The 72,089-nt window shown below is 38.4% G+C and overlaps 1 protein-coding gene across 3 annotated transcripts; it reads right to left on the reverse strand.

Moving 5' to 3' along the window:
- Window positions 1–4,367: 4,367 nt before the first annotated feature.
- LOC120414348 (supporter of activation of yellow protein) lies at window positions 4,368–36,280 on the reverse strand. 3 transcript variants are annotated; one of them, XM_039575504.2, is made up of 11 exons: window positions 36,098–36,280; window positions 24,864–28,515; window positions 24,689–24,783; window positions 24,422–24,609; window positions 11,845–12,107; window positions 11,315–11,776; window positions 11,075–11,248; window positions 10,805–11,015; window positions 10,513–10,747; window positions 10,233–10,454; window positions 4,368–6,275 (listed from the first exon to the last, which is right to left on the reverse strand). In XM_039575504.2, exons 2-11 carry the CDS (start codon window positions 28,313–28,315, stop codon window positions 5,854–5,856), a joined length of 5,724 nt encoding a protein of 1,907 aa, XP_039431438.1. In that variant the 5' UTR covers window positions 28,316–28,515; window positions 36,098–36,280; the 3' UTR covers window positions 4,368–5,853. The 3 variants fall into 3 exon arrangements, with proteins under 3 accessions (XP_039431438.1, XP_039431437.1, XP_039431439.1); XM_039575503.2 differs by having other exon boundaries at window positions 36,078–36,280; XM_039575505.2 differs by lacking the exon at window positions 36,098–36,280 and adding an exon at window positions 28,741–28,875.
- Between the last annotated feature and the right edge of the window lie 35,809 nt (window positions 36,281–72,089).

The following is a 72,089-nucleotide window of genomic DNA, read 5'->3' on the forward strand; positions in this document are numbered from 1 at the left end:
GTCAACTTCAAACCTTCACTCATTGTGCAATTAACACATAATTTCCGCTATATTCTTCATGCGGAATCTTCGTCTAATTTCTTCGCCTTATTATCACTGAACCACGGCGCGATATTGTTCTCACATTTTTTGAGCTTCAACGACCGATTGTTATTCACGCACTTATAAAAATACTTGTTCTGTTTCGCGGCTTTGTGAAAAATACACGTGTGTTGGCTGATACAATGACTTTTTCGGTCATCGTATGCTCGCAAGGTACATGAAAGAGAAAAAGAGAAAAAATGGGATAAGTACAATGTAAAATAAAATCGAACATTGGAACAGACTAACACAGAAAGAAAGAATAAAGAAACCTTATTTTGCAACTAGACAGAAATACCAACTTGTAACGAGAAGTTTACAAGAAAACAACTGAAGTTGTGAAATATGGGACAAGACAAGCAAACTAGAATAGTTAATATATATAATAAAACAGATTGAACGTACCTTTAATCATATTAATAACAGTTATGCCCAAATTTCTTACCAATTTTTTTCAGCAGTTACATTTCTACAATAATGTATTGCGATTCCAAGTTTGAAGAATAGAGTAGTTAAAGTTTGTGAGGTAAGGGACAAGTTATAGCAATAGCAAAATAAATAGATGGATAGATTTTAGATTTTACTAAATTGTATCTTAAAAGAATAGTAAACATCTATCTTGTTTTGAAAATAGCCAATGCACCAATTGCAAACATACAGCATGTCACGTTCACACCGTATGGAGTAAATGTGATAAGCTATATGTCCACATTCGGGGCACCACCTTTTTTCAAAATACAGGAAATGATAGAAGGAAGACCCCTTCTGTATAGTGGAAGATTTCTGCAACACCTTGGATTCGGACCAGACATTTTGTCTGAAATAAGAGAGAAAGACAAATATTAAAATTGTGGTATTATCACTAAATCCTATCATCCTTTCACCCCCCAAGACATGGTCTATCCTTCGTGCCTTCGTGTCTTGGGTGATGGCGAATTCTACCTTCTTCAATGATCTTCGGACCACCTCCAACTAGAATTCACAACAGGACCCCCCTCGGCTCCAGTTTACAACATGACAGCGACGAGAACACAGCCGAATGGGAGTTGACAGTATCAAATGCATGCTATACACTTTGCTTTGCTGGATACTTACTAATAGCAAAGGGCGAGAGTCCTGCGACTCTCAGCAATCATGAATACTGCCCATTTGCCACAAGAATCAGATTGATAGCAAACAATTTACCATAAAAAAAATCAAAAACACAATAGGGCACATAACAATTTTCCCTCCAAACCCAAAATAAAAGTTCAAATGTGCCCTTTTGTTTTTCGTTAGTTTTTCGTAGTTGTGGAACTTTTTGTGTTATAAAGTGAACTTTTCATACAGTCTTAACACTAATTCACTTCAAAGCAAAGTTTGGTTTACTTTTCTCCAAGCATTTCTGCAGAAAAAAACTTCATCGAAATACACGGACCCGTGGCTGCTGTTCAGTAAACTTTTGAAGAATTTTTATGTTTTACATACCTTATCTACACCATTCAATCACAAAACTTCACCAATTATCAAAATTTCCACTGAATTCCTCATTATTTCTAACTAAACAAAAGGGCCCATTATCATCATTCAAAACAACAATCCGGTGACAGCGCTTTAGTGCCCTTTTAGTTTTCTTCGAAATTGCATTTAGAAAGGGCCCATTATGAACAGCACTTGGAAAGCTAAAAGGGCCTAATAACGAGATTTTTTAAAATTATGAGTTTTATTGCGAAAATCAACATAAATTAAGAAGCAGTAAAGCAGAGTTGAGGATAATGATGTGTTTTATCGAATCATCAGTAAAAATACCATCAGTCAAGCTTATTTTTTAAATAGGAATTGAAATAAGTTGTCCATTTTTTGCAAGCGATTTTCTCGAATCACGGTTTTTGCTTTTGTGCCCTAATGAAATGTTTGGCTCGACTTAAGCTCAATAAACAAAAATAGACCATGAAAACAAAATTCGGATAATCGAGTCAATGGCAGTGATGAAGTATTGAAAAAATGCGTTTTGCTATTCAAATTTAACAAAATGGGATCGCATAACTCGAATTCGATGTTCAGCAATTCCCCACGAAAACAACATAATTTGAAAAAAAAAGTAGACCCTTTTTTTTTGTTTGGCCATTAGGGTGACCTGTGCCGTGTTAGGGTGGTTCAAATAATGGCCATTTTCGCAAAAACTACTTTTTTCAAAAAATCATCGTGGTGATCATTGCATTCGATCGTAATTTCTCGACTCACGATCGAGATTTCTCGATAGTAAGATTACGATCGTAATTTGTCGATGGTAAGTCGTAATTTCGAAGTCCTTGTAGATAAGAGGAAGACACCAGTGGTTGATACTAGCAATGGTGGCCGACAGCTATAAAGTCAACTTCGTCGTCGTAAGTCGTAATTTGTCGATAGTAGATTAAGATCATTCGATCGTAATTTCTCGACCTACCATCGACAAATTACGACTGACGATCGAGAAAATTTCAATTTCAAAATTTCAAAAATTTCAAAAGTTTCAAAATATTCCAAAAATTTCAAAAATTTTAAAAATTTCAAAAATTTCATAATTTTTAGAAATTTAAAAAAAAATCAAAAATTTCAAAATATTCAAAAAATTAAAAAAAAAAACTTTAAAAAATAAAAAAATCAAAACTTTCAAAAATTTCAGAAATTTCAAAAATTTAATTTTTTTTAGCAATTTCAAGACTTTTAAAATTTTCAGAAACTTCAAAACTTTTAAAACTTTCTGAAATTTCAAAAATTACAAGATTTTCAGAAATTTCAAAATTTTCAAAATTTTCTGAGATTTCAAAAATTTTAAATTTTATAAAAATTTTAAGATTTTCTGAAATTTCTAGATTTTCAAAACTTTCATAAATTTCAAAAAATTTCAGATTTTCAAAAATTTCAAGATTTTCAAAACTTTCAAAAACTTCATAAATTTTAAGATTTTCAGATATTTCAAAAATTTCAAGATTTTCAGAAATTTCAAGATTTTCAAAATTTTAAAAAATTTCAAAACTTTCAAAAATTTTATAAATTTAAAAAAATTCAAAATTTTTAGAAAATTTAAGATTTTCAAAATTTTCAGAAATTTAAAAAAATTCAAAAATTAAAAAAAATCAGAAAAAAACTGTTTTTTATTTAGTTTTTTTTAAAGGAAATCAAAATAAAATTGAATAAATTGTAAGTAACTTTGAAAAGCCAAGAACAAATTAACAAAAATATTGAATTTAAAAGATTCAGAAAAAAACTTTTTTTTGATTTTTTTTGAATTTTTAGTTTTTTTTTTAATTTTTGAATTTTTTAAAATTTTCGAAATATTTGAAATATTTAAAAATTTTGAAATTGTTGTTTGTTTGTTTTGAATTTTTTTAAATTTCCGAAATTTTTTAAAATTTTGAAAAAAATTTAAATATTTAAAATTTTGAAATTTTTCAGATTTTTGAAATTTTCGAAATTGTTGAAATTTTTGTAATTTCTGAATTTATGAAATTCTTGAATTTTTTTTTTTGATGTTTTTGAAATTTCTCAAAATCATGAATTAAAAAAAAAGTTTCGAACCCATATCGAGATTTTCTCGATCGTCGGTCGTTATTTGTCGATGGTAGATCGAGAAATTACGATCGAATGATCTCAATCTACTATCGACAAATTACGACTTACCATCGACAAATTACGATCGAGAAATTACGATCGAATGCAATAATCACCACGTGTTTGTTTTATTTTTGATTGACGAACTTTATTATGACCCCAACATTACTCGAAAGTGATTTAAAGGTGTAAATTCAAGATGGTGGCCAAAATGGCGGTAGTGCTATATTGAGAAAATGTACTTAGTATGCAAACAGACAACTAACCACTAAAATTTTACTAAAATAGAGTCGCAGAACTCTAATTTGAAGTAAAATGGTAATAAAAATATGACAAATACCAGTTTTTTTTATTCATGATTCGATTATACGAAGTCTCCCTTCGGATTATAGAACTTTGCATAATCTTGGCTTCGTATAATCGAGTCTGTGCTATATTGTGTGATCTGATCGATCACAACAGATTCAACAATTTTGGAGTTTTTCTTAAAAGGTCCAATAATCAAAATTTAATTTTATTGCTGTTTGGATGTTTTTGACTTAAGACGGTTTTTAAAACACCCAGAAGCAAAAAAAAAAATTGTTTCAGGACTCAAACAAAAAAAAAACTCTAAAATTTGTCCAATGATTTATGTCTGTTTATTTTATTTTGTTGTTGTCGAAGATGAAGTTAAAAGGGGAATTTTCTTTCAAAGCGTAAGTTTGGGCAAAACATATTTTTATAAAAATTTATTTGTTAAAAGAATAGTCAATTTTTAATAAGTTACAAGCTAATCTTATTACTCATTTTATATTGTTATATTTTACCTTGTTCTATCTCAATGTTTGCTGTGTCGCGTCTTAGCTGATTCGCAAATGGAGAACGAAAATATGCCCTTAAAAAAAATATAAACCGAACGGAAAAAGCTGTCACTTTCCATATTTATACACAAACGCAATCTCTCTCTTTCCCTCGCGCAAACTTTTTTCGACGTTTAAACTTGTAGATCTATCTTCTTTTTCCAACTAGCTTAGTTTAGGGTATAATGTAGATGTCTCAAAATAATAAACCTTTTACCGTACGCGCGCTCGCTAGTTGTAGCTATGACAGTGAGAGAGAAAGATAAGTTTAGACATTTTTAAACTGGTAAAAATGCTTCGTTTTTTCCTTTTGCTTGATTTGTTCGCTAGTTTCAGTGCTCAACTCTCAATCAATCCTCGTTTCGTAGATTTCCTTTAGCCCACACTAAGTAGTATGTTAATTTTCAAGTTTGCCTCTCACCAATATGTGTGTAATACTTGTAGGAGAATTTTTTTCTCCTCGTTACTCGAATGATGCCTGCGTTTAACTAGACTATTCATATTGTAAGCAGTTTTTAAATTAGTTGATTTTTGTAGCCACATTTTATATTTACAATTCTGCGCTTTTTACTTTCGCACTTGGAACAGACTTCTTTCCGGTTTGATCGGTTTATGTGCAAATGTGCTTGTGAATAGTACTTTTTTCACTAGTGTTTTTTGTTATACTTCACAATACGAAAATAATATTTAAGCGATCGCAAAATATGAAAACACTTAGTCTCTCTATCTCATTATCTAGTTCTTAAATCTGCCTTTTTTTGTTGTTGTAGTTTATATACGAAACAGTAACGACGACATTGCTTAGCTTACGTTTAGTTATCTGTTTAATTTCCTTTGAAACAAAAAACAACCAAACTAAACTTCAGTTTGCCACACACACCCCATAAAACGTAGCAGATTCGATGAGATTGTTTTCTTTTACATTTCTACAAAGGGGTTTCTGGTTTATTCTCTCTATACACGACGACGCAGCTAAACTCTATTATTTTTAGCAAGGAATTAAACGCTACTTTCTTATTCTACTCTGTATCTGTACATCAGTTTCTGTCTTCTCAATTTATTCTCGCGAAGTAAAGGGAAAAAAATCTGCCGAAAATTGAAAGTGTGTTCAACAAAACAGAAAGGGAGAACAAAATCAATCCAAAATTCCAGAAAACGGAACCAGGGCTCTCACGACGAAAACGGAAACGCGAAAAAGTGTAAAACGTAAACGGACAGAAGATTCTAACTAGGCACAAAAACGACGGATTGTGTCAACTCTCGCTCTTTCCAAGATTTTTTTTAAACTTTTCGTTTGTACAACACAAATGATTCGGGATGATTTTTTTTACACAAGAGAACTTCAATCCTTACCTGGGTTTCACCCCTTTGCCACCGGTTTGGAGGGAGAAGGACCAACGCTCGGAGGCCTAATCGCTGGCGTGGCCATATCCGTCGTCGTCGCCACCGTCGCCTCAACCACTTTTACACTAGTACTGTTGTTGTTGTTATTGTTGTTGCTACTACTACCACTCTCACCGGAGCCGGCGGTGGCCAAACCTCCCTGTAGCCGCTTCTGGCGGTCCTCCTCTTGCTGCTTTCGTAACCGCACACAAGGCACACACAGTGTAATGGCATGCTCCCGCAACCGGGTCAGTTCGTTGGTGGTGTACTCGTGCGTCCAGTTCGCCATCATGGCCAGATGGTCCCGCTGCTGGGGCGTTAGGTACGGGTTGGGGTGACCCTCGGGGTTGCGGGCGCCGCACCGGTTGCAGATGCAGCACACCGAGCAGTGCCACCGGCCTGGAAAAATTGAAGGAAAAAAACAAACAGTTTTAACTAACTTTTTCTTAGGGCAGTCTAGCGGAGCAAATCAAACTCGATAAAAAAAACTTAAACTCGGACTTTTTTTTATGAATATTACCATTTAATAATCTCGCAGAAAAAAAAAGATTAAAAAATACAAACCCAGAAAAAAAACTTTAAAGCCTCAAATACATAACAAAGTTTAGGAGTTAACAAATGTAATATCCAGTCCAGCCTCGATTATCCGCAGTCCTCGGAAAAAAATCACTTCGGATAATCGGATTAATGCTCAAATGGAGAACGGTCAATGATAGCGAATACCGAGCTCGATACTCACGCAGCTGCGCGACTCGAATTTTTCTCTCTTTCTTTTGTCTCTCTTTCTTGCTTGTGCGGTGCTGCGTGGTGACAGCAATCATTTGAATGCAGTCGTGGGGACGTTCGACGGAATTGCGGTAAAATGTCTAACGAACGTGCTCTGCGCAAATATGAGAGGTGGTAAGAGCACTGGTGGTACCAAGGAGGGGCCTGGAGCGCGGTCTTCCCCCTTCCACAGAAATTTGTTTTGATTTGTCCGGGATCATTTAACAGTATCGTAATAAAAAAAATCCATACGAGTGCCCTTCAGAAGTTAAGAATTAAGCAAAAATGAATTTTAGAGTTTTGGAATACCGGTCGTACACGGTTATTCCTCACCAGCATTTTACTTTGGATAATCGAATCACGAAATTTTAATTTTTTTAAAAATTTCTATAGAAACTTTAGGATTTTTAAATTTTGAAGAATCAAATCTTCGGATAATCGTAGTTTCGGATAATCGAGTACGGACTGCAGAAGATTTTTTTTTATCTTATTTTTTTATTCTGAAATGATAGACGGCCGGGACCGTGGTGTAGGGGTAAGCGTGGTTGCCTCTCACCCAGTCGGCCTGGGTTTGATCCCAGAAGGTCCCGGTGGCAAATTTTGAGACGAGATTTGTCTGATCACGCCTTCCGTCGGACAGGGAAGTAAATGTTGGCCCCGGTCTAACCTAGAGGTTAGGTCGTTAGCTCAGTCCAGGTGTAGGAGTCGTCTCCCTGGGTCCTGCCTCGGTGGAGTCGCTGGTTGGCAGTTGGACTCACAATCCAAAGGTTGTCAGTTCGAATCCCGGGGTGGATGGAAGCTTAGGTGTAAAAAGAGGTTTGCAATTGCCTCAACAATCAAGCCTTCGGACACCTAGTTTCGAGTAGGAATCTCGTAATCGAGAACGCCAAGGCAATGCTGTAGAGCAGCGATTCTCAACGGGGGTACCGGGCCTACTTGATTTACATGGCAGGGGGTACCAGCCTAGAAGAAGGTTGAGAATCGCTGCTGTAGAGCGAATAATTTGATTTTTGATAGATTTTTTTTAATCTGAAAAAATTATAAAAATAAAAAAATATGTATTTTTTTCTAAGGAGAGCTTTGAATACCTTAATGAACTTCGGATAATAAACTGCCGTTCTACGCATAATTGTCCCATGTTCAAAAAAGTGCAACTGAGAAAAACGCGATTGAAATTTTTCGACCGTTTTTTTGTGTTTCCTCGCATAATTGTCCCGTGGGTCTCTATCCACCCCATAAGTCCCTAATCATCCCTGTTAGCAGTTTATCACTCTTATTTGTAATCCTCTTGCTAAACAATAGGTAAACAAGACACAATACTTCGTAAAACTGATAATTTCGTGAAAGAAAATACTTGGTGGGACAATTATGCGTAGAAGTTTAACGATGGGACAAACAGACTTGGTGTTGTTTTCAATGATTTTCTGAACAAAGTACAAAATTTTATGTGTTTTTCAAAAAGTATACGTAAAACTAAACTAAAAAATGATAAAAAGTCAGAATCGTCCAAAAATGACATGGGACAATTATGCGTAGAACGGCAGTAAAGCCTGGGCTGTTTTTTGGAATCCTTTTATTTTTATTTTTGAGCTTTACAATTTTTAACAATGAAAAAAGTTAAATCCTAGTATTTTGACATTTTTGGACTTTTCAACTTTCCATTTAATTTCTTTAAACAGTTTTGTGAATCTAAAACTAATAATCAATTTTTTGGCGAAACTAAAAAAAAATAGAGTTTTGTAAAATCTTTACATTCTAAGATGCTGATTAAAATATTGAATCAATCAATTTTAGAACTCTTTTTTTCTTAAGTCTTTTTTTACTCTTTTTTCAACATTTTTGAGCTTTAGAATTTTTAAATATTAAAAAAATCTTTTATTTTGAGATTTTTAGATTTTTTCAACTTTCTATTGATAATTCTAATATTCTATTAAAGAAAAATATTTTTTTTGATTTTTTTTAACATTTTGAGTTTTTAGAAATCTTTAAGATGCTGATTAAAAAATGGAAAATGGAATCAATCAAAAATAATAATTAATGTTTTTGGCGATTTTTTTTTTTAAATTTTGAGTTTTGATATCTTTACATTTAAAGCTGCTGATTAAAAAATGGAATCAATCAATTTTAGAACTTTTTTTTACACAATAAAAAAAATTAAGGTTAAGAACTCACTATCAAAATTAACAAAATTTTGTGAATGTGAAAATTTAGACTATTATTGGATTTTTTAATCTTATAAATAAACATGAACTTTAAAAAATATTTGCCAAGGCCTAAATTTTGAAAAAGATAACAATTTTATTTTTCAAGGTATGACAATTTTGAGCTCAAAAAAATATGAATTTGAAGATATTCTATTCGCTTATGTACATTTTAGAACTTTTATCACTTTTAAAAATTCAAGAACTTTAAAAAAAATCGCAAAAAAATCAGAAATCCTTTATTTTAATTTTAAGCCAATTTTAAGGGCATTAAGAATTTCTTTTTGATTTTTCATCATTTGCTTCGAATTTTATAATTTTTGAAATTCATGAAGTTGAAAATTGCAGAGCCTCAAATTTTGAAATACAGTCAAGAATCAATTATCCGAAGGCCTTGGCAAAATTTCACTTCGGATAATCGAATCACAATTTTGTTTTCGCTGTCTTATTTTTGGTTGTTGAGCTTAACCCCTTCCCGCTCAGAGCAAGATCGAGATATTTTTCCTTTTTACACCATTACTCCTAACTGGATCGACCAAATTGGATGAAATTTTAATGGTTAATGGTTTAATGGTTTAATTTTGAAGACAAAAGTTAGTGGTGCTCTGGAGTAACCATGGGCGTTAGAGGGTTAAGTATGACCCCTAAACCGCCGTTCTACGCATAATTGTCCCATGTTCAAAAAAGTGCAACTAAGAAAAACGCGATTGCAATTTTTCGACCGTTTTTTTGTGTTTCTACGCATAATTGTCCCGTGGGTTCCTATTCACCCTATAAGTCCCTTATCATCCCAGTTAGCAGTTTATCACTCTTATTAGTCATCCTCTTGCTATACAACAGGTTAACAAGACAAAATAACTCGTAAAACTAATGATTTCGTGAAAGAAAATACTTGGTGGGACAATTATGCGTAGAAGTTCAACGATGGGACAAACAGACTTGGTGTTGTTTTTGATGAGTTTCCTAACAAAGTACTAGATTTTATGGGTTTTTCTTAAAGTATACATCAAATTAAACTTAAAAATGTCAAAAAGTCAGAATCGACCAAAAATGACATGGGACAATTATGCGTAGAACGGCAGTAAACTACTCTAAAGAGATTTGGCGGCCAAAATGGCGGTGATGAAATGTTGAAAAAAATGCATTTTTTTGTTTAATCTGCAATCAATCATTCAAATTTTACTAAAATGGGGTCGCAGCACTCGAATTTGATGTTAAAAATAAGAAAATAAAAAACACGATTTTTTTTTGTTCGTGATGCAATTATCTGAAACCTTTGGATAATCGAGGCTTCGGATAACCGAGTTTGGACTGTACTGAGATTTTTTATATTTTTGCAATTTTTGGATTAGAAAAAAACAATGTGTTGTGAATGCTTTCGCTCTCTTACCATCGGGCACATTCCGCAGTCCAATGCAGGGCAGGTGGTAGCCCCGGTCACACTGATCACAGAATACCATCCGCAATCTGGTTGTGGACGCCGCTACCACCACCGGTTCCGCGGTCGCCCTTCGGTTGCACTTTTCACAGGCCTTGCAGTCGCTGCACTGCCACGCGTACTCCTGGGCCCGCTTAAACATCTTGCCGGACATGTCGATGCAGGAGGGGTGGGCTGAAAGGAGGTGGACGGATTAGTATCGTGTTTTGGTAGGTTGAATAGGGTTGCTTACCTCTCCGCCGGCAGACGTTACACCGAATAAACCGTTCCGGTTTGCTGAATTTGTTCTTGTTTTGGGGTCCACTGCAGACCGCACAGAGATGGGGGTTGGGCGCTTGCGACTTGGTCACGGTTGGTTTCGTGGCCGCCGGTGTCTTTGGCAGGGGGCCTCGTAACCGGGTGTTGTGATTGCTGCTGGCAGCGGGTTTCCTCAGAGGCGTTGCTGACTTTTGCTGCACGTCAGAATCCTAAAAGGGGGGAATTTCTTAGAATACGAACATGGATGATCGTTCGGCTCATCCTACCTCAGAATCTCCCGAGCTGCTGCTATCGTCCGAATCGGAGCTGCTGTCGTCGTCGCTGAGGTCACTGTCACTGCTGGAACCATCGCTACTACTTCCTCCGTCGCTGTCGGACGCCGACGCGACCTCAGCCAGCAGTTTCTGGTATCGATCTGAGCGTAGAATCTCCTTCAGTTGCTGCGGATCCAGCAGGGCGGTGTTGATCGGATAGCATCTGAAAGTCAAGTCAGAGATAAGTTTTGTTTCTTTCCTCTAGAATTCTTCTATACTTACGCCAACTCCTCTGGACTGTAGGTGTGATAGTACTCGGAGAACTGACCCGGAACTAGCGCAACCGGGTAGTGGCCCACTTGGCTTGTCGGTTTGACCTGTGGCACCTGCTGAATCCGGGGAACTTGCACCACATAAGTTTGGAGATCCATACACGATCGACGAGTGTCCCTTCGTCTAAAAAAGAGAACAAGAATCGTTAGTGATCTCAAACCTCCAGTCGTCTAACCCTCTCTAACTTACTCCTTGTTCATCATGGCGTTCCAGCTGGAGGCCGACTCGATTGCCCGGTCCTTCTGCAGCTGGCTCCGGTCAACACCCTCGGCCGCCGCAGCTGCCGCCGCCGTTCGCAGGTACTTTTGTCGATCCATATAGTGCTTCTCGCGCTGGAAACGCTTGTACTCTTCGTACTTGTCCGGGTAATCGTTGCACATAATGTCCAGCACTTCCGAGGCGTACACCGCGGTCAGGCCCAGGTCACACATCTTCTCCGACGCCAGACCCTGCTCCATGATGTAGTTCCGCTCCTCCATGTCCACCGGCCGTCGCATCAAATCCGGATATTTCCGCTTGAAGCTCTTCACATCTAGATATTCAGCGATCTGCTCCTGAATCATGTAAGTATCGCTCGGAGCCCTCGAATTCCCAGCCGTTGGCTGGGGCCACTCGTACTCTGCCAACATCCCCGCCGTGAACTCCACTTGCCTGTAACAACAAAACAAACCCTTCAAAATTCACCCCCAAAACAAACATCCCGCAAACACAAAACTCACCCATTAACGTCCCCGACCTCCATTTTCGCCTTGGGTTTCCGGGCGCTGTGCGTCGTCAAAATGGTCTGCACGGAGCCGTTGTTGTCCTGCGTCACGCTGGCACTGCTCAGGAACGAGCTCTGGGATTCGTCGTTGTAGCAGCCACCGCTCACCATCCGCATCGGCGTGGTAAAGTTAAAGTCGCCGCTCATCCGGGTGTCCTCCTCGAACAGCTGCAGGCTCGAGAGGGGCGTCGCCAGCGGATCCCGCAGGTGCTGTCTCCGCTGGAAGGAGAAAAAATAAACATTTAAAATATGGTTTTTATAAATTTAATTTTCGATTTCCGACAATTTTTTTTAGCAAAAAAGATATTATGTATCAATGTCAATACAAATCTCGCTACATTTTTTTCAGTTCTAAAACTAAACCAATATTACAAACAAATCCCATTCAAAAATGTGTACTGTGGTATCGGATAACGAATTAGATTTTTTTTTCGTTGTCTTCTTTGTAACTATTGGTCAAGATAAGTTACGCATTCTTTTCGTATTCTAAAATTTTTAAATTCCAAAATCAATTAAATTCTAAAATTTTTAAATCCCGAAATTATTAAATTCTCAAATTCTAAAATTCTAAAAAAACTCTAAAATTGTAAAATTGTAAAACTGTAAAATTGTGAAATTGTGAAATTGTAAAATTGTAAAATTGTAAAATTGTAAAATTGTAAAATTGTAAAATTGTAAAATTGTAAAATTGTAAAATTGTAAAATTGTAAAATTGTAAAACTGTAAAATTGTGAAATTGTGAAATTGTAAAATTGTAAAATTGTAAAATTGTAAAATTGTAAAATTGTAAAATTGTAAAATTGTAAAATTGTAAAATTGTAAAATTGTAAAATTGTAAAATTGTAAAATTGTAAAATTGTAAAATTGTAAAATTGTAAAATTGTAAAATTGTAAAATTGTAAAATTGTAAAATTGTAAAATTGTAAAATTGTAAAATTGTAAAATTGTAAAATTGTAAAATTGTAAAATTGTAAAATTGTAAAATTGTAAAATTGTAAAATTGTAAAATTGTAAAATTGTAAAATTGTAAAATTGTAAAATTGTAAAATTGTAAAATTGTAAAATTGTAAAATTGTAAAATTGTAAAATTGTAAAATTGTAAAATTGTAAAATTGTAAAATTGTAAAATTGTAAAATTGTAAAATTGTAAAATTGTAAAATTGTAAAATTGTAAAATTGTAAAATTGTAAAATTGTAAAATTGTAAAATTGTAAAATTGTAAAATTGTAAAATTGTAAAATTGTAAAATTGTAAAATTGTAAAATTGTAAAATTGTAAAATTGTAAAATTGTAAAATTGTAAAATTGTAAAATTGTAAAATTGTAAAATTGTAAAATTGTAAAATTGTAAAATTGTAAAATTGTAAAATTGTAAAATTGTAAAATTGTAAAATTGTAAAATTGTAAAATTGTAAAATTGTAAAATTGTAAAATTGTAAAATTGTAAAATTGTAAAATTGTAAAATTGTAAAATTGTAAAATTGTAAAATTGTAAAATTGTAAAATTGTAAAATTGTAAAATTGTAAAATTGTAAAATTGTAAAATTGTAAAATTGTAAAATTGTAAAATTGTAAAATTGTAAAATTGTAAAATTGTAAAATTGTAAAATTGTAAAATTGTAAAATTGTAAAATTGTAAAATTGTAAAATTGTAAAATTGTAAAATTGTAAAATTGTAAAATTGTAAAATTGTAAAATTGTAAAATTGTAAAATTGTAAAATTGTAAAATTGTAAAATTGTAAAATTGTAAAATTGTAAAATTGTAAAATTGTAAAATTGTAAAATAGTAAAATTGTAAAATTGTAAAATTGTAAAATTGTAAAATTGTAAAATTGTAAAATTGTAAAATTGTAAAATTGTAAAATTGTAAAATTGTAAAATTGTAAAATTGTAAAATTGTAAAATTGTAAAATTGTAAAATTGTAAAATTGTAAAATTTTAAAATTAAAAAAAAATCTAAAATTTTAAAATTTTAAAATTTTAAAATTAAAAAAAAAAATCTAAAATTTTAAAATTTTAAAATTTTAAAATTTTAAAATTGTAAAATGTAAAATTGTAAATTTCTAAAGTTTTTAAATTTTAAAATTCTGAAATTCTTAAATTAAAAATTCTAAAATTCTAGAATTCTAAAATACTAAAATTCTAAAATTCTAAAATTCTGAACTTCTAAAATTTTTAAAATTCTTAATATTCTAAAATTTTTAAAATTCTTAATATTCTAAAATTCTTAAAATTCAAAAAAAGTTCTAAGATTCCAAAATTCTAAATACCAAAATTCCAAAATTCTGTGAATTCTGTAAATTCTGTAAATTCTGTAAATTTTGTAAATTCTGTAAATTCTGTAAATTTTGTAAATTCTGTAAATTCTGTAAATTCTGTAAATTCTGTAAATTTTGTGAATTCTGTAAATTCTGTAAGTTCTGTAAATTCTGTAAATTCTTTAAATTCTGTAAATTCTGTAAATTCTGTAAATTCTGTAAATTTTTAAAATTCTTAAAATTCTTAAATTTTTTAAAATTTGTAAAATTCTTAAAATTCTTATAATTCTTAAAATTCTTAAAATTCTTAAAATTCTTAAAATTCTTAAAATTCTTAAAATTCTTAAAATTCTTAAAATTCTTAAAATTCTTAAAATTCTTAAAATTCTTAAAATTCTTAAAATTCTTAAAATTCTTAAAATTCTTAAAATTCTTAAAATTCTTAAAATTCTTAAAATTCTTAAAATTCTTAAAATTCTTAAAATTCTTAAAATTCTTAAAATTCATAAAATTCTTAAAATTTTTAAAATTCTTAAAATTTTTAAAATTCTTAAAATTCTTAAAATTCTTAAAATTCTTAAAATTCTTAAAATTCTTAAAATTCTTAAAATTCTTAAAATTCTTAAAATTCTTAAAATTCTTAAAATTCTTAACATTCTTAAAATTCTTAAAATTCTTAAAATTCTTAAAATTCTTAAAATTCTTAAAATTCTTAAAATTCTTAAAATTCTTAAAATTCTTAAAATTCTTAAAGTTCTTAAAATTGTTAAAATTCTTAAAATTTCCAAAATTCTTAAAATTCTTAAAATTCTTAAAATTCTTAAAATTCCTAAAATTCCTAAAATTCTTAAAATTACTCAAATTCTTAAAATTATTAAAATTCTTAAAAATCCTAAAATTCTAAAAAAATCTGAGATTCCAAAATTTTAAAATTCCCTAATTTTTTTAATTTCCAAATCCTTAAATGCCGCCATTTTGCGTTATATTAACACCTAAACTGCCAAGCTCGAGAAATGGAAATTCCCCCTTTTTCTCGAGCTTGGGAGTTAGGTGTTAAATTACAAAACAAATTGAGTCGTATTTAGTTAGAAACTCAAATTTAGAGAATTTAGAAATTGAAAATGTTGACGAGAATTTCGGGCAATATAGCACGAAAAATAGAGAAAGAAAGTACTTTGAACTGTTTTTAAATTTTTTCGAATTTCTAGATTTTTGCATTGTCAAATATATGTTTTTTTTAATGTTCTGAACATTTTTTTTTTAATAGAATTTATGAACTTCTTTTTTTTTATTTTATGAATAATTTTTAAAATTCTTGCATACTTTTTCAAAAGGTCCTATGAACATAGGAAACCCATTTTTCATGGCGCATTGATGGGTTTGAAACATTAATCTAGAATAAACATATTTTGAAATTTGTAAATTTTGGATTCTTAAATTTTGAAATTTTTTTTGATAGTATACGCATTTCTAGAGGTATAAACTATAAACTATTGCGTTTCATATGTTTATAGGAGCTAAATAAAAAAAATGTCTAGATTTGTATTAATTAATTTCTAAATCGCTGATTTATTTATTTCCTTATTATTTCAATATTTGTTTTGAATGAATTTTTATATTTCTGAATTTCTACATTTATTTGTTTCCAACTTAAATTTGTGCTTAATTAATTTTTTTTCTGCTAGAAAATTAAATGATAATTGTTTGGATTTTCCCTTCGAATTGCTTGATTTTTGTTGTGTCTAAATTGAAGAGACCGTCGGGAGCGGGAGGTATCAAATTCTAGAACGAAAAAATCAACGCATGCTTTTTTGAAGGGACTGAAAAAAAAATGGCAGATGGAACAATATTAATATCGAGAAGATCGACAGCCAGAGAGTCGACTGTGTACATCAAATACAGTCGATTATACGGAGGCTTTGCAAAATTTCCCTTCGGATAATCGAATCAGCGAATAAGGACCCCTAATCGAATTAAAAAAAAATTGTTTTTTTTCGTTTCCTTAATTTTGATTGTCGAACTTAGTAACCCCTAAATACTCGAAAGCGTTTTATCACTAATGACAAGAAAAGAGGCATAATCTAACGCTAACTCTTTCCAGCATGCTTTCATCAAAAATAACATAATATTGCCGCTTGGACCACTGTGCTTTGCTGACCAAATCTACAATTGTATTGGGGAAACTTTTTTAGTCGTTTGTGTCTGATTAGTTTTGCCCAACTGCAGAGTAGTTCTAAACAAAGTTATATACGCGTTTGTTCCCAACATATTATGAGCCCAAGTTCTGCACAATCCAGCAGATGCAATAGCTTAAGATGCATAACTCAACCAACATAATTAATGTTGAAAATGGCAAGGCAGGTCCAAGCCTTTGTTTGGCATGTTGTGAGACGAATGGCTGTATTAACGTTTGTTTTGCAGTGATTTTTGATTGAGATATTCGCAATTTTGCTGAATGTAGAATAAAATGTGAATATTTGAATGTTAAAAAAAAACATCAAAAATTAACTAGATGAGACGAACAACACCTTGTTGAAGTAATTATCGTTTTACAATTACATGACAATCAAATTACAGCAAATACAGACAACGTTGAAAGCAAGGCATGTCAGATTGTTAGATGAATCATCGGTTCGGTACAACGATGCACGGAAAGTCACGAAACAAGCCATTCATTGGCAGAATCTCTCTTCATATTGCAAATCATCATCGAGCAGCAAATGGGTCGTTCATACACAACTCCCCAACCAACATCGTGCCAAGGCTGTTTCTTTTTTTTTCCGCGGCGGTTCACTTGCTTGCCACAAACTTTTCGTCATTCATTTGTGTGTTCTTGCATTGAAAATACTTGCATTTTGTGAGCTTGTTTGAGTGAGAGCTGCCTGCCAAGTGCAAGCAGGTTCACTCTTGAAGAAATTGAGCGCAGACATCGCCGCCGCGAGAAGCAGCACTTTAGTTTAGTGGTTTCAATGTAGGAATACTCTCTGTATTGCGATGTGTGTATGTGCGGAGGAGCTCACACACCACCATAATATATACGCAAGGGAAAAACGGTGGACAATGCACACACATCAATGCAAGCCAAGGGGAAACCGCAACATATGAACTGCTATAATAGCTCGAGTTAATTGTCATTTTCATATTTTGTCGAAATGATTACGTATGTTTGACCTGCTAGCTAAGCAGTCGATTTTCAGCAGTAGCTAGCGTTTTAAAGATGTCAATATTGTTTTATAGGGGAAATTCACGTATGTTTAGCAGTATACGGTTTTGATCTTATTTCCTTTTTTTATATTTTTTTACCATATACAACTTGATGATCTTAATTTTCGATTATCATAAGTTCGATTAGCCGAAGGTTTGTATACTTCCCATGTTCGCATAAATGTCCCATATGCACTATGGTCAATTTTGAGTTAAACACTGAAATAACTTCATGTATTGATTTGCTTTAAGCTGAGGTAATAATATTAACCACTTAGTTCCATAAAGTTAAAAATTAACGGCAGGTTTGTTGGTCCCATCCGAAAGAAGTTCGAATATGAGTCCTATCCAAGGGAATGATGGAACGAGAGGATTAACAAATCTGCATAAATAATTTCAAGATTATTCAGGTGTAAACCGAAAACACGATCAAAAATTAAAGTGGAAGAATAAGGCTTTTAACTTCTGTTTTAATTGTCAGTGTACAGGACGCCGCACTGTTTAATCATTTTCTGGCATACATTAAATTTTGCAGTCCAAAACCAGTCATTGAATTGGAAAAATAAAATTCTTTTTCAAATTTTCTTTTCTTGATTTGTGTGCACCTACGTCGAAGACCAAGATTGTTTACTTTTTGCTCTTTGGTCTGACAGTCTTGGTCTGACAGATTTGGCCTGACAGCTTTATCATATTTATCAAGCAGAGGCGACGCGTGGCCAAAATGTTTACCTGTTCAAACAATCTTTTCAGTAATTTTCAAGTTTTTTAGCTCAATTATATTTAAAAAATATCTTTTAATCATAATAAAGAGAAATTAGATGATGTTAGCAATATCGTTGTGAGAATTGTTGATCACATGATTTTTATTGAAATAGTAACTTTTTCAAATTACAGCAATGATCATTCTTTAAGAAGTGTAAAATTGAAATGCTTTTTACATTGTAGTTTTCTATAATAAGCTTGTTTTGTAAATAAAAAAAACTAAATCAAAACATGAGGCGTAATCAAAACCACAAGTTTTTCCCTGGAGTTTTCTTTAGAATGACTTCTCTTATGTTCCATTGGATTAGATTAGATCAAAAATATTCATTATTTTCAAATCTCACTAAGCAAACATTCCGGATGTTGACCATTTTAATCCTGAAATCATGTGCTCTAGTTTCCTGATTAAAACAATTAGGCCATAAAAAATTGTATTTAACGTTTCTCTTCAAAATTTCCCTAAAAAACAAGATTTTTCATTTAATAAAAACTCGTGCAATCGATTGGACGTATAACCTTTATTTTTGCATTGATTTCAAAATGGGCTTTTCAAGCATATAACAAATTTTGAATTGATAGCCACAAATAAAAAATGATTGCCATAGTTAAGTATTAAAAAGTCTGAATTTTTTTGTTTTTTTACTGCATCTCATATCTCAATATAAATCCATAAAATAAAATAAAAAACATCACTTTACAAAATTTTCCGAAAAAACAAATTTAAGCGATCAAAACTCAAGAATTCAAACCAAGTAGACATTATTACGACAGCTTATTTAAGCTTTGTTTTGATTTTTGTTTTTGTACAAATAACATGTAAAGTAAATTATTGTATGCTTGGTAGGTTAAAGATTGCGTTCTATTTTCTTCCAAATTATTTTGCAAATCTGTCGATGAACTTGCTTGCTCACTTTTAACAGAGCTATTTATTACTTTATTTCAGTTATAAACGCTTTTTGGAAGCAACATGCCGTTTACTATTTATAACAATTAAAAAAGTTTTACTAAAATATTTGAGCGAACACGCCAAATCGTCTTGGAATCATGGAACAGCCAAGCGCATTCGTATCCATAGAGCTCTCAATGAAAATCTAACGCGCACTGAAAATCCTCCCAAGCAGCCGCCAACCTGTTCGGATTTCTCCATGCACGAGTTCCCATACAACGCATCCAAAAATACACAGAAAGCCCCCCCTATTTGTACACGCTGGACGGTATGAATGTGGTAGTTCAGGGTGTGCATGAAAGCTTTTGGACAGTCGACATAAAAGCGCGCGAGCCGAGACACGAGCAGGGAGAGAGCAAAATATGGAGCTTTCTCTCTCTCTTTGAACTTTGCTCTCTCCCTGCTCGTGTCTCGGCTCGCGCGCTTTTATGTCGACTGTGCAAAAGCTTTCATGCACACCCTGAACTACCACATTCATACCGTCCAGCATATACAAATAGGGGCGGCTTTCTGTGTATTTTTGGATGCGTTGTATGGGAACTCGTACATGAAGAAATCCGAACAGGTTGGCGGCTGCTTGGGAGGATTTTCGATGCGCGTTAGATTTTCATTGAGAGGATATGGATGCGAATGCGCTTGGCTGTTTCATGATTCCAAGAAGAGTTGGCATGTTCGTTCAATTATTTTGATGAACATATTTTAATTCTTTCTTCATAAAGAAATCAAAATGATCACCTGTCCTATGAACAGGTTGAACAGGTGGACGCGACGCCTCTGTTATCAAGGATTTTGGTCTGGTCTAGGCGAGGGATAGGACACAGCACCTGGTCCTATCCCATTTCGGTCATTTTGGCCATTTTGGTCATTTCGGTCATTTCGATCATTTAGGTCATTTTGGTCATATTGGTAATTTTGGCCATTTTGATCATTTCGGTAATTTTGGACTTTGGCCATTTTGGTAATTTTGTTCATTTCGGTAATTTTGGCCATTTCGATCATTTTGGTAATTTTAGTAATTTTGGCTATTTTGACCATTTTGTTCTTTTTGGTCATTTCGGACATTTTGGTAACTTTGGCCATTTTGGTAATTTGGGATTGCCTCAAAAGGCCGAAACTCAAAAGTCAGAATCTCGGAAGGCCGAAATTCAAAAAGCCGAATTTTGTCGTCTCAAAAGGCCGAATGTCTCGAAAGAATGAATGATTATGGAATTCAGAATTTTGTTCATATTTTCACGATTTTCATTGATTATTGTGTTCAAAGATACAGTAAACTAACAAACTGTGTTTTTTTGTAATTTTAAGCGAAATAAGTACATATTAAGTACATTCTGTTTATCTTTACCGATCATATTGTTACCATGCATACAAATGAGTAGAGTAGAATGAATTAAAGCATTTTATAATTGTTTCAATCTGGTTGTTTATTGAATTATAGTGACGATAACCGCAATTTGATCATTTGTCACCTAGTACTTAAATGAATTCAAATTATAACAATTAATTGTATGTCCAAATAAATAGAAACATTAAAAAATTAGTTAGTAGCAATGCTAGAAAGTTATGCCTTCTTTATTTATAAACCAATTTTTGTTACATAACTATGGTTTATAAAAATAATAATAGCAAACCGCGCCCGAAAAGGCGGAAACTTCGTTTGGAATGCGTTTCCGCCTTTTCGGGCGCGGTTTGCCTTCTGAGATTCGGCCTTATGAGAATTCTGCCTTTCAAGTAATTCGGCCTTTTGAATTTCTGCCTTTCGGGATTAAGCCTTTTGAGAATTGGCCTTTCGTAGCAGAACCGGTAATATTGTTCATTTCAGTCATTTTGGCCATTTCGGTCATTTTGGTCACTTCGGTAATTTTGGTCATTTTGGTCATTTCGGTTATTTCGGTCATTTTGACCATTTCGGTAATTTTTGGTCATTTCGATAATTTCATAGTCATTTTGGTCATTTCGATAATTTTGGTCATTTGGCCAACTTTTGCCATTTTTGGATGAAACAGTGATTTACGTTTGCGGGTTGCCTTGATAGCATACTTCGATATGCGTATGCAAACATTTTGATGGACTATGAAGAAATTGTTCACATACCAAGTTCCATCCTGCACAATTTTGCAAAAAGAAGGCAATAAATCAATACAATAATCGAAACTCACTCAACAAAACTATAAATAGAAGCATCTGTGAGATCAAGCCGCGACAACAGTATACAGGAGTTTAGTATGAAGAATTCAGATTCAACAATGCAAGTTGAGCAATTCACCCCGAATTTCGGAAATGGATGTAATTTATTGTTATTTTATTTGGGTCAAAACTTTATGCCATTTTGTGTCATTGGTTCACCCATACAAGTCTCCATAACATTTTGGCAGCTGTCCATACAAAAATGGTACGAGAATATTCGAAAATCGGCATCTTTTGAAGGAATGTTCTGATTGAGTTGGGGTCTTCGGCAAAGTATTTTGTATTGATGATGACTTAAAAAAAATGTTGTTGGTTGGTGTTGGTTTCAATTTTCCTGTTAGTTTTTCTTTTATCCGCTGTGCAATCAGAGGTCCAAACTTCAATGTTTATTTTGCCGTATTTTTAGGACTTTTCTGTAATATTCGAAACAAAAAAGTCAAACCTTTAGTGGCTCGAAAACATTACCTACACTTTATCAAAATTTCTGTGAGGCTGATGTAAATATTTTTCAAAAATTTTGGCTTGAAATTTGTAATTAAAGGGTCAAAATTTTATTTTAGGAAATGAGTTCAAACAGACAGCAAGTTTAAGAGTTTTAAAAATTATAGGAAATTCAAGAATAATATGTTTTATGGTAAGGTAAAGAGACTAATACATTAAAATCTGTTTCAGCATGTCATATCGATATTTTCCAGCAACCTTTCTAGAGTACTTTCTGTACCACCACCAATGCGCCATGGGCTTCCTATGTACATAGGTGCATTTTTAAAAAAAATAGCTAGATTTGAGCTTAAAGTCAATGTCATAGTTTTAAAGAATTTCATACAATAGAAAATTTAAATAAATTAATTTTTTTTATTGTGATTCTTTTAAAATTTAATCGTTCAACAAAACAACATGTTAATTATCATGATATTACTGGCTGTTTTTTCAACGGACAAGGATATCCAAAGAGCCCCACGCAATCCAGAACCTATAACAAAAGCGCCCGCCCACCCCCTAACGTCGCCGGCGCCAGCAACGAGAGCAACTCTTTCTAGCGCTAGGACAAGGGAAGAGAGAGAGAGAGCGAAATATCCGGAGCAAAACAAAACGCGCAATGACGGACGAAATCCTCCTCCGTAACAAAAACAACAACAACAGAAAAAAAGTAAAACTAGCAGCAGCCAGTGCGTCTCACACGGCCAAGACGCCGACGCTGCTGCGACGATGACGACGACGCCGGGAATCGAGCAGTTTCGTTTCGTTCGAGGACTCGACCAAATAACGAACGCGGCCTACTAAGCATCATCATCCATCCGGCCGACACAGAAGGAGCATAACACAGAGAGGGAGAGAGGGAGAGAGTGCGAGTGTGTTTTGGGGGGACCAATAACCGCAAGCAATCAAAGCAAGCCAGCAGGGAGGTGAACAAAAAAGAGTGTGAATCATTTGCATTTTGCACTGCATGCTCTGGAGAGAGAGGAGGGTGGCCGAGCGTACTTGGGTTGGCTCTCTGTTTACTAGCAATAGACCAAAACGCGTTACAATCTGTCCCGGGAGTACTACACAAGTAGATAGTAAGCCGTAGTGGGTAGTGGATGCGCGCGAATCATTGCTCGATTATCATCTGGGTCAGTGAACACTATACGCATTCTGGGATCTTGGAGCAAGAGTTCACTGAACCCGGTGTTGTTAGTTCTTCATATTTGAAACAAAACAATGTAAATGGGCCAAAGACAAAGTTTACACAAACAGTTCATTATGCTCACGTTAGTTGATTGTTACATTAGTAACAAGCATGGCTCATGTGGATAGGATTCTTTGTTAGAATTCTCTAAATCAAATTGTTTTGGAACCAGCAGTGGAACAAACTTTACATTCCCTATCTTATGCACTAGGTTCTCGACGAACACGCACTGCACTTACACCTACATCTCACCTTTGCTCTGAGTCAGCACGAGCAACACGCTAGAACACGTGAATGACGAAAATTTAAACAATAAAGAAGGTATTAGACTATGGCAAACTAACAAACAAACTCGCACTTTTTCGCGTTTGGCAACAAACAAGTCAAACAAACTGGCAAAAATTGCGAGTTCGTCGTAGTCTAATACCTCCTTAAATATTCATCGTTTGCTTTTTCATTGAAACATCAAATTCAGTGATTTTGGCAAAAAACAAAATGTCTTCGTTAAACTTTACGGAGTATGCATTTTGTAATATAAATGTGAAGCTAAGATTAGACTAATGAAAACTACTTTGTTGGAGATTTTAGAAAGTATGAAAAACTCACAAATTTATTACACAACTAAAAATAAATTATTTTGTCAGATTATAAAATTATTTTTAAAAGTTTCATTTCTCTTTTATTTTAGCAGCAAGTATTTGACAAAAAAAAAACAATATTAAACTCACAAAAAGATTCAAAATGTTTTAAAAAGTTGCTTATGTTCGAATAAATGGAAAAAACTTACAAAAATACAGAAACAAGAGTGATATATCTTGAAAAAAAAAAATTTAACTTAATTTTAATTCAGTTGTTCAGTATCTTTTTTAATGATTTTTTTTCAAGGAACAGCTGATTTTTGAAAGAAAGGAAAATTGTCAAAAATATTACTGAAAAAAGAATTAATTAGTTTGACAGAACTGAAGAACTCAAGAAGTTATTAAACTACGACAAACAAACCAACTTTTTAACAGTATGTTTGTTTGCCTGCATTTGTTTGCAGAAATGTCACCAAAAATGTATCACAAATTTAAAGCGGCCAGCCCTACTGCGTTGTGTTTACCGCAGAGAGGATTCTGAGAACGGATCACATTTCACAGAATCTACAGGGGAGGAAGGATGCGTGGACATACCGTACCAAACACTCTGACTTTTGATTGCATTTTTATTGTGTAGGGTATATATCAAACAAAATAGTTTATATTATGATCAAAAACTGCGTAAATTTATAAAAAAATACTTAATTTTTTTTAGGTTTTAGAAGACTTGGTTAAATAAAATTGATAATTTGTGATTCGTTTTAATAGGGTCCTGAAGCCTTATGTAATTTATAAAATTCAACGTTAAAATGCATGTCAGAAAATCATTTCTGGTAGCATTTTTTTCATTTTCAAGAAAAAAATTTAAATCTTTAAACGAGCTGTTAAAAAAAAGCTGGGATTTTTTTTTCAAAACAAATCTCCACACTTACCTTCCCATCGGGCGACAGGAACGCGTTGAACTCCTTCCCGGGACTGCCCCGCTTCGTCGGGCTAACCGAGTTGGACCGACCACGTCCCCGTCCACCTCGGCCACGACCTCCACGACCGCCGCGCGAACCCCGACCCCGTCCCCTCCGGACGGGTGGTGCCGAAAAGGTCAAATCCCGCATCGGTTCGTCTGAAGAAGAGGAAACAAGAACAGATCATGTCGATGTTAGTTGTCGTTTAGGTATTAAGTTTGTTAGATTTGTACGAACCCGAGTTGGACGGCAGAACGCTGGCGCTTTTGATCGCATCCGTGAACCGTCCCCGGCCCCGGCCACGACCTCGACCGCGACCTCTTCCGCGGGGTCTGTTCAGAAATAAAGAGAAAACGAAACCAATTGTTAAGAATTTCATTTAGGATAACTAAAGACTAGTTCTGAAACCCACCTAGGCGTCACGACCTCCACGATGCTATCCCTCGACTTGGCTTCGGCACCGCTCAACGGGTCTTTGGCCGAGGAGACGGACGAATCGTCGTCGTCGTCATCATCATCGTCATCCTCGTCCTCGTCGGCAGATTCGACCGGAGTCGGCTTTGCTCGCGAAGAGTTGAGCTTATCGTCCAACCGGGACGGCGTTAGTGCCTTAAGGAGTACCCGCGGGGACACCCGAACCTCTTTGGCACCTCCATCCGAACTGACACTGCCATTTGCTTCGACGACACCGTCTTCGGGCGATCCGTCCTCCGAGTTCTTCCGCAGAGGAACGATCTTCTTTGGTCGGCCTCGGGCACGCTTGGCCGGTGTCGGTGCGTCCTCCAGATCGGGTTTGCCCTCGTCCAAACCGGAGTCCTTGTCGGCGGCTTTCTGCGTGACCGCGTCCTTACCACCGCTGCTGCGTGTGCTCATGCGAACCTTGGGCGGCAGGACGATCTGCGACACGGAACTGACCGTAGCTGGCGTTGCCGGTGTGACCAGGGTTGTGGCGCTCGACGGAGCGCTGAAGCTGCTGCTGTTGCTATTGCTTGAGGTGCCGTTCTTTTCCGCTAGCGTGAGCGGATCGTCGATGATCATGCAGTCAGAGCTGGACCCTTCGTCGTTTTCGATCAGGAGGACGCTGGTGATGCTTGTGGCAGCTGGGGGTGCCGCTGCCGGCACCGACACCGGTTCCGGAACGGGTGGGGAAGGAGTTGGGGCGGCGGGTGTTGGTGTTGGAGTCGAGGTATGCGTCGTCGACGACGACGACGAATGATTCCTCCGAAGTAGGATGGAGGCGGGAATTGCTTGAAGTGCGGCCGCCCGGCGTGGCCTGTCCGGGTCCAATCCGGGCGTTGGTGGTCGTGGCCACCTCGGCCGTTTCTCTTTCTGTTTATTCTCGACGACCTCGGGCGTCTCTTCCGGTTCCGGTTGCTTTGGAACTTCGACGGCCGGTTTGGGCTCCGGCTGTGCCGGCACGTTATCGTTGGTGCCCTCCAGCGGATCTTCCGCCGTTTCCGACTTGGAATCGTCATCTATCACAATTACATCGCTCTCGACGGAGGGGGCCGCCGCAACCGCCTTCGGCGGCACATGATTCAGCGCCAGCTTGATCTTCTTCAGCTCCGGAACATCACCAACCTTGTCGATTTTGTGTTCCACCGAGTTCTCCGCAGGCTTTGTCCGCTTCAACTCGTTGACCTTGACGATCTCGTTCTTTTCGGGAGTGACCGCCGGTATCGTCGAAGTGCACGAACTTCCCTTGTTGATCTTCAGTATTATTCGCGGCGAATCGCAGCCCGAGTCCAGCGTCTTTGAGTTTGTCGTGGTCGCGACTTCCAGCGGTTGATGAACACTGCTGTTGCTGGACGGTGACGGTTCCGTCGGCTGGGTCGGCGGTAAATCTGGCTTCGGGATGGGCTTGACCGTGATTTTTGGCAGTTGTTGTTGTTGCTCTGCGGCGTTCGGTAGACTCTTTGGAGGGAGCGTTTTGATGATCATCTTGGGAACGGTTTCGGGCTGCGCCTCGGCGACCGGTTCCTTGGGTGCGGAGTTTTGTTCCTGAGGAGGAATCGGTTTAATGTTGATCTTGGTCACTACGGGGATCGCCACCGTTGGGGTCGTTGTGCAGGCCGTCAGCTGGGGCAGCGAAGTTACAACCGAGTCCGAGCCTTCCTTGGGCACTTTGATCGTCAGCTTGGGGATCGCGGAGGGTGAGTTGATGACCGATGACGACGAGGACGAAATGGGGGACGATTCGAGCGAGTTAATACTGGTTTCACTTGAGCAACTGTCCTCCGAGGTGGCGGTCGTCGGCTTCGGAGGCATCGGTTTGATGGTCAGCTTCGGGATGGGAACCTCCGAGGGGTTGCGTGGAATGGCCGGCGGTGGTTTTGGGATCGGTTTGATCGTCAGCTTCGGAATTGTCGAGCTTATGCTGGAGTGTTGATCGTTCGGGGACGAAACCAGCGGAGGAGTGATTAATTTGGGCGAGAAGCTGCTGCTGGTGGAGGACACCAACGAGGCATCGTTCGAGTCTAGCGAGCTCGTCTTGATGGTGAGTTTTGGAAGGGGAGGTTCGGGGATAGGCTTGATGGTCAGCTTGACCCCCTCCGAACTTGTCAGTACGGGACAGCTCGGGACGCTAGCACTGCTGTTTGGCACCACGGTCGGTTCGGGTTTTGCTTTGATGTGCAGTTTCGGAATCGCCGGAGGATTCGACGACGACGACGATGAAGAGTCGTCTTCCTTGGCCACCACTAATCGGTTATTGAGGTGCGCATGATAATGCGGATGGTGCTGGTGACTGCTGTGATGATTGTGGTTATCCTTCTTAATCGTCAGCTTGGGGATCAACGGCGGGGACCCTGAATTGGCCAAGTTGGTGGAATTTGAAGAGTCGTTCAGCGACGCAGAGCTACCGGCATTATTTACGCCACGAATCGTAATCTTGTGCACAATGTGGGGCTCGTCCGTGCCGCCAGAACTGTCCCCGGAAGGGTTCTTGATATGCACCTTTGGAATGATGTGCATTTGCTCGACCAAGTTTGTTGGAGCGGCGGTAGGGTCGTCCGGATTCACGATAGGTTTAATCGTAAGCTTGGGAATGCTGTTCGTGGGAGGAGGCGCAGGGACGACCTCCGCGGGCGGTGGCTTCAGAGGCTTGATCGTGATCTTCGGCGAGCTCGGCGGATCAGCGGCCGAACTCGGTGGCAGTTTTATTATCGTCCTGATTGGCTCTCGGTTCAGGTTGATCTTCAGCGGCTCAACCTTCCGGTTTTCTTCGGAAAGACCCATAACTCCCGGCTTGGAAGGGACGTGATTGTCCTCCTTTGGAGATTCCTGTTGCTTTTGCCGACCTACACAATTCTGCTGAACGACGGCGACAACGTTGTTATTGGCAGTTTTCCCGTCCACAAATTTGTGCTTCACTATCGTAGTACTATCGTTATTATTTACAATTTTATTACTAGCCTCGTTCTTCCCGGCCGTCGCTTCCGGCTCAACCTGCTTAGATTCTACCTCCGCTGGTGGCGGTGTCGACGAGATCTCGATTATCTCCAGATCATCATCCCGCTCAACTTGCTGCGGCACCTTGGCCTGGCAATTGGCCACAATCACACTGGTTCCGTTCTCCCCCTCATGACCTCCATTCCCCTGCACTTCCCCATCATCCTCGTCCTCCTCCTCCTCCTCAGACAACAGAATCACCTCCTCGTCCTGGTCGTCGTTGTCCGGCTGCTGTTGATGATCCGTAACTTCCTCAAAGATCACCGGCGATGACTTTTCCTCCACATCCAGCGTGCCTGCACTGTTCATCTTTAACACTTCCAGCTGGTGGTCGGTGCTACTTCTGTAGTTGACGCCGCCGTTGGTTGATCCGTGAACATTCTCAGCACCAACCAGCGGACAAGAATCGACCATTCTCGTTCACCTGTTGTAGTCGCATCTCTACGCAGATTTGTTTTCCCCTTTTCCTTGTTTACACAAATGTTTCACTGTTGTTCTTTTGCTTCTGTTTGGTCTATTTGGTCACTGTTTCAAATCACTTTGTCTCGCGATGTTTGCTTCTACACTATTGCTTTTTATTCGATTTTATTACAAACTTCACTTAAACTCTCAGCCTGAAAAAAAGGTTGTATGAAATATGGTCATGAAGTTTGTAATAATATTGATTTGCTCCGCTCTGTTCCGAGGCGCGATTGTACACGAACATCACCATCAATCGAGCAGATATAAAACACAACACACACTCAACAACATATCACACCAGAGTCACATATAATTTGAAGGCAGTGGCCAAATCCGGATTGCGAGCGAGCGAGCGAGGGGGGGCAACGTAAACCAACCGCTAAGGGAAAGTAGCCGTCGTCGTCAGTCACACCGCAAGCAGCAGCAGCAGCAGCAATCGTGTGTCTCGGAACTCGAATATCAATCGTCAAAAAGCTAGTCAGCAGTCAAAGTCAGAGCCAGACCATTACCGACGGAGGAACCTACTACTGACGGCTGGCAGACGACGGCGATGGCATTGTATGGCCTCACAAATACCACGCGATGGGGCAGGAACGGTCGTCTTATTGCGAGCGCGGTTGTGTTAGTGCGCGGTAGGGCAATTTGCGAGATATCGGATCGCCCTATTCTTTGTTTATTATGCTTAAATCTGATTTTAATCAGATATCAGATTAGCGGTGAACCCAGCTTCTGGACTCCTTTCTACAATGCTTCAATTTGGACGCCTGCTGCCTTGATTGGATGACCTGCGCACGTTTGGGGAGGCTATTGTCCAGACTTTATTCTTGGATGACCCACCACTTACCCATAAACATTTTATGTAGTATGGAAGATTTACAAGCAGATATCTGTCGATAATTCTTCGTTCGTGTTTAGAGAGTGTCCTGTAATCATACTTCACTTCCGTGTACGTCCTTTCATATTTCTCTCATCTCAATGGTAATGGTTGATTCCGCACAGAACTTCAAACTTTCGTGCTGCCTTCCGAATGATACAGTCAATATGTTCGTTAAAGTCGAGGGGGATGAAACTCCCGCGATGAGCTCGCGATTTAGCCTCGATGACCACGATTTGCCTTGATTTTCTTATTTTCCACGCGATTAGCGCGATTTGGCACGATTTGCCGCGATTTGATTACGATGCGGTCGCGATGTAATCAAAATCTCACGATGAGAGCTGTCAACTGCTCGAATAAGTTTGACAGCTACCAAATGACAGCCATTCTATTCGAGCAGTGAAAAAAAAACATAAAAAAAATAAACGTGGTCGACGGGAGGATGGCCGATTTCCGCCAAGTGTCTCTAAAGCCGGTTCCTCCCCTGCTGGACGTTCCGTTTTACCGGTTGAATACGGTTCTGTGCGGAGGAACCGTATTCAACCGGTAAAACGGGACATCTAGCAGGGGAGGAACCGTATTCAACCGGTAAAACGGGACATCCAGCAGGGGAGGAACCGGCGGAAGTGGTGGTAGACAAAAACATTGACGGTACAGACGGCGACGTCTGTTAGGACACCGGCCCCGGCCGGACAGCAAATGGACCAGTGCGTCGAAATTTCGGTCTTGGAGGACACTGTCCTGCGAGGACACAAACGTGAGGGGATTATCTGTGCGTTGTTTCCAATCATGGATTTGACTAGTTCCGGTGTTAGCCCGATCCGCCTTTGGACATGCCAGACAATACGACGAATCCAAACGACACTGTGTGCGGAAAGAACAACCATCATCTGGGACGCAGAAGCGATCGCAGGCTTCCACTTGGCACCTGACCACTGGACGTGGACTGGCTGTCTGTCGTTTGCCAGTTGCAGCAAGGGCAAGGCCGTGAACAAGCCGATCAAAACGTTCCAGGTATAGTGAATGTAGTGACAAACGGTTCGTGTGGAGGTTAAGCCTCCCAATGGCAGGTCATTACTCACTTTTAATCTAAGAAATCTAAGAAAGTCAATGTCATCAAGTGAGGATCACAGGGGCAGCTCCTGGCCTTGTGCTTAGATGATGCCATTTGGCAGGACATGTACGTGCACGATTTGCTGGTGAGTTTTGTCAAAACGGTAAAATTAAACTTTGTTGTTATTTTTAAATCCTATAAACAGCCAAATTTGCTTTTTATTCTTATTCGCAGGAAATTTACACTATAAAGTAATCCTCGAACAGCACCGGAACCTAATCCAACAACCCGTCAATGAATTTGATCCTGGCTTCCGCTTCGTTCGATTCGATCTCGTGTGGGACGTCAAGCGGGTCGCGTAGGTCAACTCGGTGGCGTTCAGTCCGGACTACAAGTTCCTGGCTTCGACAAGAGCATCCACATCGCCCCAGGTCTCCGCCCAGCCAGCTGAATTTGGAAGCTGCCCGGCTTGGTGGTTCTTGGGGTATTCACTGAAACGCAGCCCTCGTAGGACACTTCCAAACCGTCCCAAACGGCACCGGCTGCTGCTCGGCAAGTGACAAAAAATCCTGGCTCAACGTGAATGTGAAGACGTGCAACGATATCGACCGGACGTTACGGAAGCCAATCCGTCTGTCGTGGGCATTTGCAAGCTGCGCGTTCGTGTCGAATCGTTTTGTTACTTTAACCAAAAAGCAGCATCCGCGAGTTGGAAAATTCTGCACACGTAAAACTACTAGTTGGACGAAGTTACGAAACTGAGCAAAATGGATGTGAAATAGGTAGTTATTGAACGCGCGCGTCAAGAACTTTTACGCTTTTTTCAATTTAAACACCTGACAGTGTTCCAGTGTATTTATGTTAGGCAAAGTAACAACAGTGTTTTTTTAAATTATAATGAAGATGGCTTAAGAAAGCGAATGTGCTAAGAAAGTAAAGGAAAGATTTTCTTCGAAATAAGTCTATTTTACTTGATTCTCGCCCTTAACCCTTGCCTTCTGAAGATGGCTCTCAACCATGCCGTCAACCCTTAAACTACTCCAATCTTGGTGTCATCCGGAAGCATCTCGTTCTTGTCGCTGTGGACGACTTGGCGGAGTGTGTTGACCGTTCCGCGCAATCCACCCAATGCCCAATGAATTCTGTACGTGCTTCAATTTGCCGGAAAGTCCAATAAAATTAATAAGTTCTTTCGACAGGCTTGTCAGCTGATGACATTCGACCAGTAGTGATGAGACTGATAAAGAAATCGTCACTTCCGTTGCTGAGCCCGACCTAAACAATTGTTAGAGTCTAAACAATTCTGCATTTATTTTTTCTTGAATGCAATTCAATTTCGTCAATATTCGATTTAGTAACACATTATCACAAATGCTTTTTTTTTTAATTTACTTTATTTATCGTTGTATTAAAATTCCATAATTAGGTGAATTCCTGTCCAAATGTCCAAACAGATATAACTTCAATGTTCCACCGCCAGAGGCGACCCAGCTGAACAGTGGACTGCGTGTGGCCAGTGAGGATTCCGGCTCGCAGATTTCCACCGTTTTTCTGTGGATCGATGCCGTAACGCGGTACGAAAATGCCTGCAACAACAGCGTCGCGCATTTCCTGCGTGAGATGCAGGAATTCAAGGGTAACTTGCAGTAAGTAGTTAGTCTTAGAACATCTGCACGCGACCGCCTTCCAGGAAATTCCTCTCGAGGTTTCTTGGCTCGGCCAACAACATCCAACCGATTAGCAACACGACCCCCGCATCGTCCTGGCCACGGCCGGTGAAGTCAATCTCGGAGACCTGGTCAAGCTGGCCGAGTCCAGCTTCGGAATGATTGGCTACACCTTCGTCGGAAAGGCCCCCGCCGATTCACCAGTTCAGAAGTGCGCGTCTGCGATGATTCTCTACGGATGCGCACGTTGCCATTGCCATCGAGGGTTGTTCCCATTGGTAGCAATGTCCTTACGCAGTGCCAACCGCCTCCGATCCAGCACCGCTGCTCTACGCCCAGGTTATCAGTCGTCAGAATCTGCGACACAAAATCGATCGCGTCTTCCAGCATCGGTGAGCCACTCCAGCAGTTTGCGATTCCTCCGGGATCGGAGTGGTTAATCGGGTTAATCGGCCACCAACCTCGCGATGGATGAGTTGCGCACGAGATTCAGTCGTCTCCGACGGCCCGCTTCACTGCTGAGGGCTTAGCTTGGGGGACACTTTGCGCCCTTGGGGAAGTTTCGGACCTTGTTGAGCGTCTTCGCGGGGATCCACTCGTAGTCGACGTCCTTGTTGTTAGTGTTTCCGGTTCGACGGTCTTGCGCACCGCCGATGATCGCTTGCGCTTGCCATACGAATCGCAGAACTGCTGGCCGACGACGAGCAGCAGCAACACGATTGCGGCCAGGAACACGTACTTGAAGAACGTTTCGCCGTCCAGGCCCTAGTCGACTTCGATGATCGAGAAGATTTTCTTGAAGACAGCCTCCGAGAACTGATTGCTACTGGCGTCTCGGTAGATCGGATGTCCGATGGCCGAGATGTTCTGGAAGAAGTAGTCAAAGTCCATCCGATAGCGGAACGAAGTCTGGATGGTTTCAACGATGAAATCGTCGCTTCCTTTTTTGTCGAATCCGACCAGGAACTCAGCCGGGTAACCGGCCGGAAGCTCGTGAACCAAATCCAGCGGAGTGTAGCGGGCGAATCAACAACAGAAACGTATCGGCGTCGGGAGATTTCGTCGTTTCCGGATCATCATCCATTTTAGTTTCCTCAACCTGGTCTGTCACCGACTCGTCCTCTCCCTCAACCTCCGCATCTAACTTATCCTCAGCGACGTGGGCCTTTAACCGAGAACCACCATCCACGGTGAGCAGGAACGACGGAAGAACCAGTAGGACATAAATGACGCACTGGTGGAGGGGTCACTTTGGATCTTTGACACTTTTCGTAGATTTGTACGCCGATCCGCTGGGAGGATGAAATCGGATGGCCAACTTAGCACTTTCAAAGATGCCGACTTGGACTACGGCAGTGAAGAAAACGTTAGTTTACGTGGGGTTAGTTTAGTTTTATCTTGATTGATTACCCTTTAATTATATTTCAAAAGCGCTGCTCCAAAACGTTCTAAAAATTCTTTTAAATTTATGTTTATTTACATTTTTGACTGCTCGAATAAACATTTATGCAGTGCTGCTAGTATCACGGAAAACTGCAAGAACGGATATTGCATGGCAACCCTGACTGCATGAACAAGAATTTTCATTCAAGCACGATCTGACCACGATGAGCACGATGAGCACGATGAGCGCGATTTGCCGCGATGAGCAAAAAACAACCACGATGAAGGTGCGATGTGCGAATGAGGTGGAATTCGATGCGATTTGATACGATTTTAGTCAAATCGCGGAGTGTCATCCCCCTCGGTTAAAGTTCAGTTTTTCATTCAGCATGACTCCGAGGTATTTCATCGTCTCCACCCGCTCCACAACTCTTCCTGCAGTCGTTGATTTGCCACCATGCTTTTGTCTTCGCGATGATCAGCTGCAGCCCTTCTTAGTGACTGTTTTATGTAGTTTATGTACAGTATGAACAACAGTGGGCTTATCACGCTTTTTAGTACCGTGTTCCGCTTTTCTTGAGAAAGCCTATTAGTTTTGACTTTGTAAAATCAAGAGCAGTCGACAAACTTTTTGGTTTGCGTTTTTTCGGCTTTACACTTTTCTGTGCTGTGGGGACCCCCACAGATGCTGCTCCACTGGGTTTGAGATGGCAGTTACTGGTTCCGTGGGAACTGTAAGCAATCCTTGCATTGGGTCGCGGAAGGTTCTTTTTTCTGGTAAGTCTTACTTTCTTTACCTTGACATTCAGTTTATTGAGATTCATCGTTGATGTAGCTTACTACCTCTTCGTACTTCTTCGGTGCCTGTATAGATATCAGCTTTAACAGCCACGTTGAACCGTTACCTAAATCCTTGTTGAGTAAACTTGTGTGGTCTGTCTCGAAGATTTCCAAACTCTCAGCGACTGCAAGCTTTGACGGATTGGTGATGTGTCTTAAGATGATCGCGTCGCTAGTTGTGATGTTATGTTTTTTCTTGATGATGTGCTCAGCTACTGGTGACCTGAAATGGGGGACGAGTCCATTCCGTTTTTACTCCTTAGTTCCATATCAGTGTGTAGATGCCTATCCAACCTTGTTTGTAGTAATCAATTAGTTTGCTCAATGTAGCTCATATTGCAGTGGCTGCAGGATTCCTTGTTGGTGCCGGGTTTTCCTAGAGTCGGTATTGGGTCTTTCGTTGAGCTTAAGATGGATTCCAACTGGTTGTTTCTACTACTGAAGACTAAATCAATGCCAAATTTAACTAGTTTTTGTCGTAATGGTCGTGTTATCCTGTAGACGAATCCTAGTGCGGCTTTTCGTAGTGGCTCTGCTGGTTGCGTAAGGGTTGTGAGTAATGTTCTATGGAGTTTTCTTTCCTTCTTGTCGATGATTGCTTGGATAGTTGTTTTGCTGTATCCGTTGATTTCCGCTGTTTCAAATATGTACTCCAATTCCTTCTGCTTTCCTGCTTCGCGGAGGGTGAAGTTGTCATCCTGTGTATGAGATAATGATATTGTTCTTCTGGTGTTTGCTGGTTTCCTGTAGATCTCGAAGGTAAGTTCCGGTAGTAGGTTTTTGGTCTGTAGATCGTGTTCCAGTGCAGCCTTATAAACGTCGCTTGTCTGTTTCAAAATTTTCTTGTCAAGTTGGAATATTCAAGAGTTCTGACCCTTAAGCCACCCCCATCGTCCCAATGTGCCAACTGTGTCGTTTCCGTCAGAATGTCGCTGTATTGGTGTGGTCGTGTCAATGTTTACATTAGTGGTCGTCGTCCGCTCGCCCAAAATCGAGCAGTTTCTCGAGTGCACACACACAAACACACGCGCGGGGTCGTAGAGTGCGTACGCAAAAATGGCCCGCTTTTTCCACGGCATCATACACACACACACCCACACCATCAAAGCGCGTCCCCCTGCTGGACAAAAAACGAATCCGTTTCTCTTCGTATTTTCCTGCAAAGCACACTTGGATCTGTTTCTGCTTCTGCTCTCGCTTTGCGCCTCTCTTCTTTCGCGTTCGTTACACTTTGTTCTTCTTGTCCACACTGGTCTGACTCGCTGGCTGCTGCTGCTGGCCTGCCTGGCTTGCTGCGATTGACGGACGGACAGAAATGCCAAAATGCTGTTGCGCGATAACCAAAACAATTCGCGGGCGGACCGCGGACCGGCTCGACGGAACAAACCCCGTTTTTTCCGCGTTTGGCGGCCAGAAACACGTTTCCACTACTTTTTTATTGCCCTCGTTGAATACCATCTCACGCACGACTTTACTTCCATTTTATGCAACCATCACACACATCACTCAAGAGTGAGAGGAAAAAAAAGTAACACCTAACCTCTTCCGATTGCTTCGATTTTTTCCTCAACACTTGGAAGGAAATTTTCCTCGGAGTTGCATGTAACTTTTCCTCAGAATAAAAAAAAATCTTCCTCAAGCAGGCCATGCAACGATAAAATCCCAAAAATAAAAAAATGTACCCCGCATTCGTCAAACTTTCAACGACGATATTCCAACCGAACAGCGGCTTGTTCTTCCTTCTGGCACACACGCAATCCATCTCGTTCCGTCACAAACGCCACCCAAACCAGCAGCTCTCACTCGCTCTCTCCCTCTTGCACACACACACACACACACACACACCGCCAGCAGCAGCAGCACCCGTCCGTCAGAGAGTGTGGAAAAATAGCCTACTTTTCAGCGCCGAATTTCACCTCCAAAATCCGCTTGGCGGCACGCGAAAACGGTTCCCCGGCGCGGGCGACGACTTCCGGCGCACTTTGGCGCAACTTTGGACGCACGGGAAAACACTTAAGTGGCCGCGACGGGCGATTTCCAGAACCGACAAGCTGCACGTCTCGCGTTGGCTCTTGCTCACACAAAACACTTTTCGGACGGACGGACGGCGGCGGCAGGGTTGACAGATTAATGGGGTTTTAAATGTCTGCGAGCGGCGTTTCCGAAATGTCTGCAAGAGTCGGTAAAATTTCATGAGACTCGACCTCAAATTTCACATTTTGAACAAGATGCCGGGGTGATCACTCAATGAACAACATACAATAAAAATAATATTTTAGAACAAATTTGTTCGGATGTTATACATTTATTTCATAGCAAAGGTTGAAATAGGCGTTTTTGGGTATAGTATCTCTAAAACTATAGAGTTATCTAAGCCCGCTCTCACGCACACTTGCACACCATTTGTTTTGCTGGCGGGTACAAAATTTAACCTCAATCTTTTTCGTGTACGTATACGCAATACATGCGCACGTAGATAACTCTATGGGCACTGATTTGTGCAGTGATTCCAGGAAAAAAAGTACATTTTTGAATTTGAATTTTTAAACCGACCGACTTAAGTTTAAATGATATTTAGGTTTGTGGAACTCAAAAAAAAAACTCCAGGTTTCGGTAGACGTTCTGAGTGTTCTGACATAAATTCTTTTTAAATAATATTGCTTTTTTTGTGAAATCGATTATCCAAAACCCAGATTATCCTTGAGATTATTTAATGATTTGGTTTCTATCGTCAAAATTTTACATTTTAAGATTCGTATTTCAGGTCAGATATCCAAATTTTGATAAAAATAAAAATAACGATATCCAAAGATTCGCTATCTGGAGCGAAATTATGGCGAGAAATTGGGTTCTAAAATTAAGCTTAAATTTGTGATATTATTGTTCAGAACGATAAAGCTTATTTTTCTGAGTACAATTACACTTTGTACTAACGCAAAAGATTTAAGATGAATTTTTAAATCATTTTTAGAAAATTAACTTCGCGGCCCTTCTTGACTGAAAAAGGTCTTACTTGACAGCTCGTTCCAAGAGACATAGTTGATCCATCGAAAAAATGTTGTCTTGACAAATTATTTTTTTACATTAAAATTAAAAAAAAAAATATCATGAATGATCTTGGAATCGTGGTTTTACCCCCAGAACTAAAATCATAAAATTTTCTGGCAAAAAATATCCAAATTAAAAAAATACAAAAAAAATTAAGAACAAATCGTAATTGATTGCCCGAAGTCCTCGCAAAAATTTTACTCCTAATAATCGAATAAAAATTTCTCAAATTTAAAACCTTTTGGTTCATAAAATGCTCCAAATTTATTTGATTTTCTTAAATCTAGAATTTCGGCATTTAGCAATTTAAAAAAAACATTTTTTTTTTAATTTTGGAATTTTGTAATTTTTGAATCTAGATTTTGTTTGAGTTTTAGTATTTTTATTTTTGGGTTTTTTTATTTTTTTCGAAGTCCTTGTAGTTCAAAAGGAAGACACTAGTGGTTGGTACTAGCAGTGGTGGCCGACAGCTATAAAGTCAACTTCGTTTTTTTTTATTCATATTTTTTTCCTTGGCCGCGTTCAGCTGTTCCTTTTGAGCTCCGTACTTAGCTTAGCATATAGACACATCTTGATTAGGAAAAAAATCCAGGTTTTAGCCTAAATTTTTAACTGGTTATCATTGTTTAAAAAAATATCCGTGAAATTTTCCAATATTTTGAATAAGAATATTTAGATTGCATGCATAACATTTAAAAAGGGCTCAAACACCAAATATTTTTGTAAAAAGAAACACTGTCTGTACTTGGAGCATAATGTACGGTTTTTGGGAATTTAAACTTTGACGCAGAAAAATGATTTGTAGAATCAGCCTGTACGAGGTTTGAATCAACAAATTTTTTGTTGAATATAATCAACGCCGATTTTGCGTTGAAACAAACCTTGATTTTCTCAATTCCACAAAAATCATTTGTTGTTTCGAAAAAGCTGCTTTGACGTTTAGCGTTGATTCAACAAAAATAATGATTTTCAAATCAACAAAAAGGTTTTGTTGATTCAAATATTCCTTATTTTTCTGCGTGTTTGTTTAAAAAAATATGATTAAAAAATGGGTACATTATTTCAGAATGTAATTTTTTCCTGGATTCTCGATCAAAAATCCCTTTGAAGATAACGATTTTAGAATAGACTTGTTTAAACAAACTTATGCTGCAAAATGCTTTTTTAATCACATGGAAGCCCCTTAAACAGATTTTTGCTGTTTAATTATTTAACAAAAATCACGAAAATCACAGAATAAAATAATAATGATATTTGTACAATCCTAGGTACAAGCGCAATCATTTTCCTAATATGCAGTGTTGGTATTATCGCGCTCTCGCGAGAAAAATTGATCTCTCTCGAGTTCTCGCCGCAAGTCTCGAGCTGCCGAGAGAAACTCACCGATTGCCCGTGCTCTCCTTCGCTCGCGAACGGGCTTTCTCGCGAGCCAGAATTTCCCGTTCGCGAGAAACGAACAAAAAACAACACAGCGATTGAAGTTACACCTGTATACCATTGCCTGGTTCGCATTCATACCCCTGATAAACAAATTGCTAGCTTAGGACGAACGGATAGCACGAGGCGCTCGCGGCAAGAGCGAGAACGCGAACGAAAATGCGAGCGCGAGCGAGAAGAGAAAAGTACTACAAGTTCTCTCCCTCGCTCGCGAACGAGAAATGCTTGCCTTCTTCTCGCTCGAATTCCAACACTGCTAATATGTGTTATTTTGTTTTTTGTTATTTCAAATGAATATTTTGCAATCCTTTCACAAAAAAATAAACGCGGCCATGAATGTACTGTATGATGCAGTACAAAACAAATCTAAAATTTAGTAAGAAAAAAATCATAAAAAAGTTCCAAAAAAATAAATAACATTTAGCTTTAACTTCCTGGAGTAGAGATGCCCTCACGAAAGAAACCGGTCCAACATTCAGCACCTCTACCCACTTTGATGATTTCAGCTGGTAAAAAGCTCAGCTGGTAAAAACACTAGCGCCATCATTAGCGGTGGTGACTAGCGGAACTATGACCAAAAGCTCATTCCGAAAATGCTGTATAGGCCCTTTGCGTTTGACGAATTTGGTGAATTTGCCAACTCCGGATGGATTGTTAAACTGATTCGGGTCAACCGCGGTAGATTTTCTAGAAAAAAAAAATCTAGATTACATTTTCAAAACAACAATGTGGTAGATGATTTAAAAAAAATGAGAATAGGTGCTAACGAATTGGATCCACAAAATCTACCTCGAACCAACCAAAATCAGTTCAACAAAAAGGCTTCGATTTTGGATATTGTTCCAATGGACCACTTCCATTCAAGTGCTTTTTTCTACAATGTGGGGAGAGTGACTTGATCCCCTTTTTTTGTATCGCACATAACTCTGTTAATTTCTCATAAAACTATGAACCTTTTGCATGAATTGAAAGCTTTAACATTCTACTATGTTTGGCTGATAAGGGTATTTCATCAGTTGAACTCTTCGCATTTTGCCAAGTGGATTTGTTTATCACACAATCCATGTATAAAAAATATTTTTTGACGAAGAACTTCGTCTTAGGGCTCTATACAGGGTAGCAATCCAAAATTTCGCGGAGCGAAATGTAACGAAAAGAAATTAAACGCGACTGCAAGATTTGCAACAATAATATCTCAACTCCTGTTCAACACACGTAAAAGTGGTACCCACCAAACGAAAGGGGAGATTTCAAGCTTTCTTACTATACCTAATTAATGTCCATGAAATTTAGTTGAAGCACTTAAAAACTGAGTTTAAATTAATAAAACTGCTTCCACACAGCAAGCAAGCATGCACACAACACACACACGTGCACACTCTCTCTATTGACTCCGCCCCCAAAGCCTTGCCTGCGTTTGGCCTTGACACAATTTGGCGATTCTTTCCTTTTGTGCTGCTGCTTCGCCAAACGCCAAAACGATTTGATATAAAAGGAGGTGCCGATCCAAAATCAAGGCAAATCAATTTTGGACGCCGACCTGGAAGGAGCTACTGCTGCTGCTGATGCGGGACCGAGGAGGAAACCAGCCACGAGGAATCCACGGACGACGTTGCCATGGAGATTTTGCGGGACGGAACCAAGGAAGGACGCGCGGGGTGACGGATTTCACAGCTCGAGGCGCCCGGTTGAGGAAGCGGCCAGATTCCGTGCATCGTGTTACCATGGAGATTTTGCGGGACGGAACCAAGGAAGGACGCGAGGGGTGACGGAATCCACAGCTACTCAGAAAGCTGCTCTCTCTTTGACAAATTTGACATTTCGGCAGTAGTACCAACCACTTGAAGTGGCCGGAGTCCCCGGGGATGTTCCGAAAAGGGGACATTTGCGGAAACATAAGAGTTGGGGCAATATGGGTATCAAACTTTAGGATCAAACTTTAGGGTTTTTGATACTGGACATGAAATTTGACATTTTGTCAGCAGTGGCCACCACCTGGAGTGGCCGGAGGCCCCGGGGATGTTCCGATAGGGGGACATTTGCGGAACTGAAAGAGTTGGGGCAATATGGGTATCAAACTTTAGGGATTTTGATACTGGTCATGAAATTTGACATTTTGTCAGCAGTGGCCACCACCTGGAGTGGCCGGAGGCCCCGGGGATGTTCCGATAAGGGGACATTTGCGGAACCGTAAAAGTTGGGGCAATATGGGTATCAAACTTTAGGGTTTTTGATACTGGACATGAAATTTGACATTTTGGCAGTAGTGGCCACCACCTGGAGTGGCCGGAGGTCCCGGGGATGTTCCGATAAGGGGACATATGCGGAACTGAAAGAGTTGGGGCAATATGGGTATCAAACTTTAGGGTTTTTGATACTGGTCATGAAATTTGACATTTTGTCAGCAGTGGCCACCACCTGGAGTGGCCGGAGGCCCCGGGGATGTTCCAATAGGGGGACATTTGCAGAACCATAAAAGTTGGGGCAATATGAGTATCAAACTCTAGGGATTTTGATACTGGACATGAAATTTGACATTTTGGCAGTAGTGGCCACTACCTGGAGTGGCCGGAGGCCCCGGGGATGTTCCGATAAGGGAACATTTGCGGAACCATAAAAGTTGGGGCAATATGAGTATCAAACTCTAGGGATTTTGATACTGGACATGAAATTTGACATTTTGGCAGTAGTGGCCACCACCTGGAGTGGCCGGAGGCCCCGGAGATGTTCCGATAAGGGGACATTTGCGGAACTGAAAGAGTTGGGGCAATATGGGTATCAAACTTTAGGGATTTTGATACTGGACATGAAATTTGACATTTTGGCAGTAGTGGCCACAACCTGGAGTGGCCGGAGGCCCCGGGGATGTTCCAATAGGGGGACATTTGCGGAACCATAAAAGTTGGGGCAATATGGGTATCAAACTCTAGGGATTTTGATACTGGACATGAAATTTGACATTTTGGCAGTAGTGGCCACCACCTGGAGTGGCCGGAGGCCCCGGGGATGTTCCGATAAGGGGACATTTGCGGAACTGAAAGAGTTGGGGCAATATGGGTATCAAACTTTAGGGTTTTTGATACTGGACATGAAATTTGACATTTTGGCAGTAGTGGCCACTACCTGGAGTGGCCGGAGGCCCCGAGGATGTTCCGATAAGGGGACATTTGCGGAACCATAAGATTTGGGGCAATATGGGTATCAAACTTTAGGGTTTTTGATACTGGTCATGAAATTTGACATTTTGTCAGCAGTGGTCACTATCTGGAGTGGCCGGAGGCCCCGGGGATGTTCCGATAAGGGAACATTTGCGGAACTGAAAGAGTTGGGGCAATATGGGTATCAAACTTTAGGGTTTTTGATACTGGACATAAAATTTGACATTTTGGCAGTAGTGGCCACTACCTGGAGTGGCCGGAGGCCCCGAGGATGTTCCGATAAGGGGACATTTGCGGAACCATAAGATTTGGGGCAATATGGGTATCAAGCTCTAGGGTTTGTGTGTTGTGTCTTTAACACATGGTTCAGAATGACTCTTTGTAATAAATTTTATAGTTTGCAAAATATTTCTTGAAAATTGTTCAATGCCGGAAGTTTAACAGAAAATTGATGAAATGATTTCATATCAACTGGCCCGAAAATTTTGCCATCACGATTAGCTAAAGAAGCGTTTGAAAGTTTTAATTGTTATCAATGTGTGTGTGTGTGTGTGTGTGTGGTCCAATCCAATACCCGCTAACCGGTAGCGAAATTATGGGAAAGTATAATTTGTATCAGACTTTGTATATGCCGAATGCTGATACAACTTATCTCAGTCCCGGGTATTAGGTGGTGATAGCCCTCGCGCTGCTTCCAACGACCCATTTCAGAATGGCAGAGATCCTAGCGGCCCAATTCCGAGGTCGTTGGGCATTGTCCGGCCCCGCCTTAACATAGAAGCAAGCACCAGACGGATCCTTGATCTATCTTAAGACTCCCAATCCCTTCAGGCAAATCAGGGATCAGAGCGTATTTAATATGAGGAGAATATACAACATGTTTCATAACCTTCAGATGGCCGACTGGTTAGAGTCCCAGACCATCAATCCAAAGGTGTGAGTTCGAATCCCACCTAATTCAAGTTTCGTTTTTGTTCGTATTCAATGTTACAATTCCTGATTCCAAATTTCAAGGGAACCAACCGGGATTTGATCCCTGAACCTTCTGCTTGTGAGGCAGAAGCCGTAACCATTCAGCCACGGAGCCGGTTGAAAGTTTTAATTGTTATCAAACGTCAAAATACCATGAGACCATCCTTGAGCAAAAATAAATAGATCTTACGAAATAACTATTTCGTGATTGATTTTGTGGCCAAGAAACGCAAATATTAAAAACTCTAAAAATTTCATTTACTTTTGTGTTCGAAGTTCTTCGTCATGATGGTTATGCCTGTAGGATTACCACTGCACCTTTTTTAAATAATTTTTGAGTGCTTTCTATACTTATTAAAACAAAGAAAAAAATCTCTTGGAAGTTTTTTGCAGCAATTCTTAGAAAAATGTTTGTAACTCAATCTAAACATTTTTTATTTTTTTTCTCTGTTTTCTACAATGAGTTTAAGTCAATTTCGCTAAACTTTCTAGAACCAAGCTAATTGTTTTACCCACATGCTGACGAGATACAGGCTTGGGATCAAGTGTCCCCGGGGGTCAAATCTCCCCACTCTCCTCTATTCCTTATGGAAGAACCGGTGCTCCATTAAATAAAACTTTCTATGCCAAGTGAAAAATTAAAATATGGCACTCTGATCACTTTTATTTAAATTGACATAAATGTGCATAAATGTCAGAAGTTGGTATGAGCACACACTTGAAATTTTATTTTATTTGATCTCTTGATAATACAAATTAGAAGACATTTGATTGTATCATAGCCAAGATATAGCTATTTTAAGTTGGTAGGATTACCAGACCTGAAGACCGCCAGAACGGACCAAACCAGTGTCATTACTGGAAAGCTGGGACAAAATCACATAAGAAATCATTTGTCTCATCGAGGCGAATCGTCACCTGTAGGGTTCCCAGATATTCGAATGGAATTTTTTTTTTTGGAAAATTTTCTGAAAATGGATCCTCCTCATTGAAACTCCATTTTCGACCTGAAGACCGCCAGAACGGACCAAACCAGTGTCATTACTGGAAAGCTGGGACAAAATCACATAAGAAATCATTTGTCTCATCGAGGCGAATCGTCACCTGTAGGGTTCCCAGATATTCGAATGGAATTTTTTTTTTTTGGAAAATTTTCTGAAAATGGATCCTCCTCATTGAAACTCCATTTTCGACCTGAAGACCGCCAGAACGGACCAAACCAGTGTCATTACTGGAAAGCTGGGACAAAATCACATAAGAAATCATTTGTCTCATCGAGGCGAATCGTCACCTGTAGGGTTCCCAGATATTCGAATGGATTTTTTTTTTTGGAAAATTTTCTGAAAATGGATCCTCCTCATTGAAACTCCATTTTCGACCTGAAGACCGCCAGAACGGACCAAACCAGTGTCATCACTGGAAAGCTGGGACAAAATCACATAAGAAATCATTTGTCTCATCGAGGCGAATCGTCACCTGTAGGGTTCCCAGATATTCGAATGGAAATTTTCTTGGAAAATTTTCTGAAAATGGATCCTCCTCATTGAAACTCAATTTTCGACCTGAAGACCGCCAGAACGGACCAAACCAGTGTCATTACTGGAAAGCTGGGACAAAATCACATAAGAAATCATTTGTCTCATCGAGGCGAATCGTCACCTGTAGGGTTCCCAGATATTCAAATGGAATTATTTCTTTTGGAAAATTTTCTGAAAATTAATCATCCTCACTGAAACTCCATTTTCGACCTGAAGACCGCCAGAACGGACCAAACCAGTGTCATCACTGGAAAGCTGGGACAAAATCACATAAGAAATCATTTGTCTCATCGAGGCGAATCGTCACCTGTAGGGTTCCCAGATATTCGAATGGAATTTTTTTTTTGGAAAATTTTCTGAAAATGGATCCTCCTCATTGAAACTCCATTTTCGACCTGAAGACCGCCAGAACGGACCAAACCAGTGTCATTACTGGAAAGCTGGGACAAAATCACATAAGAAATCATTTGTCTCATCGAGGCGAATCGTCACCTGTAGGGTTCCCAGATATTCGAATGGAATTTTTTTTTTGGAAAATTTTCTGAAAATGGATCCTCCTCATTGAAACTCCATTTTCGACCTGACCTGACCGCCAGAACGGACCAAACCAGTGTCATCACTGGAAAGCTGGGACAAAATCACATAAGAAATCATTTGTCTCATCGAGGCGAATCGTCACCTGTAGGGTTCCCAGATATTCGAATGGATTTTTTTTTTTGGAAAATTTTCTGAAAATGGATCCTCCTCATTGAAACTCAATTTTCGACCTGAAGACCGCCAGAACGGACCAAACCAGTGTCATCACTGGAAAGCTGAGACAAAATCACATAAGAAATCATTTGTCTCATCGAGGCGAATCGTCACCTGTAGGGTTCCCAGATATTCGAATGGAATTTTTCTTGGAAAATTTTCTGAAAATGGATCCTCCTCATTGAAACTCCATTTTCGACCTGAAGACCGCCAGAACGGACCAAACCAGTGTCATCACTGGAAAGCTGAGACAAAATCACATAAGAAATCATTTGTCTCATCGAGGCGAAACGTCACCTGTAGGGTTCCCAGATATTCGAATGGAATTTTTTTTTGGAAAATTTTCTGAAAATGGATCCTTCTCATTGAAACTCAATTTTCGACCTGAAGACCGCCAGAACGGACCAAACCAGTGTCATCACTGGAAAGCTGAGACAAAATCACATAAGAAATCATTTGTCTCATCGAGGCGAATCGTCACCTGTAGGGTTCCCAGATATTCGAATGGAATTTTTTTTTGGAAAATTTTCTGAAAATGGATCCTCCTCATTGAAACTCCATTTTCGACCTGAAGACCGCCAGAACGGACCAAACCAGTGTCATCACTGGAAAGCTGAGACAAAATCACATAAGAAATCATTTGTCTCATCGAGGCGAATCGTCACCTGTAGGGTTCCCAGATATTCGAATGGAATTTTTTTTTGGAAAATTTTCTGAAAATGGATCCTCCTCATTGAAACTCCATTTTCGACCTGAAGACCGCCAGAACGGACCAAACCAGTGTCATCACTGGAAAGCTGAGACAAAATCACATAAGAAATCATTTGTCTCATCGAGGCGAATCGTCACCTGTAGGGTTCCCAGATATTCGAATGGAATTTTTTTTTGGAAAATTTTCTGAAAATGGATCCTCCTCATTGAAACTCCATTTTCGACCTGAAGACCGCCAGAACGGACCAAACCAGTGTCATCACTGGAAAGCTGAGACAAAATCACATAAGAAATCATTTGTCTCATCGAGGCGAATCGTCACCTGTAGGGTTCCCAGATATTCGAATGGAATTTTTTTTTTGGAAAATTTTCTGAAAATGGATCCTCCTCATTGAAACTCCATTTTCGACCTGAAGACCGCCAGAACGGACCAAACCAGTGTCATCACTGGAAAGCTGAGACAAAATCACATAAGAAATCATTTGTCTCATCGAGGCGAATCGTCACCTGTAGGGTTCCCAGATATTCGAATGGAATTTTTTTTTTGGAAAATTTTCTGAAAATGGATCCTCCTCATTGAAACTCAATTTTCGACCTGAAGACCGCCAGAACGGACCAAACCAGTGTCATCACTGGAAAGCTGAGACAAAATCACATAAGAAATCATTTGTCTCATCGAGGCGAATCGTCACCTGTAGGGTTCCCAGATATTCGAATGGAATTTTTTTTTGGAAAATTTTCTGAAAATGGATCCTCCTCATTGAAACTCCATTTTCGACCTGAAGACCGCCAGAACGGACCAAACCAGTGTCATCACTGGAAAGCTGAGACAAAATCACATAAGAAATCATTTGTCTCATCGAGGCGAATCGTCACCTGTAGGGTTCCCAGATATTCGAATGGAATTTTTTTTTGGAAAATTTTCTGAAAATGGATCCTCCTCATTGAAACTCCATTTTCGACCTGAAGACCGCCAGAACGGACCAAACCAGTGTCATCACTGGAAAGCTGAGACAAAATCACATAAGAAATCATTTGTCTCATCGAGGCGAATCGTCACCTGTAGGGTTCCCAGATATTCGAATGGAATTTTTTTTTGGAAAATTTTCTGAAAATGGATCCTCCTCATTGAAACTCCATTTTCGACCTGAAGACCGCCAGAACGGACCAAACCAGTGTCATCACTGGAAAGCTGAGACAAAATCACATAAGAAATCATTTGTCTCATCGAGGCGAATCGTCACCTGTAGGGTTCCCAGATATTCGAATGGAATTTTTTTTTGGAAAATTTTCTGAAAATGGATCCTCCTCATTGAAACTCCATTTTCGACCTGAAGACCGCCAGAACGGACCAAACCAGTGTCATCACTGGAAAGCTGAGACAAAATCACATAAGAAATCATTTGTCTCATCGAGGCGAAACGTCACCTGTAGGGTTCCCAGATATTCGAATGGAATTTTTTTTTGGAAAATTTTCTGAAAATGGATCCTTCTCATTGAAACTCAATTTTCGACCTGAAGACCGCCAGAACGGACCAAACCAGTGTCATCACTGGAAAGCTGAGACAAAATCACATAAGAAATCATTTGTCTCATCGAGGCGAAACGTCACCTGTAGGGTTCCCAGATATTCGAATGGAATTTTTTTTTGGAAAATTTTCTGAAAATGGATCCTCCTCATTGAAACTCCATTTTCGACCTGAAGACCGCCAGAACGGACCAAACCAGTGTCATCACTGGAAAGCTGGGACAAAATCACATAAGAAATCATTTGTCTCATCGAGGCGAAACGTCACCTGTAGGGTTCCCAGATATTCGAATGGAAATTTTTTTTGGAAAATTTTCTGAAAATGGATCCTCCTCATTGAAACTCAATTTTCGACCTGAAGACCGCCAGAACGGACCAAACCAGTGTCATTACTGGAAAGCTGGGACAAAATCACATAAGAAATCATTTGTCTCATCGAGGCGAAACGTCACCTGTAGGGTTCCCAGATATTCGAATGGAAATTTTTTTTGGAAAATTTTCTGAAAATGGATCCTCCTCATTGAAACTCCATTTTCGACCTGAAGACCGCCAGAACGGACCAAACCAGTGTCATCACTGGAAAGCTGGGACAAAATCACATAAGAAATCATTTGTCTCATCGTGGCGAATCGTCACCTGTAGGGCTCGAGTGGGAAATATACATTGAACACTTCTTTACCAAGCTCAGTACTGTTCCATACCATTCCTTTTGTATTTTACTCGTATGTTTCGTTTTGCTTAAATATTAAACTCACCGCGGTTTACGGTTACTATCGTTTTTCTCAATTCACGAAATTCTCATCAAAAATCAAATAATTTTCTTGTAGACGACTTGCAAAATAGTTTAAATTACTATCTCTTTACGCACAGTTTTCTTTTAGAATACAACAAATATATTACTGCGGGCGTTAATAATTAGAGTTCACGCACGGTGATACGACCGCAAGATAATGGTCGCATGACAGCCGCATGACAACCGCAGAACAAATTTTTGGTTGTTGTCAAAGGTTGCCTAGAGTTTTCAGCTGACTTTTTAGAAAATATTCAAAACAAACCAAGTTGACAGCCAAGTCAACGCAGAATTTCAGTTCAACTTGCTGATTTTTACACTGCGGAAGTTAGGCGGCAATAATCTCCTGTCACTCACAGCTAAGGAGAAACGTGATTTTATCTCGCAATAAGCAATATATATAAGTGCTCTTAACACTGCTGTCTCTATTCAGACTGTAATCCCGATTCGCCCCATATGATGGTTCAGGAAAATGCTGGAAATATATTCCACCATAAATATAATCCACCATAAGGCGTTTGGTGCCTTCCTCACATTCATCCGACCTCATAATAAGGATTATTAGGGAACCGAACATCATTATGCAGAATTTTATTCGAAGAAGGCGGTACGAATGATGCACGCCCGAATTATCTATCCAGGTTTTTAAGCGAAGATGGCGTTCGAATGGTGAACGCCCGAAATGTCAAAATCGCGCAGTAGCACCAACATTAGAAAGAAAAAAGTGGCTGTCATGCCATGGCACACTTTTTCCGTAATGTTGGTACCACTGCGTGATTTTGACATTTCGGGCGTTCACCATTCGAACGCCATCTTCGTTTAAAAATCTCGATATAACGCAGTGGTACCAACATTACAAAAAAAATGGCATCACAGATTGCCTATGCAACGAATGTTCGCACGATGGACCCGGATATCATTTTCATCAGAATATCTGAGATCCGGCCTCAAAAAAGAGTATAAATAACACTTAAGTGCTAATAACTTTTGATAGGGTTATCAGATCTTCGATGTCTTAGACTCATTTGAAAAGACTTTCGAATACCTTTCTAAAAAAATATAACATGACTGGTTTTCTTACAGAAACCACCCTTTTTACAATCTTCCGGACTTTCCTTAAAATTGTTTTTTTAGCATAATTTTAAAGTACTTAATTAAACATAATTATTTATAGATAGTGACTTAGGGGACCCCAATACGGACCAAATGAGACCAAACCGGTCAAAAACAGCAGCCAGTGCCAATTATCCAAACACCCGCACAGACATTTGCTCAGAATTCTGAGTCGATAGGTATACGTGAAGGTGGGTCTAGGAAGTTCGTTTTTCGAGTGATATTATAGCCTTCCTCAGTAACCCAGTCAAATCAATCCGAATTCTGAAACGGAATCTAATTAGAATCGTATACAAATTCCGTTTCAAACGCAACAACCGGTTCCGTGTTCGAACCGGTTGTTGCGTTTGAAACGGAATTTGTATACGATTCTAATTAGATTCCGTTTCGGAATTCGGATTGAGGTTTTGCAGCGCGACTGCGTTTCAAATGTAGGTGGCGCCAAAATCCGGCATAAGTTTTATAAAAATGTTGATTAGGATTGAGGTTTTGCAGCGCGACTGCGTTTCAAATGTAGGTGGCGCCAAAATGAGGTTACTTGCCTAAAGTCGTATGCCTTTCTGTCGATTAAAGAACAAAATCGCTTATTTCTCATGATTCCCTGCATCAATCTTCATGAAACTAGTTGCAAAAGACGAGAAAAATTTTTTGCTTTAAAATAATGAACATCAACTTTTGGGCGCGCAACAATTTGTGACCTTTTTCTTTAAAAAACATGTTTTGGAACACGAAAAAATGAGTTTCTCCGTATATATCAATGAAATAAACCGTTATATAGTTGATAACAGATGTGTTAACGTATATTCAACAATTTGTATTGATTTTTGACAGACTTTCTTGCCAAATAGTCCAAATTACTATCTTTTTCTAAATCTACAGTTTTCTCATAGAAAAATCAAACAAATATTGGAAAGTTATACACCAAATTGTTGGAAATAATTTTTCTCATCCGAATCCGGCATAAGTTTTATAAAAATGTTGATTAGGAAGGAAAAAACACATTTTTTCTAAAAATCATAGGTTTACGCTATTTGTTCATAGGTGGCGACACGCGTCTTTTAGCTTTGCTGCAAATTCTCTATTGAGAGATTCGACAGAAACGTGCACGCATCCTGGTGGCGAGTAGAAGCACTACGCAACGATGTTCGGAATGACAGCGTGCTTGGAAATATTATTTTTTTTTGCAGTTTTTGATTTTTATTTCCTTCAAATATTTTTTAACGTCGATGAAAGTTATTGTAAAGTGTGGCAATCGCATAAACGAATCGAATGATGTATAAATCATAGGGGCTGAGTTAATTTTTCATGTTTTTTCCTCAAATTTACCAAAAAGATCTTTTGAAAAATTGATTTAAATATGATTTATTTGATTGATAATGCTCCTTATGTGTGTATTATTGATAGAACAAACTATTAGAGTCATATTACAGCATAATTACAATAATTTTCTCAAAAAATTGCCAGTTATTCGAATTTTTCCAAAAAATTCCAAAAAATCACCAAAATGCATTTTTAAGGTCAATATTTTGGTCAAAGAGGAAGAAAAGTCAAGTTTAAACACTTTCACATAACATTTCATCATTACTTTTAACTTTTGCAACATTTAACTCAAGTTATCCAAAATATCGATCATCTTTTTAGAAAAATCGTTTAAATAAAATACCAGTCACAATTAATCACTACAAATCACCACGCATTATGATCGTTAGCGAAATTGCCACACTTTGCAATACCCCACTTTTCTGAAAATGCTTGATTTTTCATCATAAACGCGATTTTTCCCTAAAAACTGCTCAAACTGTATGGGTGCTGTCATTCCGAACACCGCTGGAACAACAGCGAACCTAGCGGAAAAAACGTCGTCGAATTCTTCAATGGAAAAAACACATTTTTTCTGAAAATCATAGGTTTACGCTATTTGTTCATAGGTGGCGACACGCGTCTTTTAGCTTTGCTGCAAATTCTCTATTGATTTGACTGGGAAGGTGAGGAAGGCAAAATCGTAATTTTTCCAAAAAAGTTATGTTTACCCTATTTGTCCATAGGTGGCGCTGTAAATACAAACATTCAATCACAGTGAAGAAGGCAAAACTACAGATATTGTTTCGAAAACTGGCAATCCGGCTCGGTTTGTTTGTTTGACGTTTATTTTTTGTTGTAACGGTTGGTAAGAGTTTTTTTCGCTACAGGTTTTGCTGTGTGCGTGTGTGCAGTAGCCGAAATCTAAACGAATTTTCATTCCCTTGGTTCCGTGGCAACTTTTCACTTGTGTGATTAATCGGTGTGAATTTAAATAAAGTGAATTACAAGAAAAAAGAAAAGTTCGGATTTCGTGCAGCTTAAACAAAACTCCGACTTATATGACATCAAAACTACGGTGAGATCAAAATATTTAGGGTTATAAAATGTAGAAGGCGATTCTTTTTTCTGGCAAAATATTGAAATTCACCGTTGCAGAGCATTGTTACAACATTTCAGGACTTTTTTTTTGTTTAGGTGGATTCCATTTTGAGGTTCTTAATTTGGCTTTCTGAAAAGATAGAAGGTTTGAAAAAGTTTGTTTGTGTTTAGAGGTGGGCAAAACGGCTCTTTTTATGAGCCGCTCTTTTTCGCTCGCTCATTAAAATGAGCGGCTATCTGTAGCGGCTCTTCGCGCGTTTTCCAAATTTGGATAAAAACGCTATTTTCAAGCATGGTGTAATTTTTTATGCTTTTTGCCTTCCTCACCTTATTGAGGAAAGGCTATAAAATCACTTGAAAAATTAACTTCCTAATTCGACCTCGTAGACCCACCTTCACGTATACCTATCGACTCAGAATCAAATTCTGAACAAATCGATGCAAACATTTCAAAAAGCATCATGTACAAACTATGCGTTTTGAGAAAAACGCATTTGAATGTTGAGCATCCATTTTCAATTCCCATTTTAATATAAAAGCAAAATAAGATGTTCTAATGGCAGGCCAAGGATTGATACCTAAGAGCATGCAATGGCACTGACCTTGTTGCGTGCTCTTCGGTTGACGTCCACGTAAGGAACATCCTGGAAGGAGCGTAACTAACTACATCCGTAGTTCTGTTGGATCATCCGAATTATCTTGATCAGAACAGTATAGCTCTGGTTCCTTGCGAGTGTCCTATTTTCTTACCTCCACGTTGGCTTGGTTTTCATGATGACCTAGCTGGTGGCCTGTGGAAACGGATCGTAAACCTTTGACCACCGCGGGTCAGAGTAGAGACGGCTAAAAGAAAGGGGCGCGACAATGTGGGAAAGGGAATTAATTTGTGATTGTAGACGGTATTGTTTTGATTCGCAGTATGTTGAGTCAACTGCTGTGGATGTACCTGAGCATCGCAGAACGGGGTTTCTCTTCTTTCCATTTCAACGAACAGCTATCTTCTGTTTATTTTGTTTCACTGATTTTCTAAAACGGCTTCTGATTACTATCCTCCATTTGATTTCGATTTTACTTATATGATTCTCTTGTTTCTCAACGCTTTTCCACTCTATTTTACCAATTGATTATGCTGTAACAAACTGTCTGCTTTCCCTTAATTTGGCAGCGATGTCAATTTTGTTTATCATGTGCCTTTTCTTTATTTATCTATTTGAATAATTTCTAATTTCTACTATCTTTCTTTTACTATTGATTCTTTACATAGTATATTTCCTTCACTGTCCATTGTTTTGAAACTTCACCTTTTTCTTAAGCAAGTGAGGTTCGAGTCCTTACTCAATTTATGGAATGATTAAAGGATTAACACAAATATTACTATTGTATTTATGAAAAACTTTTCTAAAATGCTTAGGACCAAAATATTGTAACAAAACACCGCGACAGAAGAAATAGCAACAGATAAAAACGACTCAACACTAGGAAAGGTTTCAGGAGAAAACAATACACAGTAAAATAACAACTAGTTTTTGAATTCAAACTAAACTGCTTTCATGAAAATTGATAGGCACACTATAAATGGTTAGGCGCTTATACTTACATCAAACCCTACGTAATGTACCACCCCCGGCCGAGTTAAAATGCGTAACCGGAAAAGAAGGTGTGCATGCCTGGCACGAACACTCAAAGCGTGTTCTAGCGTGCTGCTCGTACTGACTCAGAGCAAGGGTGAGATGTAGGTGTAAGGGCAGTGCGTGTTCGTCGGGAACCTGGTGCATAAGATCGGTCAAGGCCCGTTCTTACACTGAAAATTGCGAATTGCGAATTGCGAAAATAAGATGTTCTAATGATAACAAACGATGAAAAACGTTTCTTTTATTGATACTTGATCATCTGAATTCAATAAAACATTATTTCCGTAATTTTATTTGAGAAAAACAAACATAACTTCTTTTGAAATCACCAACGTCTATATCACCCTGCTGTCATTGAGGGGGACGCTTTGTTATGGTTCGTTTTTCTTCGCCGAATGTACATGGCGCTTCGTTCATGATGCTTTTTTTTCGTCACGAGGTTTATGTAGTCTTTTGTTTGACAGGTTGACAGGGCTATATGAACAGGGACTGCTGATGGCAAAGATTTTGTTTATGTTACTTTATTTAAAATCAAGATTAAACAGACTTTACTGAAGTAACTTTTGCTCATTTTTGGTGGAGAGGTAGCTTATTAGGAGTACTTTCAGAATATGCAATAACCCAGAAAGTGTCAAAATGTACATGATGCCTTTTGAAATGTTACCGTCGTAGTCTTTTATTTGACAGGTTGACAGGGCTATATAAGCAGGGACTGCTGATGGTAGAGATTTTGTTTATGTTACTTTATTTTACCGGGTCCGGTGGTTTAGTGGTTAGCGTGGTAGCCTCTGAATCCCAGACGGACCCGGTGGCATTTTTCGAGACGAGATTTGCCTGACCACGCCTTCTATCGGATGGGGAAGTAAAACGTCGGTCCATTTGCGTAAAAGAGGTTTTGAGTGACTCACCACACATAACCTTCGGACGCCTAGAAATGAGCAGAAACTTGCAACAGAGACCACAAAAGACCCGGGGGTCGTTAAAGTGGATTACTTTGCTTTTACTTTATTTAAAATCATGATTAAACAGACTTTACTGACTTTACTGCTCATTTTTGGTGGAGAGGTAGCTTATTAGGAGTACTTTCAGAATATGCAATAACCCAGAAAGTGTCAAAATGTACATGATGCCTTTTGAAATGTTACCGTCGATTTAAAAGAAGACCTTTCCAATGAGTCTAAAACATCGAAGATCTTTTTTTTTTTTTTGGTTTATTAAAGAGACTTTACACCATTGTGCATTCATCTCTTCAAGGTGGATAGTGGAAGAGGAAAGATTACAGAGTTTTAAATCACTTGTCTGGCTATATTTCAATAATTGTTACCATGCCTTTTTTCTAACGATTTCTGTCTATGTTGCAAATATTTAGCGGAAAATTTTGATCTTAAATTATCAAGTTCTTCAATTTTATCTTCGTCCTCTTCCTCCAGGGATCTAACAGTTATCTCATGACACTTTTTCCTATAATATTTTGCTTTTATGACATCTTCATCTTCTTCATCTGTTTCTTCTTCAGCCATCTCTCTTCGTTTTGTTGTTAATTCGTCATCCGCGTCCAAATATGCCTGTAAGCGCTTCCGGGTTTTGCGAGTGTGCTTAGAAAGCACGGTCTTGAATCCATCGTTGTCTTCTTCGTTAATTGTACTTGTATGCATTGGATTTTGGTCTGATTTACTGTTGCTGCTTTTACTGCTGCTGCTTGGCTCAGGTTCAATCGGTTGTGTACTGCTTGTTTGGTTCACCTTTTTACTCGAATCCGCACATTTTTTGTTCTTTGCTTTGAGTTTGCAAAGCGATTTTTTGCCTATAATCGTCACTGCTGCAGCAGCATTGTTTATAGTGATTGATTTCGGCGTTGGCTGTTTCAGCAACATCCGCAGGGTCCGAACTCCATTTGGGATCCCTGGGAAGAGCACTCTGTGGCGCGTTGCGAGGGCCATGCGTAGAGGTTCCGTTCCGAACGAGAGTGTGGAAAAATCGGACAAGTGGATATTGGATTTCGCCAAGAAGGTGTGCCCGGACTCGGTGCCGACACAACCATCATTCGACGTTGTTGATGGGAGCGATTCTAATCCTCCCTTCTCGATGGTAGAGCTCTCCATAGCTCTATTGACGGGCAACAACACTGCTCCTGGTCCGGACAAGATCAAGTTCAGCTTGCTGAAGAATCTTCCGGACGTCGCCAAGCAGCGTCTGTTGAAACTGTTCAACACTTTGGTGGAGCAGAACGTAATTCCACACGAATGGCGACAGGTCCGGGTGGTTGCCATTCAAAAGCCCGGTAAGCCGGCATCCGACCACAACTCGTATCGTCCAATCAGCTTGCTGTCGTGTCTACGCAAGTTGCTGGAGAAGATGATCCTCGACCGCCTCGAACCATGGATGGAACGAGAGCACTTGCTGTCTGACACGCAGTATGGCTTCCGGAGAGGCAAGGGAACAAGCGACTGTCTAGCCTTGCTGGCCACAGGAATCGACATAGCCCGTGGTAAAAAAAAACAGCAAATGGCTTCTGTCTTTCTAGACATCAAGGGTGCATTCGATTCAGTCTCCATCGAGGTGTTGGGAGTAAAGCTGCGGCGGAGCGGTCTCAATCCGACGATGTGCAACTTCCTCATCAACCTGTTGTCAGAAAAACACATGCACTTTGTGCAAGGTGATCTGGCAATCACCCGGATAAGTTACATGGGTTTGGCACAAGGCTCACGCCTAAGTCCATCCATGTATAACTTTCACGTCAGCGATATCGATGATTGCTTGACCGGAGACTGCACCCTTATACAGTACGCAGATGACGCAGTGGTTTCAATCGCTGCCAAGAAGGAAGTCGATCTGCTAGAACCCTTGCAAGATACCCTGAACAACTTGGCCCATTGGGCAGTTGGAAAGGGTATTGAATTCTCTCCGGAGAAAACGGAACTGGTCATTTTTACGGGGAAGCATGAACCGCCGCAGCTCAATCTTTCTCTCTCGGAAAAGACTATCGAGCAGTCGGACCACTTCATGTACATGGGTACCATCTTTGATCAGAAGGGAACATGGGGGAAGCACATTAACTACCTGAAGCAAAAGTGCCTGCAAAGAACTAATTTTCTGCGCAGCGTCTCTGGCAACCGGTGGGGTGCTCATCCTTCTGACCTGCTTCGACTGTACAAGACAACGATACTCTCGGTGCTGGAATATGGCAGTTTCTGCTTCCAGTCAGCTGTGAAATCACGCTTGTTGGTTCTCCAGCGGATACAGTACCGATGTCTTCGTATTGTCTTGGGATGCATGCACTCAACTCACAACATGACCCTCGAGGTCTTGGCGGGAGTGTTACCTCTGCGAACTCGTTACTACGAACTGTCTTACCGGTTCCTGATCCGGTGTGATTACAGGAATAAACTGGTAATTGACAACTTTGAAACGTTGCTGAACCTTCACGTTGAGTCACGGCGCATGCTTCTATACTATGACTTTATGTCATCGTGGGAGTCGATCCTCCAGCGTGCGCTTCTACGCGACGCTGGAGGATGTGTACGACGGCTGTCCGCGGCAGGATGTTAAAATCATCATTGGGGATTTGAACGCTCGGCTCGGAAGGGAGGAAATGTTTCGACCGACAATAGGTTCAGAAAGCCTACACGCGGTCACGAACGACAACGGCCAACGCTGCATCGACTTTGCAGCCTCCCGTGGAATGGTGGTCAGGAGCACCTATTTTCCTCGAAAGGACATCCACAAAGCCACCTGGACATCACCTGACCAACGGACGAAAACGCAAATCGACCACGTCCTGATCGACGGCCGATTCTTCTCGGACGTAACGCACGTGCGCACCTTTCGCGGTGCGAATATTGACTCGGACCACTACCTAGTTGGAGTTGACATGCGCTCAAAGCTGTCGACGGTGTTCAACCAACGCCGGGCCCCTCCGTTCAACACCGCGTGTCTCCAGAACGGAGATGTGGCCCACAGTTACGCGCAGCAGCTGGAAGCGAATCTGCCAGGTGAGGAGGAACTTGGCGCAGCCTCGCTCGAAGATGGTTGGAGCCGTATTCGCTCAGCCATCGGCAGTGCAGCGGAAGCCACACTGCACGGAGAAAAAAGAGTTCCCAAAATCGTGAACAAGCGTTCATGAAATTGGGAACCACGAACAAAGTGTTCAAATTCCATGGTACGTTTTTGAAAATCGTACCATGACATTTGAACACTTTGTTCGTGGTTCTCAATTTCATGAACGCTTGTTCACGATTTTGGGAACTCTTTTTTCTCCGTGTGGGTAGTGCGATCCGAGTCAGCCGAAACGATTGGTACGACGACGAGTGCCAACGGATTACCGCCGAGAAGAAGGCAGCTTACGACAGGAAGCTGCACAAGGCGACGAGAGGGAACGTGGAACGATACAGGCAGGCTCGGAATCGGCAGGTCGCGGTCTTCAAGCTTAAGAAGCGCCAGCAAGAAGACCGAGATTGCGCAGAAATGGAGCAGCTATTCCGAGCTAACGAAACGCGGAAGTTTTACGAGAAGGTGAACCGGTCCCGCAAAGGCTTCGTGCCGCGAGCCGACGTGTGCAGGGACAACGGTGGAAACCTGATCGTAAACAAGAGCGAGGTGTTGGAAAGGTGGAAGCAGTACTTCAACGAGCACCTCAACGGCGATGAAGCGGACGGAGACGGCGTTGGAGTCAACCTTGGAGCGCCCGCAGCTGATGAACAGTTCCCGGCACCTGATCTAGAGACGGTGAAGAGGGAGATCAGGAAGCTGAAGAACAACAGAGCTGCCGGCAAGGTTACCCGGTGAGCTCTTCAAATATGGAGGAGAGAAACTGGCGAGGGCGCTTCACTGCGTGATCTCCAAGATCTGGGAGGAGGAGAAGCTACCGGAGGAATGGATGGATGGTGTCGTGTGCCCGATCTACAAAAAGGGCGATAAGCTGGACTGCGGCATGCAAGGAGGTTCGTGGGGCCCTACCAAGCGGGCTTCACTGGCGCGCGCGCCACCACGGACCAAATATTTTGTCTCCGACAGATCCTCGAGAAATGTCGTGAGTATAACGTGCCCACACATCACATCTTCATCGATTTCAAGGCGGCCTATGATACAGTCGACCGCGAGCAGCTATGGCAGATTATGCACGAGAACGGGTTTCCGGATAAACTGACTCGACTGATCAAGGCTACCTTGGATGGTGTGACGTGTCACGTGCGTGTTTCGGGGGATTTAGCGGAACCCTTTGGATCACGCCGAGGGCTGCGGCAAGGTGATGGCTTATCCTGTGCGCTTTTTAACATCGTTCTTGAGGGCATCATTCGAAGAGCGGGCATTGACACGAGTGGCACGATCATGAACAGGTCCTACCAGTTGCTTGCTTTTGCCGATGACATCGACATTGTGGCAAGGAACCTGGAGACGGTGAAGGATGTATACACCCGACTGAAGGTACAAGCAAGGCGTGTAGGACTTGGCATGAATACGACGAAGACGAAGTACATGAGAGGAAGGGGTTCGAAGGACGTCGGCCCCCCAAGTCTCACCCCTCTAACTGTGGATGGTGATGAGTTGGAGGAGGTGAGCGAGTTCGTGTACTTGGGATCGCTGGTAACCGCCGACAACGACACCAGCAAAGAGATCCGGACTCGTATTTTTGCTGGGCGAGTGCTTAGGACGATCCTACCACTACTCCTTTAAAATTTGACATGTTTTACTTTACTTTATGGGGTGTAATATAGTTCGCCTCCTCGTGGTGCACCCTGGAAACATTATTCAACTTGTTGATCGCCTATTTAAACGGGTTAAATAATGGCAAAATGAACTATAAAAGGACTGGAGCGTAAAATTCTAAGTGTCAATATGGGTATCCAGCGCCTTCGCCCCGTGCTATACTTTCATACACTTAGGAGCCCAGGGCGGCGAATTCCTTGTAGACAAAATGATGACTCTAGTTGGTGCTAGCAATAGTGGCCGACAGCTATAAGGTCAACTTCGCTTCATTGGCGCATTAGAGTCGATGCCAGTTAGATTCTAATTACGGCAAACTGGTTATACTCACCCTGGACATGCAAACGATTTATTGATATATAAAGATGACTGGAGCTGACAGCCGTTCTATTCTACTCTTTTAGTAATAATGGGTGAAACCGTTATGAAATGGCGAGTAGGCTAATGGGATGTGCTGCCGCCGTCCCGGAAAACTTTGGCAAGCCTTCAAGTACGTTTTATGCTCGCCACAATCACGGAGTGAATTGTGGAAATAGGCTCAGATGATAATTCCTGACCTACACCGATTTGGCTCTGAACGCATATCCCCATGAAGGACTGCGTCAACCCTTGCATGGCCTCCCTGCTAAACGCATAGATAACCATGGAATCTTGAAGGTGACTATTTCAGCGGGTGTAGATAGCGGCTCGAAGGGGGACCCTACAAAACTAATGGATGGAACTTATAAAGGTGAAAGTGCTGAGTATGCGGGAGTAAAACAAGAGAAATTGAGTGTAAAAAGAAATAACAAAATTGAACTAGATGAGGAAGATGACAAAATCATTCAAAACGTATTTCAAAACCAGAACGAAGAATTACATGAGCTGAAAATAAATTCTATATTATTCGACCTGATTGGAAAAGCGTTAGGTTTAAAGGGAAAAAAACCACTAAATGAAAAGAAAAAAACATTGAAAAAAATTAATTATCGCATTAAAAAGCTTATCACAAAACATCAAAAAGATAATTGTATTAACATAAAAACAGAAAACGAAACACCGTCTATTTACCTTCAAGAAACTATATCGCTGAACGAAGATATTTCTGTCGTTAAATGTTCGCAAGACAACAAAAATTCAAACACATTTGAAGAAGTAATGAAAGATGCGTATTTCCAAGATAATTTGAACATTTCAAATTCCAATCATATTGAGATAGATACTAATGCAATGGATGCAAACATTAATCAATTGTTTAATATAGTAAACAAGCTAACTAACAATAATTCAAACCAAAATACAAATCTCGAAACGGGAAGTCTTGAATATCACACGGACATTACTAAAAATACATTCTCAAAAGAAATCGAACATGATTTATCCGTAAAACATATTGAAAAAGATGATATGAGCCTTATAGTAGCCATTGATGGTAGCATAGATAAACCCCCATTTAAGCACATGATCAATTTCGACAAGACTGAATTTAGCCCGAAAACTAAACAAAGCAAAACATCAACTTCCAACTACAATCTGAACCAAAGTTTAGAATCGGACAATACTTGTCTCGATATGAACCTCCAAATTCCTGTAGAAGCTCGATTTAAAGATCAAGAAAATTGTGTTGAAAAAGATGCTGTTGAAGATTTTTTGAACAGTGAACTAAAGGAAAAAACCAAGACATCACAATCAAACAAGAATTTAGAATCAGACAATGCATGTATCGATATGATGGAAGTTGAAAATGTAGAAGCTCGTTTTGGAGCTCTTGAAAATGATGGTGCTGAAAAAGATGCTGATGAAGATTTTTTAAATAGTGAACAAAATTTTCTTGATCTGGAAAGTAGTGATATTTATGACAATGTAGAAAATGCGGATGAAAACGATATGGTTTATCATTTACCAAATTTCAGTGATACAGGGCAAACAATGACTTGGACACGTGAAGAATACAAAAAAATACTCAATACTCGAACTGGTAGGTTGATTGCTTACAACAAAGCATACGGTAAAAACGTTCCCATATCAGAGAAAGAAAATGCATTAACGTATCATGATTTGGTAAGACGCGTTATTGGAGAATGTTCCGTGTATGTTCATAACAAAGACGACTATTTTCCAAAAAAAAAATCATCGCGACTTGTTAAAATTTATGCTTATTGCAAATATAAAACATGCAAAAAGTTTATATTTATATCTCAGTTTCCAATCAATAGTACTGAAGAAATCATTTTTAAAATTTTTCAAGATATGCCTAATATACATCACCCGAACCCAATGGTGAGTCAAGTGCGAGCACAAGAAAGAATACGAATGAAGCAGGATCTTCGGGTAATGACTAGCAAAGATTTCAGAAGAAAACAAATTGATGCAATATGTGCAGACGCAGAGAATTTCAAAAAATATAAAGATTTAAAACAATGTGCCTCTGTAAACACAATAACAAAAATGGTTGGTGAGGCTCGAAATGATCAGAGAAGACATCCAGATCCATGGCAATCATTGGTGTTGATGTCAGAAGAACCAGACTCAATTATAGCATGGTTAGATCGAAAACCAGTTTCGATTGGTTTGATAAACAAACGTATGGTATATACTATTTATAAAGTAGTAAAAAAACAAGGCCCACTTCGTATTAAGTTTGATGCATCGGGAAGCGCATGGGCCAATCCTGTCATTACTGATGAAAAGAGATTTTTAATGTACAGTTTAATAACTCGAATTCAATGTGGAAGTCAAAAAGAATCAATACCTTTTATTATTTGCGAATTTTTTAGTAGTGCGCATAGTACAGTGAACATTCACATAAATTTATTAAAAGTAATAGATTTTATTCAACGCTACACAACTCTTCCCCTGCATAAACTATTTAAGTCAGTAGTGATAGATTTTTCGATGGCCGAAATGAATGCTTGTGTTAAAGCTTTTAACGGTAAAAGTATTGTTGAATATTTAATTGCTTGTGATAAACTGATGGAAATTAAAGAAAACAAATTTTCAGAGCCGGTACCGATGGTATGCGTTAGACTTTGCTCGTCACATGTATCAAAAGTGATGTGTGCGGATGTTGATACATTTATACAGGACAAAAACGATCCAGACCGCTGTAATATCAAAAGCGTTTTATTATCGTTGTTTGATTGTACACAAATTTCGCAGGTATATGCTATTTTATGTTTATTATGGAAATATTTGCTATCAACACAACAACAAGAAAAAATAGAAGCTTATAAAGCATTGAAAAACTATTTAAAAAATAGAGAAGAAGATTTTTTTAAACTTGGCAAACATAAAGAACGGTCTGACGAGCCTGATAAACCCGAGGAAGAAGATGATTGTCAAACAAAAGAACAATTCAAAACAATATATGAGATGAGCCCGAACTATCAAAAAGCGTATGTTGATTTCAAAACGATTGTGTTAGACAAGTACGCAGATATTGAACAGTTCAAGATTGGCAATGGATCAACCTATGAGTTCATAATGAAAGTGTTAAAAAAGTATATCACTTATATAGCACTCATAACGCCAATTTTAACATTTGAACATTTGTATGATGACCCAGAGAAAAACGCCATTGCTAATCGCGGTAACAATGGCCTTATTGAAGCGCACCACAAAGATACAAAAGCAGATATCAGGCATAATTTTATAAGAGTTGGCAATCCTAAGATTAGAGTAGACGATCACATAACAGAAATTTTTTTAAAAGATGTGAATAGTAAAATGGACGAATTTGATTTAATGATTCCTAGGTCTAGAGCAACAAAAAACGTTGGAACAAGTTCAAAAAAAATCATAAAAGGTAAACGTTCCCAATACACTCCACCTGTTCTTAGCAACAATAAAAGTATTGTGCGTACAATACAACCGGTAAATAATAATGATATGATGGTGAAAATGAACATATCAGACATCAGAAAAACAGAAGAATCATTTAAAAAACCGTCAATGAGTCGTGAACATGAAAAAGGTTCCAAGCGAAAAAATAAAAAAATACGCAGAGAATTGTTCGCAGAACAAAAAATGCAGGAATATTACAATACAAAAATAGAAAAACGTGATATTTATACCAGTACTCCCGGAGTAGCCAAACTTCCCATTGAAGAAAATAATGATGTATTAGGCGTGGCATCTACTCCCCTTCAAACAATGTCTATTAGAAAAACAAACAATATTTTGGTTCAGTTTTCAAATATTAGTGCAATACCGGTGAACGACGAATCAACCAAGAGTGCAAAAGAAGTCTTACCTACAATACAAGAAGAATCGATCAATCGACCTATTCCTGAACTACAAGATCATAACGATCAAGCTCCACTAAAATCAAATGTCACTGAAGAAACTAAGGAAACTAAATTAAAAAAACCAGAAAACTCTGTTTCAGCGGAATGTGTTGGATTCAGTTCTGCTCAATCAGGTTATCGTGGTAGTGAAACTGTTTTAAGCAATGGATTGCTGTCAGATATAAACTATTATTATTTAGAAAGAACATCACATTGTGATAAGATCACCATCGTCACTTTTGGTAGAGAATCACTCAAAGTAGAAGAATGTAAAACATTATATCAAAAGAATAGTACCGATTGGGTTTCCAGTTTCGTTATCGACTATAGTTTAAAAGTTCTTAGTTCACTATACAAATTTCCGGCAACATTAATAATGTGTTCACTAGGCCCTTACTTTTTCGAATTAAAGCATGATATCACTACAAAGAGGCTTGAATCGCTTTCTAAAAATATAATCAGCAGCGATGTAACGCTATGTCCAATCATTCACAACAGTCATTTTACTTTAGCAGTTATGGACAATAAAAACAATAAATTTTATTACATGGATTCTTTTCAGCACAAGAATACATCACTTGGAAAGGTGATGCTTGAAAAACTCAGAAATACTCTTGCAAAATTCAAAACACAAAGCAAAGTGATTCAAAAATTGTATGATCGTTCTTTGGATTGGAAAGCTACACACATTGAAGTAAATTGTCAAAATGACAGTTTCCATTGTGGTGTTCATGTTATAAATAATGCAGTTTGTATGTTTCAACAACAACAAGCATACGTGTCCGCTGAGTTTAACCCTGTTCAATATAGAAAAGATCTTATGCGTATTTTAATCGAACAATCTGATTACGCTGTAAACATGTGTCCTTTTGTGCTCAAAAAGACGATTCATACATGTTGGTTGATGAAAGCAGTAGATTCTGTGCCACGAAAAGTACCTTGAATAACAGTGTTATTAATTGGTTAAGATGTAACTGCTGTACACGATGGTGGCATTTGGATTGCGCAATCGAAGTTGATGATAAAATGCTCGATATTGAAAAAGTCAAATTAACACCATTTTTTTGCATTATGTGTATCGAATACAATGAGTACAAAAAGACAATTAAAAGTGATTAGAGCAATTAGAGTGCAGTAGAGTTACAAATTTTTAAAGCACGAATAAATTGAGTGTGTAATGGTGCGGTTGTCAAAATCGCCATCTCTGACTCTGTCTCTCCGATGGAAGCTGACTGTTTTGGTTGCATGTTGAAAGATTTTTACGGAAAAATAATAACTTAGCAAACATATTTTAAAAGGAAAATGTTTAGAAAAAATAAGAAAATACCTGGAGAAGATAAGTAATGTCCAACATTATTCCGTACACATGAAGAACTAACATGTTTCAAAGTGATGATTTTGTCATGTTTACAAAAGAAGAGTCAAGAAAATGAAGAAGTTGAGAAGCATTGTTGCGTACAACAATTTACGATTTTTACAGAAAATATTTAGAAAAATGAAGAAAATGCCTGAAGAAGACAAATGATGTTAAATTTTTTTTTAAGTATGCGTACATTACTGTGGAAGATATATTGAAATTAAGATATTTACAATTGATAGAATTCAAGTATAAGAAAGCGGATTAATGTTTGTATTCATTTCATTGGCACTAGGTGTGGTTACAAACTTCAATAATTTCCGGTCTCATTGAAATGGGTAGAAACATTATCCGTTACACAACTTTATCAGCAATCGGGAATAGAAGTTTCTGATGTATGAAATCGTGAGCCCTCTTAAAAATCAAGTTTAATTAACTAAAGTTAAGTTTAGTATAATTAAACTGAGCATAGTAAAAAAGAAATAAATCTAGTCAAGTGTGGTTATATCTAGAAATTTTTGTTAAATTTAAATAAACTAAGATACATTTTTTGAAATTTCGTTACATTTGGTAGAATATAGTTCAATTGTTGTTAAAAGTTGTTTGGTAAAATTAAGTTAAATTAAGTTGAATTAAGTTAAATTAAGTTAAACTAAGTTAAATTAAGTTAAATTCAGTTAAATTAAGTTAAATTGAGTTAAATTAAGTTAAATTAAGTTAAATTAAGGTAAATTAAGTAAAATAAAGTTAAATTAAGTTAAATTAAGTTGAATTAAGTTAAATTAAGTTAAACTAAGTTAAATTAAGGTAAATTAAGTTAAATTAAGTAAAATTTAGTTCAATTAAGTTAAATTCAGTTAAATTAAGGTAAATTAAGTAAAATTAAGTTAAATTAAGTTAAATTAGTGACACGAATGCCAAATTATGGTAAAGTGTCAATAATAAACTATAATAATAATAATAATAATAAGTTAAATTAAGTTAAATTAAGTTAACTTAAGTTAAATTAAGTTGAATTATGTTAAATTAAGTTAACTTAAGTTAAACTAAGTTAAACTAAGTTAAATTAAGTTAAATTAAGTTAAATTAAGTTGAATTAAGTTAAATTAAGTTAAAAGTTGTCAAACTTACGGACCCAATCCTGAAAGACTCTGATTGTCAAAATGGTCAAACTTTATTGTAAATAACTTTGAAGACAGTAATTTAGGAGATGAATAAAAAATCATATCGATAGTTCCCGTATTTTTGAAGATACTAAAATGTCTGTAACAGAAATCTGGGTGCAAAAGCGATGGTTGATGTGTACCGTTAAGTTGAATTAAGTTGAATCAAGTTGAATTAAGTTAAATTAAGTTAAATTCAGTTAAATTAAGTTAAATTATGTTAAATTAAGTTAAATTAAGTTAAATTAAGTTAAATTATGTTAAATTAGGTTAACTTAAGTTAAATTAAGTTGAATTAAGTTAAATTAAGTTAAATTAAGTTAAATTAAGTTGAATTAAGTTAAATTAAGTTAAAAAATGTCAAACTTACGGACCCAATCCTGAAAGACTCTGATTGTCAAAATGGTCAAACTTTATTGTAAATAACTTTGAAGACAGTAATTTAGGAGATGAATAAAAAATCATATCGATAGTTCCCGTATTTTTGAAGATACTAAAATGTCTGTAACAGAAATCTGGGTGCAAAAGCGATGGTTGATGTGTACCGTTAAGTTGAATTAAGTTGAATTAAGTTGAATCAAGTTGAATTAAGTTAAATTAAGTTAAATTCAGTTAAATTAAGTTAAATTATGTTAAATTAAGTTAAATTAAGTTAAATTAAGTTAAATTAAGTTAAATTAAGTTGAATTAAGTTAAATTGAGTTAAATTAAGTTAAATTAAGTTAAACTTAGTTAAATTAAGTTAAATTAAGTTAAATTAAGTTAAATTATGTTAAATTAGGTTAACTTAAGTTAAATTAAGTTGAATTAAGTTAAATTAAGTTAAATTAAGTTAAATTAACTTAAATTAAGTTGAATTAAGTTAAATTAAGTTAAAAGTTGTCAAACTTACGGACCCAATCCTGAAAGACTCTGATTGTCAAAATGGTCAAACTTTATTGTAAATAACTTTGAAGACAGTAATTTAGAAGATGAATAAAAAATCATATCGATAGTTCCCGTATTTTTGAAGATACTAAAATGTCTGTAACAGAAATCTGGGTGCAAAAGCGATGGTTGATGTGTACCGTTAAGTTGAATTTAGTTGAATTAAGTTGAATCAAGTTGAATTAAGTTAAATTAAGTTAAATTAAGTTAAATTCAATTAAATTAATTTAAATTATGTTAAATTATGTTAAATTAAGTTAAATTAAGTTAAATTAAGTTAAACTAAGTTAAATTAAGTTAAATTATGTTAAATTAAGTTGAATTAAGTTAAATTAAGTTCAATTAAGTTAAATTCAGTTAAATTAAGTTAAATTATGTTAAATTAAGTTAAATTAAGTTAAATTAAGTTAAATTATGTTAAATTAAGTTAAATTAAGTTAAATTAAGTTAAATTAAGTTGAATTAAGTTAAATTGAGTTAAATTAAGTTAAATTAAGTTAAACTAAGTTAAATTCAGTTAAATTAAGTTAAATTAAGTTAAATTTAGTTAAATTAAGTTAAATTAAATTGAATTAAGTTAAATTATGTTAAATTAAGTGAAATTAAGTTAAATTAAGGTAAATTAAGTAAAATAAAGTTAATTTAAGTTAAATTAAGGTAAATTAAGTTAAATTAAGTAAAATAAAGTTGAATTAAGTTAAACTAAGTTAAATTAAGTTAATTTAAGTTAAATTAAGTTAAATTAAGTTAAATTAAGTTGAATTAAGTTAAATTAAGTTAAATTAAGTTAAATTAAGTTAAATTAAGTTAAATTAAGTTAAATTAAGTTAAATTAAGTTAAATTAAGTTGAATTAAGTTAAATTAAGTTAAATTAAGTGAAATTAAGTTAAATTAAGTTAAATTAAGTTAAATTAAGTTAAATTAAGTTAAATTAAGTTAAATTAAGTTAAATTAAGTTAAATTAAGTTAAATTAAGTTAAACTAAGTTAAATTAAGTTAAATTAAGTTTAATTAAGTTAAATTAAGTTAAATTAAGTTTAATTAAGTAAAATTAAGTTAAAAGTTGTCAAACTTACGGACCCAATCCTGAAAGACTCTGATTGTCAAAATGGTCAAACTTTATTGTAAATAACTTTGAAGACAGTAATTTAGGAGATGAATAAAAAATCATATCGATAGTTCCCGTATTTTTGAAGATACTAAAATGTCTGTAACAGAAATCTGGGTGCAAAAGCGATGGTTGATGTGTACCGTTAAGTTGAATTAAGTTGAATCAAGTTGAATTAAGTTAAATTATGTTATTTTGTATTTTTGTATTTTTGTATTACTGTATTTAATTTTTTTTTATTTGTCAATAGAATATCGCAACAAAGCCGTACTATTAGGATGATCAACTATAACGTAGTTTAAAAAGCCTGGAAACTATTGAAACATCCAAAAAACTTACTCTACCAAAAAACGTACCAAGAATAGCGGAAAATCATGCTACACCAGCAAAAAGTCTTTTTGAAAATAAAAAACGATCAAAATGTTGACAATCTCCTCACTAGTCGGCGCTAACACGCGAATGTCCAAGCTTGGCTCTTGACGGCCAGAATATGGGACGTAGAACTGGCATACAGCACAGGTGGCCATGTACTTTTCCTTTAGGATTGGGCGTCCTTCGTTAGCTCTTCCACTTCCGACAGCACGATCGTCTTAATCTCCTGCTGGCCGCTGGGGTCAATTTGCTGCGTTTGTGCAATCTGCTCGGTTATGACGATCCGGTCGTAGAACCCGGCGTCCGGGTTTACCTCGATGTGATAGTTCCTCCACGGCGTGGTAAACTTCATGATTTCGCTGTAAAATCTCTTCCGATGACGGTTGTAAACGTGAATACTACGAAGATAATTTGACAGATTGCACGTTTGACAGCGGAAACTGTTATACTCTGTTATACGTGCGCAAGGTCCACACCAGGGGTGCCCAACCTTTTGGGCCTGCGGACCAGATTTGATTTTTCTGAAGAAGTGGCGGGCCGGACCTTTATTTCTTGAGTTTTTTTGAAAAGGTCCAATAAGCTTTTGTCCTCCATATGTTTATAGGACCTATTAAAAAAAATCAGGATTTGATAAAAGTTGAAAAGTAAAAAAAAGGACACTTTTTGGGTAGTTAATCAATTATTTAAAAAATAATCCATAAAACGATTTTAATTGCACACACAATTGAAACAGTGTAAGAAAAAACATCTAATAGTTTTCAATTCGTTATTCTTCGATTTTTTGTAAAGTTAATGACATATTTTGAGACATTTTGTTTTTAATTAGAAGCAATCTTTATTTCAGTATCATTAATTTAAAAAATGATACTAAACTTTATTACAAAAAAGTTGTGTGGCATTCTAGATTAGCCGTGTAATGGCTAAATTAGTGTTGAGTTTAGGTAAACACGGTGAAGCGTGTGAGCGGTCGAGTGGGTCAGTCTGTGTACGAAGATGGTGGAATAAAGCGGTGCATTGTAAACCGCAAGAAATGTGTTTTACTTTAAACTTGAGGATATCACAAGTTGTTCTGATTTTTTCTTTGTTTACTCGTTTATTGAAGTAACTATAATGTTTATTTAAGTTCTCAAAAAGTTATAAGCAGTTCAAAGGGCTAGTCATAGAACTATTTTAAGAAGCCAGGTTGGGCAGGCCTGAGTCCACACTTTTTGAAAAGGTAATCAATAATTCAAACAAAACAATTAAAATGGGCCAATAAAGATTTGTAAGCAAGCAGTATATCGTGAGCAGGAAAAACTGATTAGCCGAAAATATTGGAGATTTGATAAATTTATGAAAAATTATAAGCGCTTAGGTGCTATTTGCGCATTTTTTTATTTTCAAGTTGGATCACAGCTATGTTCGGTCTCCTGACATTCCTATTTTATGATGAAGGAGGATGAAAGTGAGGAAGGCACCAACCACCTGATGGTGGATTAAGTAACGTTTTTTTATTTGTATTTACCGGGAAGGAAAGTGCGACAGGATCAACAGACAGACAATCTTATGCAAAACTTAATCTGAGCAATTTTAATTTTTCTGGCCAGGGCTAGCAGACGTGCTTTTTTACCGTACCGTAATCTGGGGTGAATCGGTACTACAGTCTGAATAGGGACAGCAGTTTTTAGAGCATTTAAAGCTTTTAAATTTGGAAATGGATGTGGACATTTTGTTGGCCTGAGGTTGTTCTAACCGAAACCAACCAGAAAAATCAAAATATTGTGCTCCAACATGGTTAAAACTGCTGTCCCAATTCGCCCCATGTGTCCCGATTGACCCCAGTTTACAGTACCATGAAACAACAATTCTGTATGTTTTTTCAACAAATAATTTCTTTTTTGCTGAAAAATAGCCATTTGAAAATAAAGTTTTTTATTCTGTTATGTAGGGGCGGTGGGGGCAGAATGGGCCAATTCCATTCGAATATCTGGGAACCCTACAGGTGACGTTTCGCCTCGATGAGACAAATGATTTCTTATGTGATTTTGTCTCAGCTTTCCAGTGATGACACTGGTTTGGTCCGTTCTGGCGGTCTTCAGGTCGAAAATGGAGTTTCAATGAGGAGGATCCATTTTCAGAAAATTTTCCAAAAAAAAAAATTCCATTCGAATATCTGGGAACCCTACAGGTGACGATTCGCCTCGATGAGACAAATGATTTCTTATGTGATTTTGTCCCAGCTTTCCAGTAATGACACTGGTTTGGTCCGTTCTGGCGGTCTTCAGGTCGAAAATTGAGTTTCAATGAGGATGATTAATTTTCAGAAAATTTTCCAAAAAAAATAATTCCATTTGAATATCTGGGAACCCTACAGGTGACGATTCGCCTCGATGAGACAAATGATTTCTTATGTGATTTTGTCTCAGCTTTCCAGTGATGACACTGGTTTGGTCCGTTCTGGCGGTCTTCAGGTCGAAAATGGAGTTTCAATGAGGATGATTAATTTTCAGAAAATTTTCCAAAAAAAATAATTCCATTTGAATATCTGGGAACCCTACAGGTGACGATTCGCCTCGATGAGACAAATGATTTCTTATGTGATTTTGTCCCAGCTTTCCAGTAATGACACTGGTTTGGTCCGTTCTGGCGGTCTTCAGGTCGAAAATTGAGTTTCAATGAGGAGGATCCATTTTCAGAAAATTTTCCAAGAAAATTTCCATTCGAATATCTGGGAACCCTACAGGTGACGATTCGCCTCGATGAGACAAATGATTTCTTATGTGATTTTGTCCCAGCTTTCCAGTGATGACACTGGTTTGGTCCGTTCTGGCGGTCTTCAGGTCGAAAATGGAGTTTCAATGAGGAGGATCCATTTTCAGAAAATTTTCAAAAAAAAAATTCCATTCGAATATCTGGGAACCCTACAGGTGACGATTCGCCTCGATGAGACAAATGATTTCTTATGTGATTTTGTCCCAGCTTTCCAGTAATGACACTGGTTTGGTCCGTTCTGGCGGTCTTCAGGTCGAAAATGGAGTTTCAATGAGGAGGATCCATTTTCAGAAAATTTTCCAAAAAAAAAATTCCATTCGAATATCTGGGAACCCTACAGGTGACGATTCGCCTCGATGAGACAAATGATTTCTTATGTGATTTTGTCCCAGCTTTCCAGTAATGACACTGGTTTGGTCCGTTCTGGCGGTCTTCAGGTCGAAAATGGAGTTTCAATGAGGAGGATCCATTTTCAGAAAATTTTCAAAAAAAAAAAAATTCCATTCGAATATCTGGGAACCCTACAGGTGACGATTCGCCTCGATGAGACAAATGATTTCTTATGTGATTTTGTCCCAGCTTTCCAGTGATGACACTGGTTTGGTCCGTTCTGGCGGTCAGGTCAGGTCGAAAATGGAGTTTCAATGAGGAGGATCCATTTTCAGAAAATTTTCCAAAAAAAAAAATTCCATTCGAATATCTGGGAACCCTACAGGTGACGATTCGCCTCGATGAGACAAATGATTTCTTATGTGATTTTGTCCCAGCTTTCCAGTAATGACACTGGTTTGGTCCGTTCTGGCGGTCTTCAGGTCGAAAATGGAGTTTCAATGAGGAGGATCCATTTTCAGAAAATTTTCCAAAAAAAAAAAAAATCCATTCGAATATCTGGGAACCCTACAGGTGACGATTCGCCTCGATGAGACAAATGATTTCTTATGTGATTTTGTCCCAGCTTTCCAGTAATGACACTGGTTTGGTCCGTTCTGGCGGTCTTCAGGTCGAAAATGGAGTTTCAATGAGGAGGATCCATTTTCAGAAAATTTTCCAAAAAAAAAAAAATTCCATTCGAATATCTGGGAACCCTACAGGTGACGATTCGCCTCGATGAGACAAATGATTTCTTATGTGATTTTGTCCCAGCTTTCCAGTAATGACACTGGTTTGGTCCGTTCTGGCGGTCTT

The sequence above is a fragment of the Culex pipiens genome, chromosome 3 (assembly GCF_016801865.2).
Source record: "Culex pipiens pallens isolate TS chromosome 3, TS_CPP_V2, whole genome shotgun sequence".
NCBI lineage: Eukaryota > Metazoa > Arthropoda > Insecta > Diptera > Culicidae > Culex > Culex pipiens.

What these genes read in the sequence shown, in the direction of transcription:
- LOC120414348 (XM_039575504.2), bottom strand. Translation starts at nt 28,315, where the DNA reads ATGGTCGATTCTTGTCCGCTGGTTGGTGCTGAGAATGTTCACGGATCA. An exon ending in GTGGAGGTCGTGACGCCTAG is followed by an intron (nt 24,784 to 24,863) that starts GTGGGTTTCAGA and finishes ATTTCTGAACAG; the next exon opens with ACCCCGCGGAAGAGGTCGCG. An exon ending in TCCTGTCGCCCGATGGGAAG is followed by an intron (nt 12,108 to 24,421) that starts GTAAGTGTGGAG and finishes TTCTCCTTCCAG; the next exon opens with CGGAGACAGCACCTGCGGGA.